The 72,089-nt window shown below is 44.9% G+C and overlaps 3 protein-coding genes and 1 long non-coding RNA gene across 4 annotated transcripts; all 4 read left to right on the top strand.

Annotated features, from left to right (window-relative positions):
• The first annotated feature begins 37,340 nt into the window (after positions 1–37,340).
• Positions 37,341–38,250, top strand: LOC306939964. The gene is made up of 2 exons (XR_013791955.1): positions 37,341–37,414; positions 37,814–38,250. It is a non-coding gene; the product is annotated as an uncharacterized lncRNA (long non-coding RNA).
• Positions 38,251–46,334: 8,084 nt separating this feature from the next.
• Positions 46,335–48,485, top strand: LOC306939310 (uncharacterized protein). Its single transcript, XM_079523900.1, has 4 exons — positions 46,335–46,421; positions 46,686–46,916; positions 47,007–47,242; positions 48,238–48,485. Exons 1-3 carry the CDS (start codon positions 46,338–46,340, stop codon positions 47,142–47,144), a joined length of 453 nt encoding a protein of 150 aa, XP_079380026.1. The 5' UTR covers positions 46,335–46,337; the 3' UTR covers positions 47,145–47,242; positions 48,238–48,485.
• Positions 48,486–54,235: 5,750 nt separating this feature from the next.
• LOC306939178 (galectin-3-binding protein B-like) lies at positions 54,236–62,437 on the top strand. Its single transcript, XM_079523707.1, has 8 exons — positions 54,236–54,259; positions 55,330–55,433; positions 56,762–56,953; positions 58,621–58,752; positions 59,659–59,932; positions 60,920–62,151; positions 62,233–62,254; positions 62,307–62,437. Exons 2-6 carry the CDS (start codon positions 55,352–55,354, stop codon positions 61,947–61,949), a joined length of 1,710 nt encoding a protein of 569 aa, XP_079379833.1. The 5' UTR covers positions 54,236–54,259; positions 55,330–55,351; the 3' UTR covers positions 61,950–62,151; positions 62,233–62,254; positions 62,307–62,437.
• Positions 62,438–65,770: 3,333 nt separating this feature from the next.
• On the top strand, positions 65,771–68,258 carry nkx6.1 (NK6 homeobox 1). The gene is made up of 3 exons (XM_079523891.1): positions 65,771–66,397; positions 66,710–66,882; positions 67,891–68,258. Exons 1-3 carry the CDS (start codon positions 65,788–65,790, stop codon positions 68,194–68,196), a joined length of 1,089 nt encoding a protein of 362 aa, XP_079380017.1. The 5' UTR covers positions 65,771–65,787; the 3' UTR covers positions 68,197–68,258.
• The last annotated feature ends 3,831 nt before the right edge of the window (positions 68,259–72,089 follow it).

The raw sequence follows: 72,089 nt of genomic DNA, 5'->3' as shown, positions 1-72,089 counted from the left end.
CATTTTGGAACCGAAATAGGGAACCGCTAAGAACCGGAATCGGTACCGTACTCACAAAAATCCTAACGATACCCATCCCTAGGTGCAACATGCTGCCAGGGATCGGTACACGCACACAGAGCAAAATAATATGATATGGGGAAAACAATAGAAAATATATATTGTTTTTTCCCCAACTTTCGACTACTCCTAATTTGTATCGACTTGTGTTAATGAAATCGATTTTTTTTAATGAATGCCCCATTATGCACACATAAACCTAACCAAGCAAAACATAACATTGTCATAATGCTGGTCAGAGCATGTCTGTGTGCATCTGCGTGTGTGCATGTGCGAGTGTGTGATGTCATTAAAACAGCGCCACCCAGTATAATAAATACTAATCATAATAATAATACAATTATAATAAATAATAAAATGAGGAGAGGTGCAACATGCTGCCAGGGACCACCAGGACATGAGGAGAGGTGCAACATGCTGCCAGGGAGGGACCACCAGGACATGAGGAGAGGTGCAACATGCTGCCAGGGAGGGACCACCAGGACATGAGGAGAGGTGCAACATGCTGCCAGGGAGGGACCACCAGGACATGAGGAGAGGTGCAACATGCTGCCAGGGAGGGACCACCAGGACATGAGGAGAGGTGCAACATACTGCCAGGGAGGGACCACCAGGACATGAGGAGAGGTGCAACATGCTGCCATACAGGGACCACCAGGACAAGAGCAGAGGTGCAACATGCTGCCATACAGGGACCACCAGGACATGAGGAGAGGTGCAACATGCTGCCAGGGACCACCAGGACATGAGGAGAGGTGCAACATGCTGCCAGGGACCACCAGGACATGAGGAGAGGTGCAACATGCTGCCAGGGAGGGACCACCAGGACATGAGGAGAGGTGCAGCATGCTGCCATACAGGGACCACCAGGACATGAGGAGAGGTGCAACATGCTGCCATACAGGGACCACCAGGACATGAGGAGAGGTGCAGCATGCTGCCATACAGGGACCACCAGGACATGAGGAGAGGTGCAACATGCTGCCAGGGACCACCAGGACATGAGGAGAGGTGCAGCATGCTGCCATACAGGGACCACCAGGACATGAGGAGAGGTGCAACATGCTGCCAGGGAGGGACCACCAGGACATGAGGAGAGGTGCAACATGCTGCCAGGGAGGGACCACCAGGACATGAGGAGAGGTGCAACATACTGCCAGGGAGGGACCACCAGGACATGAGGAGAGGTGCAACATGCTGCCATACAGGGACCACCAGGACATGAGGAGAGGTGCAACATACTGCCAGGGAGGGACCACCAGGACATGAGGAGAGGTGCAACATGCTGCCATACAGGGACCACCAGGACAAGAGCAGAGGTGCAACATGCTGCCATACAGGGACCACCAGGACATGAGGAGAGGTGCAACTTGCTGCCAGGGACCACCAGGACATGAGAGGTGCAACATGCTGCCATACAGGGACCACCAGGACATGAGGAGAGGTGCAACATGCTGCCATACAGGGACCACCAGGACATGAGGAGAGGTGCAACATGCTGCCAGGGACCACCAGGATATGAGGAGAGGTGCAACATGCTGCCAGGGAGGGACCACCAGGACATGAGGAGAGGTGCAACATGCTGCCAGGGACCACCAGGACATGAGGAGAGGTGCAACATGCTGCCAGGGACCACCAGCACATGAGAGGTACAACATGCTGCCATACAGGGACCACCAGGACATGAGGAGAGGTGCAACATGCTGACAGGGACCACCAGGACATGAGGAGAGGTGCAACATGCTGCCAGGGACCACCAGGACATGAGGAGAGGTGCAACATGCTGCCATACAGGGACCACCAGGACATGAGGAGAGGTGCAACATGCTGCCAGGGACCACCAGGACATGAGGAGAGGTGCAACATGCTGCCAGGGAGGGACCACCAGGACATGAGGAGAGGTGCAACATGCTGCCATACAGGGACCACCAGGACATGAGGAGAGGTGCAACATGCTGCCATACAGGGACCACCAGGACATGAGGAGAGGTGCAACATGCTGCCAGGGAGGGACCACCAGGACATGAGGAGAGGTGCAACATGCTGCCAGGGACCACCAGGACATGATGAGAGGTGCAACATGCTGCCAGGGAGGGACCACCAGGACATGAGGAGAGGTGCAACATGCTGCCAGGGACCACCAGGACATGATGAGAGGTGCAACATGCTGCCATACAGGGACCACCAGGACATGAGGAGAGGTGCAACATGCTGCCAGGGACCACCAGGACATGATGAGAGGTGCAACATGCTGCCATACAGGGACCACCAGGACATGAGGAGAGGTGCAACATGCTGCCATACAGGGACCACCAGGACATGAGGAGAGGTGCAACACGCTGCCATACAGGGACCACCAGGACATGAGGAGAGGTGCAACATGCTGCCAGGGACCACCAGGACATGAGGAGAGGTGCAACATGCTGCCAGGGACCACCAGGACATGAGGAGAGGTGCAACATGCTGCCAGGGAGGGACCACCAGGACATGAGGAGAGGTGCAACATGCTGCCAGGGACCACCAGGACATGAGGAGAGGTGCAACATGCTGCCAGGGACCACCAGGACATGAGGAGAGGTGCAACATGCTGCCATACAGGGACCACCAGGACATGAGGAGAGGTGCAACATGCTGCCATACAGGGACCACCAGGACATGAGGAGAGGTGCAACATGCTGCCAGGTACCACCAGGACATGAGGAGAGGTGCAACATGCTGCCATACAGGGACCACCAGGACATGAGGAGAGGTGCAACATGCTGCCAGGGAGGGACCACCAGGACATGAGGAGAGGTGCAACATGCTGCCATACAGGGACCACCAGGACATGAGGAGAGGTGAAACATGCTGCCAGGGAGAGACCACCAGGACATGAGGAGAGGTGCAACATGCTGCCAGGGAGGGACCACCAGGACATGAGGAGAGGTGCAACATGCTGCCATACAGGGACCACCAGGACATGAGGAGAGGTGCAACATGCTGCCATACAGGGACCACCAGGACATGAGGAGAGGTGCAACATGCTGCCAGGGAGGGACCACCAGGACATGAGGAGAGGTGCAACATGCTGCCATACAGGGACCACCAGGACATGAGGAGAGGTGCAACATGCTGCCAGGGAGGGACCACCAGGACATGAGGAGAGGTGCAACATGCTGCCATACAGGGACCACCAGGACATGAGGAGAGGTGCAACATGCTGCCATACAGGGACCACCAGGACATGAGGAGAGGTGCAACATGCTGCCATACAGGGACCACCAGGACATGAGGAGAGGTGCAACATGCTGCCAGGGACCACCAGGACATGAGGAGAGGTGCAACATGCTGCCAGGGACCACCAGGACATGAGGAGAGGTGCAACATGCTGCCAGGGACCACCAGGACATGAGGAGAGGTGCAACATGCTGCCAGGGACCACCAGGACATGAGGAGAGGTGCAACATGCTGCCAGGGACCACCAGGACATGAGGAGAGGTGCAACATGCTGCCAGGGACCACCAGGACATGAGGAGAGGTGCAACATGCTGCCAGGGACCACCAGGACATGAGGAGAGGTGCAACATGCTGCCATACAGGGACCACCAGGACATGAGGAGAGGTGCAACATGCTGCCAGGGACCACCAGGACATGAGAAGAAGTGCAATATGCTGCCATACAGGGACCACCAGGACATGAGGAGAGGTGCAACATGCTGCCAGGGACCACCAGGACATGAGGAGAGGTGCAACATGCTGCCATACAGGGACCACCAGGACATGAGGAGAGGTGCAACATGCTGCCAGGGAGGGACCACCAGGACATGAGGAGAGGTGCAACATGCTGCCAGGGAGGGACCACCAGGACATGAGGAGAGGTGCAACATGCTGCCAGGGACCACCAGGACATGAGGAGAGGTGCAACATGCTGCCAGGGAGGGACCACCAGGACATGAGGAGAGGTGCAACATGCTGCCAGGGACCACCAGGACATGAGGAGAGGTGCAACATGCTGCCAGGGAGGGACCACCAGGACATGAGGAGAGGTGCAACATGCTGCCAGGGACCACCAGGACATGAGGAGAGGTGCAACATGCTGCCAGGGAGGGACCACCAGGACATGAGGAGAGGTGCAACATGCTGCCAGGGAGGGACCACCAGGACATGAGGAGAGGTGCAACATGCTGCCAGGGACCACCAGGACATGAGGAGAGGTGCAACATGCTGCCAGGGAGGGACCACCAGGACATGAGGAGAGGTGCAACATGCTGCCAGGGAGGGACCACCAGGACATGAGGAGAGGTGCAACATGCTGCCAGGGAGGGACCACCAGGACATGAGGAGAGGTGCAACATGCTGCCAGGGACCACCAGGACATGAGGAGAGGTGCAACATGCTGCCAGGGACCACCAGGACATGAGGAGAGGTGCAACATGCTGCCAGGGACCACCAGGACATGAGGAGAGGTGCAACATGCTGCCAGGGACCACCAGGACATGAGGAGAGGTGCAACATGCTGCCAGGGACCACCAGGACATGAGGAGAGGTGCAACATGCTGCCAGGGACCACCAGGACATGAGGAGAGGTGCAACATGCTGCCAGGGACCACCAGGACATGAGGAGAGGTGCAACATGCTGCCATACAGGGACCACCAGGACATGAGGAGAGGTGCAACATGCTGCCAGGGACCACCAGGACATGAGAAGAAGTGCAATATGCTGCCATACAGGGACCACCAGGACATGAGGAGAGGTGCAACATGCTGCCAGGGACCACCAGGACATGAGGAGAGGTGCAACATGCTGCCATACAGGGACCACCAGGACATGAGGAGAGGTGCAACATGCTGCCAGGGAGGGACCACCAGGACATGAGGAGAGGTGCAACATGCTGCCAGGGAGGGACCACCAGGACATGAGGAGAGGTGCAACATGCTGCCAGGGACCACCAGGACATGAGGAGAGGTGCAACATGCTGCCAGGGAGGGACCACCAGGACATGAGGAGAGGTGCAACATGCTGCCAGGGACCACCAGGACATGAGGAGAGGTGCAACATGCTGCCAGGGAGGGACCACCAGGACATGAGGAGAGGTGCAACATGCTGCCAGGGACCACCAGGACATGAGGAGAGGTGCAACATGCTGCCAGGGAGGGACCACCAGGACATGAGGAGAGGTGCAACATGCTGCCAGGGAGGGACCACCAGGACATGAGGAGAGGTGCAACATGCTGCCAGGGACCACCAGGACATGAGGAGAGGTGCAACATTCTGCCAGGGAGGGACCACCAGGACATGAGGAGAGGTGCAACATGCTGCCAGGGAGGGACCACCAGGACATGAGGAGAGGTGCAACATGCTGCCAGGGAGGGACCACCAGGACATGAGGAGAGGTGCAACATGCTGCCAGGGACCACCAGGACATGAGGAGAGGTGCAACATGCTGCCAGGGACCACCAGGACATGAGGAGAGGTGCAACATGCTGCCAGGGACCACCAGGACATGAGGAGAGGTGCAACATGCTGCCAGGGACCACCAGGACATGAGGAGAGGTGCAACATGCTGCCAGGGACCACCAGGACATGAGGAGAGGTGCAACATGCTGCCAGGGACCACCAGGACATGAGGAGAGGTGCAACATGCTGCCAGGGACCACCAGGACATGAGGAGAGGTGCAACATGCTGCCATACAGGGACCACCAGGACATGAGGAGAGGTGCAACATGCTGCCAGGGACCACCAGGACATGAGGAGAGGTGCAACATGCTGCCAGGGAGGGACCACCAGGACATGAGGAGAGGTGCAACATGCTGCCAGGGACCACCAGGACATGAGGAGAGGTGCAACATGCTGCCAGGGACCACCAGGACATGAGGAGAGGTGCAACATGCTGCCAGGGAGGGACCACCAGGACATGAGGAGAGGTGCAACATGCTGCCAGGGACCACCAGGACATGAGGAGAGGTGCAACATGCTACCAGGGAGGGACCACCAGGACATGAGGAGAGGTGCAACATGCTGCCAGGGAGGGACCACCAGGACATGAGGAGAGGTGCAACATGCTGCCAGGGAGGGACCACCAGGACATGAGGAGAGGTGCAACATGCTGCCAGGGACCACCAGGACATGAGGAGAGGTGCAACATGCTGCCAGGGACCACCAGGACATGAGGAGAGGTGCAACATGCTGCCAGGGACCACCAGGACATGAGGAGAGGTGCAACATGCTGCCAGGGACCACCAGGACATGAGGAGAGGTGCAACATGCTGCCAGGGACCACCAGGACATGAGGAGAGGTGCAACATGCTGCCATACAGGGACCACCAGGACATGAGGAGAGGTGCAACATGCTGCCAGGGACCACCAGGACATGAGGAGAGGTGCAACATGCTGCCATACAGGGACCACCAGGACATGAGGAGAGGTGCAACATGCTGCCATACAGGGACCACCAGGACATGAGGAGAGGTGCAACATGCTGCCATACAGGGACCACCAGGACATGAGGAGAGGTGCAACATGCTGCCAGGGACCACCAGGACATGAGGAGAGGTGCAACATGCTGCCAGGGACCACCAGGACATGAGGAGAGGTGCAACATGCTGCCAGGGAGGGACCACCAGGACATGAGGAGAGGTGCAACATGCTGCCAGGGAGGGACCACCAGGACATGAGGAGAGGTGCAACATGCTGCCAGGGACCACCGGGACATTAGGAGAGGTGCAACATGCTGCCAGGGACCACCAGGACATGAGGAGAGGTGCAACATGCTGCCAGGGACCACCAGGACATGAGGAGAGGTGCAACTAGGGGTGCGTCCCGAACCTCGGGACCAAGCATGTACCGGACAGAACGTGCTTGAGTACCGGGTACCCATTACAATAATTCAATGTCGGTTCTCTCTATCGGTTCCCACAGACATGCTGTCACGCGCTATTCATTTATTTTCTTCCCTTTTAATAGTCTTTCACAACTCGCAGGGAACAGAGCTGATCTACAAGCCTACACCGCGTTGCATCAGTGACGCATTGTGGCTTGCAATGCAGATTGGCGGAGGCGGAGCTCTCTCTGCATGGAACATAGGCTCCTCTAGTCTGCAGACGGACAACGTTACTGTACATACAAACTTTAGCTGTTGGCATAATTATTAAAGTTTCTTAAACGTAATTTTCAAGTGAAGTTTATGGGAGGAAACCTTTAAGAGAGGACAGGAGTCTTGCGCAGCGTTGAATCCATTATATCCTCCATTATATTTTTTAATGGAGGGACAGACAGTAGGCTGACAGGAAATGGGGAGAGAGATGGGGGGGGGTGACATGCAGTAAAGGCCGTCGGGATCGGGAGTCGAACCCGCGGGCCGCGGCACACTGCCAGACTGGATTACCAGCCAAGGTGCCTGGACCGCTGAGCCACGGCCCAGGCCTAACTCGGCTTTCTGTTCAAGAACAGCACGTTACTACAAAAGCAGGTGTTACATAAAGGTAAATATCTCCAGAATGGAAGATGGTAAAATCAAAAAAGAATATATTAAATTGGAGTGGACAAATTAAGCTTTCTTTTGAGGTATGCGGTGTGCTTCTCGCTATAAGAGAACATTTGCTGTCGGCTTTGGAAAAGGTTGGTCCTCAGCTATCAGCCTTAGCATCAGAGGTTCCCCTATGGCAGAAATGGCTAGCAAGCTAAGTGTTAAAGGCCAGTCCACACAAGCAACTAGTCACAATTAAGTCCTTGCACCAAAACAGTTTTGAGGCCAGTTCACACCAATGCAACAAGTACCAATGTAACTATAGTAGTAGTAGTTGCATTGGTGTGGACTGGCCTTAAAACTGTTTTGGTGCAACGTCGTAACTCCTTGCAAAAAAACAATTTAAATTCCAGTCCACACCAGTGCAACTCCTTCCAACTGCCATTTTGGGGATAATGGTTTCTAGTAGTTGCATCAGCCTGCATCAGGGCCCAGTGACGTCTAGTTACGCCCCTGAGTTGCATGTTGGAAGGAAATGCATCACGAAGCATTGGAGTGGACTGACCTTTACAATGAGGACGATGTCCTGACCTACACAACCTAAATGAAGAAGTCATTAGTTATGTTTAACAGTCCGTCCTATTGTTAGTAAATGTAAATTCCCCACCATCATTGTATTGTGGTTCCTCTTAAGGTTGGCTGCTCGGCATGTATCAATTATCAAATGGGAAGTTTGCTGGATTGAATTACTTTCCTCTTTTGTGACTTTAAGTCTAACAACAAATTTCAGAACAGATCAGTTTGACAATGAATTACAATGACTGAGGACGTGTATGTCAACACCGGGCCAGATCTGACCAAGAAGGTCAGATACGGCCGAGGAGAGATGGAGATGCAGGAGAGAGGAGAGAGAGAAGAGGAGACAGGCGACATCTATATGATTCCAGACGACCAAGACCCCATCTATGTGACTCCAGACGACCAAGACCCCATCTATGTGACTCCAGTCGACCAAGACCCCATCTATGAGATTCCAGACAACCTTGACCCTGGGACACAGAACAACACAGCACAAGAGCAGCTTGGAGGTAACATTATAACTAATACTGTATACAAAAGGTTAACTAATATATGTATGGATGTTAGTGTTACACAAGGACAGTGTAGTGGTGTCTGGAGAAGAGGGTGAACTCTACTACTAAAACACTTCAAGGTGTCATGTCATGCTTAAAAATAATAAAATAATAATCATCATCAGAAACAATGGCCCTCAATGATCAACACGGTGCGTGCCAAAATATGGGACAGTGCAATTTTCGGCATTTATCATTTCCGCATGACCTTGAACGTGCGCCAGGACAAAAATCACGTCAGGTCGGGAGATGTCGTAGGCTTTGACCTCACCTGTTTTTTTCTGTCATAGAAAAGCAGAGCATTGTTTGACCAGCTGAGAGGCTGTCACAGGCATCTAAACATATGTATTCACTCCTAAAATGTTAATATAAAACTGTATGTATATGGGCTACATGTAAAAAACATAAATTAAAAAAAGTAAAGGAATACATCAATGATGTGTCTTTGTGTCATATGAAATTGGTAGGAGATTTCCAACTTCACAAGCAATTAAAATTGCGCAATTAAAAACAATATAACATGTTTACAATGTTAAAAGTTTATGCTTACTCAAACAGTGCTTTACTGGCCTTGTTAAACATAGCCTATATGCGAGCGCATATGTGCGACTTGTGAGATGATTCGGGAGCACAGCGTGACATCAGATGCCTATAACCCCTGTGATATTAACATGTTTATTTAGGCATGAATGGACTGAACACCTTTATTTCCAAGTCACAATGACAAGCATAGGCCTATAGCTTGCCTATTTGCAATTGTAGGCTATAGGCGTAAGGGGCTTAATCATTCACCCATTTAAATAAGTTCTTTGACAGTCATTCTTCAGATAAAAAGGCAGATCTGGTTATCTGGCGGGTCAGAAAGGCTGAGCACTTAATTATGCGAGATCCTTTTCGGGAGTTGGGAGGACGGGACCGCAGCGGGCGTCGCCAGCACATACCAGCTCACATCCATATGTTTATGATTCATTCATCAATCACTCCATGAACGTTGATTATGAGTGCCTTGACATGCTATATCTCTCATGCAGGCATCACTCACCCACAGCACTTTTCACAGCAGTGCGCACGTGCATTGCGCACAAATGGATAAATTAATTAATATAGGCCTAGCCTACAAACTTATTCCATTCATGGCGATGCAACTGTGATGTGTCATGTAGCCTTGAGGTGCGTGCGTGCGTGCGTGCGTGCGTGCGTGCGTGCGTGCCTGGACATGACAGCAAGGCAAGCGAGGCGAGAGGGAAACAGACAGGGTAAGCCTAAAGCTTTATTTAATTCATGCAGGTGTTCGTTCAAATACAGGTATATCTTTATTTATTTATTAAGATACAACACACTGCATTGAGTTGGGCTTGCAGTTGCAAATTGCGTGTATATGCGTGCATCTGTGTGTGTGTGTGTGGGGAAGGGAGGGGGGTGAGGCGGGCAGCAAGGCAAGCAGGGAAACTTTTTTTATTGGCTTTTTCCATCATGTAACGGTTTCCATATACGTTGTTTGGTCGTATTGCAGTTATTCATGTCACAAACACGAGGGCGAGGCTTGATTTCATAGGGCGTGCCAGATTGATTTCAGCCGTCACATTTATCAACTAAGGAACGAAATTAAGGAAGGATCAGCTGTTTGGGATCACTTCATAAATGTCATGCCGACGTGAGTGTACTCCAAAACCGGCGCTCGAATTTGAGGCAGATTTTACACTCGATTGATAAATGAGGGCCATTGACCCTGAATGCTACTCTATTTCAGCTCAGTCAATTAAGAACATAAATTACTTACAGTATGCCATCACAACTTGTAAAAAGAAAAAGTGTCACTTGTTTTAAATGTCTTATTTTGGGACTATACTGGTTTAAACCTACAGTGAGTGTGACGATGGTGTCGTATGTTTTTCAGGCTCTGAAGACTCAAAGCTGAAACTCTACTTGGCTGCTGCGGTGTGTGTGGGGCTGCTGTGTGTTCTCCTATTGGCTGGCATCATTGTCGTGGTGGTACTCTGTGAGTAGCATTCTATCTTTAATATTGATGGAAACACTTTGGGCTCTATTGTGAGGAAGGTGGGTTGGCGCGAGGCATGCAGTGGACGGGGTACTTTAAAATGTCTGTAGGTGAAGTGTCTTGTTTTTCCATGTCTATACACAGGGGTTGACACTAAGGTCTCAGAGGCACTTGCCCGTCGGGCAAGTACAGGTCATGTTCTACTTGCCCCCCAAAAATATCGCAGAAATTGAATTACCGTTCATTATTTTCAAGTCATCATGTAAATCAGGGCTCAAAATTTACTTTGCTACCAGTTTAAAAATGTAGGCGCACCTTCCATTTTTTTAAATGAATAAAAACAGCACTATAACATGAAAGTAGCCTTACAAATGCATGGTAGGGAAACTTGTCATGGCAAGGACCCTGTAAAATAGCTCGAACCAGTGCTGGTTATTTAGTTAGGACTCGCTACAGTGGTGTTCGATACGAACTTAACCGGGATGTAGAAACCTCTACTGCAATGCTCTACGGTTGCTTAGCCATTAGCCAGTTATTCTGTCTCATCTAGAAGACTCGTGCCAAAGGTAATGAAAGCTATCCAAGGTATATGGGTTGTAAGGCCAGACACCTTGGCTAGCATGCGTTGACATGTTGGAGATACCCGTGTGTTGTTTGGTATCTGAGGTTTAGAAGCCATGGGAGCCGCCTTTTATGCTGTGCAAGTCTAGTGTCACGATGATGTCACCACTGTGTATATCCATCTTTGGAGTTTCCACATTAATCTGATGTAAGCGCTGGATATCGCCGTTGTCTCCATATATGGGGCTATAGGTTATCCCCATATATGGATCTCTAAGTGAAAGCCTTCGCAACAGACCCCAACATTTACACATTACCCAAACACATGTAAAATCAATGTCAATGTAACTCTGAGAGTCCATTTGGTTCCATTTGTCTTCCATTCTGTTACAGACCCTTATAAAGGTCCACCTGGTTCCTGTATCTATAATTTAGCTGGAGAGGCTGGAACTGCGTGCGCGCACACACGCACACGCACACGCACACGCACACACACACACACACCCCCCGTGTGTAGGACAGTATGCGCACAATTACAACAGCATGATAGCTGATAGGGGGAACCGTTTTTTATATATATATTAGCATGCTCTCTAGGATCACATTGCCAAACAGCACTGATCTCTGATCATTGTTAAGCAAAACGGTCACGGAGGTTCTGCTTTTGCCCTGTGCCCACTTCAATGCGCTGCTGAGAGTACACAGGTGGAACAAATTAATTAACGAGTGACAGCTAACGAGCAAGCTACACTGTCGTCTTAGCTGCCAGTGTCTTGCTCAAGGACACTTTGACACTAACTCTGGGGGAGCCCGGGTTCGAACTGGCAACCTTGCGGTTACCATCCAGCCACTCTACCCTGAGCCACTGCCCCACCTGTGAACAACAGGTGTGTTTAGTAGCTAAGTACAACACTGTACGTAATGTAATTATACAGTGATAAAAGTGTAGGATCCTTGAGGTTTTACTGTGCGCAACATCATAGTCCATGACGAACACATCGGTCGGTGCAGAGGCACTCTCCACCATGCAATTACTTTACTGGAGTGTATAAAAATGTACCTTTACTTTCTACTCTGCTACATCTCAGACAAAAAATACTGTACTTTTACACCGCTAAAATTACTTCACAAGCTCACACGTGAGCTTATATAGATCAGCTATTTTCTAAATATTTCTATACATTATGAAAACTTGAAATGGGACAGTCCTGGATATTGAGTACTTTTACTTTTGGTACTTGAAGTACATTATTGATGCCAATACCTTTACTCAAGTAATCTTTGAATATCAAAGAGTATTTTTATATTGTAGTATTGATACTTTTACATATAGTGAAACATGCGAGTCTCACTGTATAACACTCCCATTTCCATTTGATTGGTCATAATTGAATCCACCCACTGATAATATATTCAGTCTGATCCCTCCTGCCTCACCATTGGCTGCAGGTCCTCCACCCTGGATAGCCACAACATTGACATCAAGAACCAATAAAAGAGGAAACTCACTCTCGCTACTCTGAGTGTGACCTATGACCTTTATAAATGTCTGTCACCAGTCGACGCCCAACCCGCCATGTTGTTGACTGCTCTCCACACCAGGTCACATGTCTCCCCAACTTAGAGTCCTCTGTATCACTGATGAAGATGACTATCAGCACAACGTTGGATGGAAAACTCATCAGTTTGTTGATTCTCCTTCTTACAGATGGAGCGTTGATTAAAGAGAAACACGTCCTGCAGTCCAGTTTGGACGTGTTGGAGAACAGACATGACAACCTGACCGACCATTTTGACAAGTTAGAGACCAGACTTAACATGACGACTGACCAGAGAGACCAGTGGAAGACTAGGTTTGACAACATGACTGACCAGAGAGACAAGTTAGAGACCAGACTTAACATGACGACTGACCAGAGAGACCAGTGGAAGACTAGGTTTGATGAGTTACAGAGCAGACATACCAACCTGACTGAACTGAAGAGGATTCTTTGTGGTCAGTGAGACATCACTGATTTTTATACATTCTTATATCATGTTGTTCATCGTTTGTCATTAATCCGAGCACATAAAAACAGTGTCTAACATTATATTTTGTGGTTAGAATCACATGGATTTGCATTTGGTGATGGTGTGTGTTACTACTACTCTACTGAGGTGAAGACCTGGGAGGACAGCAGAGCAGACTGTACAGCCAGACAATCTGACCTGATGACCATAAAGAGCAGAGAGAAGCAGGTGCAGTGTGTGTGCGTGCGTGCGTGCGTGCGTGCGTGCGTGCGTGCGTGCGTGCGTGCGTGCGTGCGACGTACGTGCGTGCGTGCGTGCGTGCGTGCGTGCGTGCTCACACATGCATGCGCTCACGCATGCGTGTCCATTAGTGTATATGCTTGAGTTGAGACACACATCTATTGTGCACATTGTCCTTCAATAACACATCTAATGTGCACATTGTACTTCAATAACACATCTAATGTACACATTGTACACCAGTACCACATCTAATGTGCACATTGTACTTCAATAACACATCTATTGTACACATTGTACTTCAATAACACATCTAATGTGCACATTGTACTTCAATAACACATCTAATGTACACATTATAGTACTTCAATAACACATCTAATGTACACATTATAGTACTTCAATAACACATCTAATGTACACATTGTACACCAGTACCACATCTATTGTACACATTGTACACCAGTAGCACATCTATTGTACACATTGTACTTCAGTAACACATCTATTGTACACATTGTACACCAGTAGCACATCTATTGTACACATTGTACTTCAGTAACACATCTATTGTACACATTGTACACCAGTAGCACATCTATTGTACACATTGTACTTCAGTAACACATCTATTGTACACATTGTACACCAGTAACACATCTATTGTACACATTGTACACCAGTAGCACATCTATTGTACACATTGTACTTCAGTAACACATCTATTGTACACATTGTACACCAGTAGCACATCTATTGTACACATTGTACTTCAGTAACACATCTATTGTACACATTGTACACCAGTAGCACATCTATTGTACACATTGTACTTCAGTAACACATCTATTGTACACATTGTACACCAGTAGCACATCTATTGTACACATTGTACTTCAGTAACACATCTATTGTACACATTGTACACCAGTAGCACATCTATTGTACACATTGTACTTCAGTAACACATCTATTGTACACATTGTACACCAGTAGCACATCTATTGTACACATTGTACTTCAGTAACACATATATTGTACACATTGTACACCAGTACCACATCTATTGTACACATTGTACTTCAGTAACACATCTATTGTACACATTATAGTACTTCAGTAACACATCTATTGTACACATTGTACTTCAGTAACACATCTATTGTACACATTGTACACCAGTAGCACATATATTGTACACATTGTACACCAGTAGCACATCTATTGTACACATTGTACTTCAGTAACACATCTATTGTACACATTATAGTACTTCAATAACACATCTATTGTACACATTATAGTACTTCAGTAACACATCTATTGTACACATTATAGTACTTCAATAACACATCTATTGTACACATTATAGTACTTCAATAACACATCTATTGTACACATTATAGTACTTCAGTAACACATCTATTGTACACATTATAGTACTTCAGTAACACATCTATTGTACACATTGTACACCAGTAACACATCTATTGTACACATTGTACTTCAATAACACATCTATTGTACACATTATAGTACTTCAGTAACACATCTATTGTACACATTGTACACCAGTAACACATCTATTGTACACATTGTACTTCAGTAACACATCTATTGTACACATTATAGTACTTCAATAACACATCTATTGTACACATTATAGTACTTCAATAACACATCTATTGTACACATTATAGTACTTCAGTAACACATCTATTGTACACATTGTACTTCAGTAACACATCTATTGTACACATTGTACTTCAGTAACACATCTATTGTACACATTGTACACCAGTAACACATCTATTGTACACATTGTACTTCAGTAACACATCTATTGTACACTTTGTACTTCAGTAACACATCTATTGTACACATTATAGTACTTCAGTAACACATCTATTGTACACATTGTACTTCAGTAACACATCTATTGTACACATTGTACACCAGTAGCACATCTATTGTACACATTGTACACCAGTAGCACATCTATTGTACACATTGTACTTCAGTAACACATCTATTGTACACATTATAGTACTTCAATAACACATCTATTGTACACATTATAGTACTTCAGTAACACATCTATTGTACACATTATAGTACTTCAATAACACATCTATTGTACACATTATAGTACTTCAATAACACATCTATTGTACACATTATAGTACTTCAGTAACACATCTATTGTACACATTGTACACCAGTAACACATCTATTGTACACATTGTACTTCAATAACACATCTATTGTACACATTATAGTACTTCAGTAACACATCTATTGTACACATTGTACACCAGTAACACATCTATTGTACACATTGTACACCAGTAACACATCTATTGTACACATTGTACTTCAGTAACACATCTATTGTACACATTATAGTACTTCAATAACACATCTATTGTACACATTATAGTACTTCAATAACACATCTATTGTACACATTGTACTTCAGTAACACATCTATTGTACACATTGTACTTCAGTAACACATCTATTGTACACATTGTACTTCAGTAACACATCTATTGTACACATTGTACACCAGTAACACATCTATTGTACACATTGTACTTCAGTAACACATCTATTGTACACATTGTACTTCAGTAACACATCTATTGTACACATTGTACTTTAGTAACACATCTATTGTACACATTGTACACCAGTAACACATCTATTGTACACATTGTACTTCAGTAACACATCTATTGTACACATTATAGTACTTCAATAACACATCTATTGTACACATTATAGTACTTCAATAACACATCTATTGTACACATTATAGTACTTCAATAACACATCTATTGTACACATTATAGTACTTCAGTAACACATCTATTGTACACATTGTACACCAGTAACACATCTATTGTACACATTGTACTTCAATAACACATCTATTGTACACATTATAGTACTTCAGTAACACATCTATTGTACACATTGTACACCAGTAACACATCTATTGTACACATTGTACTTCAGTAACACATCTATTGTACACATTATAGTACTTCAATAACACATCTATTGTACACATTATAGTACTTCAATAACACATCTATTGTACACATTATAGTACTTCAGTAACACATCTATTGTACACATTGTACTTCAGTAACACATCTATTGTACACATTGTACTTCAGTAACACATCTATTGTACACATTGTACACCAGTAACACATATATTGTACACATTGTACTTCAGTAACACATCTATTGTACACATTGTACTTCAGTAACACATCTATTGTACACATTGTACACCAGTAACACATCTATTGTACACATTGTACTTCAGTAACACATCTATTGTACACATTGTACACCAGTAACACATCTATTGTACACATTGTACTTCAGTAACACATCTATTGTACACATTGTACTTCAGTAACACATCTATTGTACACATTGTACACCAGTAACACATCTATTGTACACATTGTACTTCAGTAACACATCTATTGTACACATTGTACTTCAGTAACACATCTATTGTACACATTGTACACCAGTAACACATCTATTGTACACATTGTACTTCAGTAACACATCTATTGTACACATTGTACTTCAGTAACACATCTATTGTACACATTGTACACCAGTAACACATCTATTGTACACATTGTACACCAGTAACACATCTATTGTACACAGTATAGTACTTCAATAACACATCTATTGTACACATTATAGTACTTCAATAACACATCTATTGTACACATTATAGTACTTCAGTAACACATCTATTGTACACATTGTACTTCAGTAACACATCTATTGTACACATTGTACTTCAGTAACACATCTATTGTACACATTGTACACCAGTAACACATCTATTGTACACATTGTACTTCAGTAACACATCTATTGTACACATTGTACTTCAGTAACACATCTATTGTACACATTGTACTTCAGTAACACATCTATTGTACACATTGTACACCAGTAACACATCTATTGTACACATTGTACTTCAGTAACACATCTATTGTACACATTGTACTTCAGTAACGCATCTATTGTATAGATTGTACTTCTGCAACCAGCTGCTTTTCTGTCCAGGACTTTGTTGCCATAGTTCTTGGCGCCTACAGGGTGTGGATTGGATTGACCGACAGAGACGTGGAAGGAGTGTGGACGTGGGTGGATGGAACAGCACTGACCACACCACTAGGAGAACCGTAAGACTTTACCTTCATTATTCTAAAGAACACATTTTAATTACATTAACCATATTTCTTTTTCACATTTTTTGTCTAAATGGTAGCCTATTAAAACCTATAAAAAAGGACAATTATACTGTATCTGTTTCATTATCCAGTAAATGTAATACCAACAATAAATAATTTGAAGTCATGATTAAAAAACAAAACATTTAGAGAAACAAAACATTGTTGTGGAGGTATTGTAATGTATTAAATGTATCTACTTCTACAGGTACTGGTGGGGTGGTGAGCCTGATAATGATGGTGATGAAGACTGTGATGGAGGACAAGACTGTGGTGATGATGGAGGACAAGACTGTGCTATATATAGTCATGGACGATGGAACGACAAACTATGTTCTCAACTTAACCGCTGGATTTGTGAAATTGTTTTCTAGAGTTATCTAGTAAGTCCCGCCCCCTTTCATGACGACGCCAGGCCCAGGAAATAGTTCCCAATGCATTTTCCCCATAGACATTTCAAAACGTATTTATTTAAATACCTTTTAAGCGTCGTACAAAGCTAACTAAAGCAACCTGCCGTTTTCTTCTTCTTTCTAATTATTTGTTCAGCCCGAAAAATTGTGTTTGTTGTCATGATTTCATTGATTTGTCACGACAAGAGCTTTGTACGGCACTTAAAAGGTCTTTAAATAAATACTTTCTGAAAAGTCTATGAGGAAAATCCGGGTCTCTCGAGGGGGCGGGGCTGCGACGCTCTATAGTGATGTGTATTAGTTATATGTACAGCACCTGATTAACCCTTTGTGGTGCCTGGTGTTACGACCTGGGGGGGTTGGGGAGGGGTGGTGGTGCTGCTTCGCCATGCGGGTGCCATGCCTGGTGTTACGACCTGGGGGGGTTGGGGAGGGGTGGTGGTGCTGCTTCGCCGTGCGGGTGCCATGCCTGGTGTTACGACCTGGGGGGGTGGGGGAGGGGTGGTGGTGCTGCTTCGCCATGCGGGTGCCATGCCTGGTGTTACGACCTGGGGGGGTTGGGGAGGGGTGGTGGTGCTGCTTCGCCATGCAGGTGCCATGCCTGGTGTTACGACCTGGGGGGTTGGGGAGGGGTGGTGGTGCTGCTTCGCCATGCGGGTGCCATGCCTGGTGTTACGACCTGGGGGGTTGGGGAGGGGTGGTGGTGCTGCTTCGCCATGCGGGTGCCATGCCTGGTGTTACGACCTGGGGGGGTTGGGGAGGGGTGGTGGTGCTGCTTCGCCATGCAGGTGCCATGCCTGGTGTTACGACCTGGGGGGGTGGGGGAGGGGTGGTGGTGCTGCTTCGCCGTGCGGGTGCCATGCCTGGTGTTACGACCTGGGGGGGTTGGGGAGGGGTGGTGGTGCTGCTTCGCCGTGCGGGTGCCATGCCTGGTGTTACGACCTGGGGGGGTTGGGGAGGGGTGGTGGTGCTGCTTCGCCATGCGGGTGCTCACCGATTCACAATTTATTCGCTTTTTGTTTTTTGTACATCAAATACACAACCTGATGTGAGCTTGTAGATCTGCTATATTATCTCCCCCCCCCCCCCCCCCCCCCCCCCCCCTGAATAGGCATGCTGGGGTTCAAGAGGATATTTGATATTGACATGTTCATTATAGACTAGGGTATGCGCATGACATCATCATCATCATACCTGGAAGTTATGCGGGAACGCCTACTGAGTGGCAAAAAGACTACTTTCTGGCCTTACAGCCCATACATCCAAACGGAAAAGTCCTATATCTGATTGCATTAAACAAGGTTAATGTTAAACTCACTTTGCCACTCACTTTATGAATGCGCATACCCTCTATTTATGTAATACACGAATAATAGCCAGCATCTGTTTTACTTTAAAAATGTATACCACAATAAAAATTGAGCAACCCATTTGTGTTCCCCCATTGTCATTATCTAATGTAATTCTGGACGCTACACTGACTCCCTCTGCCAACCTGGGGAGAGCAACGGACTGACCTCATGCTTCCTTCATATGTTCCTTCTTCTTCATCTGTTTAATTTTAATACCACAGACAGATAGATCAATAAAGTGTTTGTGATGAAACTGGGTTTGGTCCAAATCAGGTTGTTAATTAAAACAGTGAATGTTATAAATACAACAGTACATGAAGTCTAATTACTGACTGCACTGTAAATTACTGTTACATTTCAACATGTAGAATTGATCACATCAATGTTGTGTTTGTGACACCAGGGAGTTGATATAAACTGCTGTACCTCATATGATAAAGAGTTCACTTTAGTAACTAAATTAATGTACAGGATGTGCAGTTGAATAATAAACATCCCTGAGTTTGGACATCTTTAAATGTAGGTCAACAGATAAGGAACAACTTCAGATATTCGCATACTATCAGTTGCTGTTTAAATATAATTATATGTAAATGACTTCAAATGAGAAGTTCTGAAAAGGGAGCCGTACAGAATTACACAGTGGAGGAAGTTACTACTGCATGGGGCAGATGTAGCTGTTCAGCTATTTTAAATGCTATTATAAAATACAACCCTAACACACTAAGACAATTAATACCTGTTGTCACTATTTTAAATGCTATTATAAAATACAACCCTAACACACTAAGACAATGAATACCTGTTGTCACTATTTTAAATGCTATTATAAAATACAACCCTAACACACTAAGACAATTAATACCTGTTGTCACTATTTTAAATGCTATTATAAAATACAACCCTAACACACTAAGACAATGAATACCTGTTGTCAATTACACTATTATGCAGTTAACCCATTTAGACCTTAATCCTGACAGTTTTCTGAAATACCTATGTTTCTATGTCAGTGGTGCTCAAAATGTCATGTCAAGTACCTTCAAAATGATCTGCATTTTCCCCATCTGAAAATATGGAGTTCCAGGGACCACCCCAGAAGCAAAGATTTGAGTTGAAAACATTCGCGCTGAAAGAATATTCAAAGATTTGCACCACATTTTTGCACTATGAGCTTGTAGATCTGCTATTTTTCAATAGCTAAAGTATAACATTTGAAACGCCAAAAGGGGTTCCCGCCCAAAATGGGCTCCTCCTAAAAAAAAAAGAGTGTTCTACAAAAGAGAGACTCCAAGAGCACTGAAACATGTTCATTCTGCTAAACAAGTCACATTCAGGTTAAACACTGCAGGGTTTTTCAACACATAAATGTTAAGCATATTCTTCTACACAACTGATAGTGTAGTTGTTCCATTACAGTGTGTTAATCAGAACCCTACATACATTGACTGGAGTTCCCCCTGGCGTCTATACTAGCCTCGGACACCTCCTTTTTTCCCTCTACACAAAATATCTTTGCCAAAAACAGTGAGCTTGTAGATCCACTATTTGTGGTGAATGGTCAATAGGGGGCGCTATAGGGTTCAGGTGATTAAACTAACGGAGGCATCCCACTCTGCTCTTTCAATTAAGCATCTGAATAATTTTTTTGAAACAGAGCGTCGGCAGTCCCGCCCCCTTTCAGAACAAGGGCCCAGGGAAATAATTCCCCATTCATTTTCCCCATAGGCTTTTCAACAAGTACTTTTTAAAGACGGTTACGCCGCGGACAAAGACAACTCGGCTCGTGACAAATCATGACAATGAACACAATGTTTTGGGCCGACCAAAACATTTGCAAGAAGAAAAACAAAACACAAAGTGTTGTAGGCCTACCCTGCTGCCTTTTTCCTTCTTCTTTATAATTATTTGATCTGCCCAAAACATTGTGTTTATTGTCATGATTTGTCACGAACCGAGTTGGCTTTGTCCGCGGCATAAACGTCTTTAAATAAACTAGACCTGTACGTGCCCGTCGCAGTCGGCCACCGGCCTACTTGGGAACGATGCAACTTGGGAACCTAATGATATACGTTGTCATAGCACCCGTTTTAACTGTCAGCCGGTGTCCCACATGGAGATCTGTGTATGTGGCTGTGCCCACTGGCAGAGCCTGATTGGTTGAGTCTGGAAATGGCACAGGTGAAAGGAGTTGGCCTCATTAGGGCCACTGGGAGAGCCTGACCAGAACCTTTCGTGGTGGTTCTGGAGAACCGTGGGTCCGACCGACTCGATGCCGGGCACTGCACTCCCTGTGGGGGTGTGGAACGTGTGTGTCGAATGTGAAGTCGGTGGGTGAAACGGTTCTCAAGTTACGTGCATTACACACACACACACACACACGCACGCACGCACGCACGCACGCAGAGACGTGCCGCATTTATAGTAGGATAGCCTACTTTTTGAAAAGCCTATGGGGGAAATTAATGGGGAATAATTTCCTGGGCCAACTGTCGTTCTGAAAGGGGGCGGGACTGAGACGCTCTATACTGATAATAGTTTAGGGGAATTTGTTTTTAACGAGATATACTTTTTCACGTTATAACAATGTTGATAAGGACTAAGGAGACACAGAGAACGTGCAGTGGTAAAGACCACCCTCCGTGCCCTGCTTCCCTCCCCAAACACGGGCATGGCACCGCGCTGGATTCAAACCTCTGGACAGATACTTTAGCCCTGGGCCACCCGAGTGCCCAACACTTGTTTTCTTTCAATTAAATAACAGCACTGCGTCATTTCAACAGTTGTTGTTGCAGGGAGTATTCTAGGGAGTTGGTGCATGTCATTCAATGACATGTAATTCACCCAAATCACACTGAGTGACATCGACAGTGAGATTGACTGTTAACGTCACTATGAGCTTGTAGATCTGTTATTTAAAATAAATAAAAGAATCACGCAAATTATGTTTAAGTCTTTGAATATCCATTTTTAAATGGAACATGTTTTTAACTCAAAGGTTTGCTTCTTGGTGGACCCTGGAACAAGACATAATGATATGGGGGTCTGCGGGTGCTTCTTGGGGGACCCTGGAACACAACATAATGATATGGGGGTCTGCGGGTGCTTCTTGGGGGACCCTGGAACAAGACAATGATATGGGGGTCTGCGGGTGCTTCTTGGGGGACCCTGGAACAAGACATAATGATATGGGGGTCTGCGGGTGCTTCTTGGGGGACCCTGGAACAAGACATAATGAGATGGGGGTCTGCGGGTGCTTCTTGGGGGACCCTGGAACAAGACATAATGAGATGGGGGTCTGCGGGTGCTTCTTGGGGGACCCTGGAACAAGACATAATGAGATGGGGGTCTGCGGGTGCTTCTTGGGGGACCCTGGAACAAGACATAATGATATGGGGGTCTGCGGGTGCTTCTTGGGGGACCCTGGAACAAGACATAATGATATGGGGGTCTGCGGGTGCTTCTTGGGGGACCCTGGAACAAGACATAATGATACGGGGGTCTGCGGGTGCTTCTTGGGGGACCCTGGAACAAGACAATGATATGGGGGTCTGCGGGTGCATACGTTTGTTAGACATACCAACAGTCCGACAGGCATTAGTCCGACAACACCGTTGCTCCCGACATGCGCGGCGGGTTACAACTAACCCGTGGCCGGGTTAAAGGTGTAATGACATAGTACAATGTTGAAAATCAGTGGTATTCCCCTTTTTAGGGTTCCCGGCCCACCCATCTGACCACTTAACATGGCAGCCGACACTGCCATTTAATATTTATATTATATTCTCATGCTTCAAGATGTTAAAGAAACAAATGCCATGACGCTTTCTTTCATTAATAATTATGTGTTTTATAGTATCATTAAAGATGTTTTGTCAATTATTTGGGGACCCACTTCATTGCAGTATCCTCACGGCCGGGGGTGCACTGGTCGCTTCACGCAACACTACAGTGTTCGGCCAGTCTTTTGTTTTTTTTGCAGGATCACGCACACACGCACAATCACACACGCACTGGCATGCCCTTCCCATACTATGGTCACACACTAGCCTGTATACCATATGCATTCTACTATGCAGCCTTTCATGAGCTTCTATAAATCAAGGCATTCCTTGAAAATGTTAGGACAAAAACTAAACAAAAATAATCACACCCATGTGAAGTGAGGGGCGCTTTTATCATCATACATCATCATACATCACATTACGTGCTCAACCAATCAAATCATCACAAATGTCACGCCGGCCAATCACAATTTGCGTCTTCACTTTTCTTTTTTTTTGAGTGGTGCAACCACTCCAAGGAACAGCAATGTCCCTATGGGACTATGGGTTTATGGGACTATGGGACTATGTCCCGATGTTTAGAGTACCAGTAGGGGCAAAAGTGGCGCTGTTGTGCCAGAAACAGAGAGAGAGATAGTGTTGCACTGTTGCCTGCTAATTACAGAGAGAGAGAGAGAGAGAGGCAGGGGGAGAGGGGAGTTGCACCACTCAGTTCACACGTGTGTGATTTTTTAATAAATTTTTTATCCCACGATTTTGCAACCCATTTTGTCCCCCAGTGTCAATTATCTAATGCAATCCTGGGCGCTACACTTCCTCTGCCAACCTGGGGGTGCAGCGGACTGACCTCATGCTTCCTTCTATGCATGAGGAGTCCAAGCTGCTTCTTTTCACCGGACAGGTGGGAATTTCCCCGACCGGACGTAGCGCGTGGAAGGAACACGTTAATCCGACCAGTTCCTTTCCCCTCCATCAGGCGCCCCAGCTGGCCAGCGGGAGGTAGTTTAGAGACCAGGATTACTGCATGTTTGTGTGAGGGTACCTACCCTAGGGGACACGGGGAGAACATGCAAACTCCACACAGAAAGGCCCTTTCGCCAACACCGCCTCGGGTATGGGCACTGATGACGCGGAGGAGGGAACACGCCCCCAGCGCCCACAGCGTCCCCAGCGGGAATCGAATCCAGGACCTTCTAGCTGAGAGGCGACAGCACTACTGACTGTGCCACTGTGCCACCGTGCCCCCTACGATTAAAAAATATATATATTTTTTTTTCCATGAAAATATTGTTTTTAGCCCCTATAGTCAAAATAAAACTACTTTATACAATATGCACACATAAACCTAACCAAGCAAAACATAACATTGTCATAATGCTGGTCAGAGCTCTGTGTGCACGTGTGTGCATGTGCGAGTGTGTGATGTCATTAAAACAGCGCCACCCAGTATAATAAATACTAATCACCATTATCATCATCATCATCACTCGTGGCCCACCAGTGGGCCCCAGGACCAAGCATGTACCGAACCGAACGTGCTTGGTTACCGGGTACCCATTACAATAATTCAATTTCGGTTCTCTCTATCGGTTCCCACAGACATGCTGTCACGCGCTATTTATTTATTTTCTTCCCTTTTAATAGACGCGCAGGGAACAGAGCTGATCTACAAGCCTACACCACGTTGCATCAGCGACGCATTGTGGCTTGCAATGCAGATTTGCGGAGGCGGAGCTCTCTCTGCATGGAACATAGGCTCCTCTAGTCTGCAGACGGACACCGTTACATACAAACTTTAGCTGTTGGCATAATTATTAAAGTTTCTTAAATGTAATTTTCAAGTGAAGTTTATGGGAGGAAACTTTTAAGAGAGAGGACAGGAGTCTTGCCTCACTGCGCTGCACAGCGTTGAATCACTGAGCCGAAATGCCCTTGAACAAGGCATCAACCACTACGATGAAATGTGTTCTATGAGCAGGGCCTGGCTGGAAACAAGTTCTTGAGCTTAGCCCAGATACCCTGGGTAAATATAGATTTCATTTCATTTCATTTCACTTGGGGACCCAACGCAGCTCCTCCAAGGAAAACAAACAAATGAACGGAACTGAACGTGAATCCCCCAAACCGCCCACCCCTTTTTTCCCCTCACTGTATATATTTCTTTTCCCTTTTTACCTCCTTTATGACGAATTCCTGTTCTGTCCTTTGTCTATATAGAAGTGTCTATTTGTACATCTCTAAATGTTTTTGATGAATTGAACATTGTGGACCCTATTGTAAACAAGTGTAATGCTTAATTGGGTCGTCCACTCACAGTTAACAGCCTTTGTATTGAGTTTGTGCTTGAAATGTACTGTAATTCTGCAAACTATTAATACATTTTTCAATCAATCAATCAATCAGTCTAAATCAACATGAGACGAGAAAGGAGAGAGAAAGCGTTACGCGCGCCTGTGTGTGTGTGTGTGTGTGTGTGTGTGTGTGTGTGTGTGTGTGAGTGTGTGTGTGAGTGTGTGTGAGTGTGTGTGTGTGTGTGTGTGTGAGTGTGTGTGTGTGTGTGTGTGTGTGTGTGTGAGTGTGTGTGTGTGTGTGTGTGTGTGAGTGTGTGTGTGTGAGTGTGTGTGTGTGTAAGCAAAGCAAAGCAAAGTTCTTTGTTTACCCAGGGTGAATGGACTAAGCTCGACGAACTTGTTTACAGCCAGACCCTGCTCATAGAACATTTCATGGTAGGGGTTCAATGCCTTGCTCAAGGGCACTTCAGTGGTGGTAATTTTAACGTGCCGGTCCGGGGATACGAACTGGCGACCTTCCGATAACAAGACCGCTCCGCAAACCGTTCGACCACCGCTGCCCGTGTGTGTGTGTGTGTGTGTGTGTGTGTGTGTGTGTGTGTGTGTGTGTGTGTGTGTGTGTGTGTGTGTGTGTGTGTGTGTGTGTGTGTGTGTGCGTGCGTGCGTGTGTGTGTGTGTGTGTGTCTGGTGTGTGTGTCACCGGCGTCAGTTTAGACAGCTCGGGCCGGGGGCGAAAAAACAAGAAAATCAACAAATGATAGCCTATACTTTGGCAGCCCTTGTGCATGCAAATTTATGTTAGTAGCAAACCACAGCATGCAAGCCGCCTTTGTTTCCAATGGTCCCCCCATACAAACGTCGGCAAAACCCGTTCTCACCTATCGGCGGCACTAACTGCCCCAATTAGCGATGCTAATTTGCCAAGTCAATCATTTAATCCACGCTACACGCCTGGTATGTGTAAAGCAAAGTTGGCTGAAGGCAGCGGTGGCCGAACGGATTGCGGAGCGGTCTTGATACCGGAAGGTCACCAGTTCGAATCAGCGGTCCGACACGTTAAAATTACCACCGCTGAAGTGCCCTTGAACAAGGCATTGAACCACTACGATGAAATGTTCTATGAGCAGGGCCTGGCTGGAAACAAGTTCTTGAGCTTAGCCCAGATACCCTGGGTAAATATAGTAATCATTTCATTTCATTTGTTTACCCAGGGTAAGTGGACTAAGCTCGAGATGCTTGTTTACAGCCACGCCCTGCTCATAGAACATTTCATGGTTGGGGTGCAATGCCTTGCTCAAGGGCACTTCAGCGGTGGTAATTTTAACGTGTGTGTGTGTGTGTGTGTGTGTGTGTGTGTGTGTGTGTGTGTGTGTGTGTGTGTGTGTGTGTGTGTGTGTGTGTGTGTGTGTGTGTGTGTGTGTGTGTGTGTGTGTGTTCTGCTCTCAGATCTCAGACATGCTTTTATTTTGTTATTGTCAGTAGGTAAGAGAAGTAGTCTACAACACTATTGCCCTGCAGGGTCAATACAGAATAGATATATTATATTTCAAATAAGGAAAACATAGCTCACTATAGCCTATTATTATTAAACATAGCTCACTATAGCCTATTATCCACAAATGGCTCAACTGTTGAATAAAGGAGAGGATGTTACACTATTCATTACATGTCTTAAATTGACATTGAGCTTTTTTGTTAAATAAACATTTGACCTCTTATTTAAGTTATTTTATACCATTTTGGAACCGAAATAGGGAACCGTTAAGAACCGGAATCGGTACTGGACTCACACAAATCCTAACGATACCCATCCCTAGGTGCAACATGCTGCCAGGGATCGGTACGCGCACACAGAGCAAAAAATATGATGTGGGGAAAACAATAGAAAATATATATGGTTTTTTTCCCAACTTTCGACTACTCCTAATTTGTATCGATTTGTGTTAATGAATGCCCCATTATGCACACATAAACCTAACCAAGCAAAACATAACATTGTCATAATGCTGGTCAGAGCATGTCTGTGTGCATCTGCGTGTGTGCATGTGCGAGTGTGTGATGTCATTAAAACAGCGCCACCCAGTATAATAAATACTAATCATAATAATAATAAAATTATAATAAATAATAAAATGAGGAGAGGTGCAACATGCTGCCAGGGACCACCAGGACATGAGGAGAGGTGCAACATGCTGCCAGGGAGGGACCACCAGGACATGAGGAGAGGTGCAACATGCTGCCAGGGAGGGACCACCAGGACATGAGGAGAGGTGCAACATGCTGCCAGGGAGGGACCACCAGGACATGAGGAGAGGTGCAACATGCTGCCAGGGAGGGACCACCAGGACATGAGGAGAGGTGCAACATGCTGCCAGGGAGGGACCACCAGGACATGAGGAGAGGTGCAACATACTGCCAGGGAGGGACCACCAGGACATGAGGAGAGGTGCAACATGCTGCCAGGGACCACCAGGACATGAGGGGTGGTGCAACATGCTGCCAGGGACCACCAGGACATGAGGAGAGGTGCAACATGCTGCCATACAGGGACCACCAGGACAAGAGCAGAGGTGCAACATGCTGCCATACAGGGACCACCAGGACATGAGGAGAGGTGCAACATGCTGCCATACAGGGACCACCAGGACAAGAGCAGAGGTGCAACATGCTGCCATACAGGGACCACCAGGACATGAGGAGAGGTGCAACATACTGCCAGGGACCACCAGGACATGAGGAGAGGTGCAACATGCTGCCATACAGGGACCACCAGGACATGAGGAGAGGTGCAACATGCTGCCAGGGACCACCAGGACATGAGAGGTGCAACATGCTGCCATACAGGGACCACCAGGACATGAGGAGAGGTGCAACATGCTGCCATACAGGGACCATCAGGACATGAGGAGAGGTGCAACATGCTGCCAGGGAGGGACCACCAGGACATGAGGAGAGGTGCAACATGCTGCCAGGGAGGGACCACCAGGACATGAGGAGAGGTGCAACATGCTGCCAGGGACCACCAGCACATGAGGAGAGGTGCAACATGCTGCCATACAGGGACCACCAGGACATGAGGAGAGGTGCAACATGCTGCCAGGGAGGGACCACCAGGACATGAGGAGAGGTGCAACATGCTGACAGGGACCACCAGGACATGAGGAGAGGTGCAACATGCTGCCAGGGACCACCAGAACATGAGGAGAGGTGCAACATGCTGCCATACAGGGACCACCAGGACATGAGGAGAGGTGCAACATGCTGCCAGGGACCACCAGGACATGAGGAGAGGTGCAACATGCTGCCAGGGAGGGACCACCAGGACATGAGGAGAGGTGCAACATGCTGCCATACAGGGACCACCAGGACATGAGGAGAGGTGCAACATGCTGCCATACAGGGACCACCAGGACATGAGGAGAGGTGCAACATGCTGCCATACAGGGACCACCAGGACATGAGGAGAGGTGCAACATGCTGCCAGGGACCACCAGGACATGAGGAGAGGTGCAACATGCTGCCAGGGACCACCAGGACATGAGGAGAGGTGCAACATGCTGCCAGGGAGGGACCACCAGGACATGAGGAGAGGTGCAACATGCTGCCAGGGACCACCAGGACATGAGGAGAGGTGCAACATGCTGCCAGGGACCACCAGGACATGAGGAGAGGTGCAACATGCTGCCAGGGAGGGACCACCAGGACATGAGGAGAGGTGCAACATGCTGCCATACAGGGACCACCAGGACATGAGGAGAGGTGAAACATGCTGCCAGGGAGAGACCACCAGGACATGAGGAGAGGTGCAACATGCTGCCAGGGAGGGACCACCAGGACATGAGGAGAGGTGCAACATGCTGCCATACAGGGACCACCAGGACATGAGGAGAGGTGCAACATGCTGCCAGGGAGGGACCACCAGGACATGAGGAGAGGTGCAACATGCTGCCATACAGGGACCACCAGGACATGAGGAGAGGTACAACATGCTGCCATACAGGGACCACCAGGACATGAGGAGAGGTGCAACATGCTGCCAGGGACCACCAGGACATGAGGAGAGGTGCAACATGCTGCCAGGGACCACCAGGACATGAGGAGAGGTGCAACATGCTGCCAGGGACCACCAGGACATGAGGAGAGGTGCAACATGCTGCCAGGGACCACCAGGACATGAGGAGAGGTGCAACATGCTGCCATACAGGGACCACCAGGACATGAGGAGAGGTGCAACATGCTGCCAGGGACCACCAGGACATGAGGAGAGGTGCAACATGCTGCCAGGGACCACCAGGACATGAGGAGAGGTGCAACATGCTGCCAGGGACCACCAGGACATGAGGAGAGGTGCAACATGCTGCCAGGGACCACCAGGACATGAGGAGAGGTGCAACATGCTGCCATACAGGGACCACCAGGACATGAGGAGAGGTGCAACATGCTGCCAGGGACCACCAGGACATGAGGAGAGGTGCAACATGCTGCCAGGGACCACCAGGACATGAGGAGAGGTGCAACATGCTGCCAGGGACCACCAGGACATGAGGAGAGGTGCAACATGCTGCCAGGGACCACCAGGACATGAGGAGAGGTGCAACATGCTTGCATACAGGGACCACCAGGACATGAGGAGAGGTGCAACATGCTGCCATACAGGGACCACCAGGACATGAGGAGAGGTGCAACATGCTGCCATACAGGGACCACCAGGACATGAGGAGAGGTGCAACATGCTGCCAGGGACCACCAGGACATGAGGAGAGGTGCAACATGCTGCCAGGGACCACCAGGACATGAGGAGAGGTGCAACATGCTGCCAGGGAGGGACCACCAGGACATGAGGAGAGGTGCAACATGCTGCCAGGGAGGGACCACCAGGACATGAGGAGAGGTGCAACATGCTGCCAGGGACCACCGGGACATTAGGAGAGGTGCAACATGCTGCCAGGGACCACCAGGACATGAGGAGAGGTGCAACATGCTGCCAGGGACCACCAGGACATGAGGAGAGGTGCAACTAGGGGTGCGTCCCGAACCTCGGGACCAAGCATGTACCGGACAGAACGTGCTTGGGTACCGGGTACCCATTACAATAATTCAATGTCGGTTCTCTCTATCGGTTCCCACAGACATGCTGTCACGCGCTATTCATTTATTTTCTTCCCTTTTAATAGTCTTTCACAACTCGCAGGGAACAGAGCTGATCTACAAGCCTACACCGCGTTGCATCAGTGACGCATTGTGGCTTGCAATGCAGATTGGCGGAGGCGGAGCTCTCTCTGCATGGAACATAGGCTCCTCTAGTCTGCAGACGGACAACGTTACTGTACATACAAACTTTAGCTGTTGGCATAATTATTAAAGTTTCTTAAACGTAATTTTCAAGTGAAGTTTATGGGAGGAAACCTTTAAGAGAGGACAGGAGTCTTGCGCAGCGTTGAATCCATTATATCCTCCATTATATTTTTTAATGGAGGGACAGACAGTAGGCTGACAGGAAATGGGGAGAGAGATGGGGGGGGGTGACATGCAGTAAAGGCCGTCGGGATCGGGAGTCGAACCCGCGGGCCGCGGCACACTGCCAGACTGGATTACCAGCCAAGGTGCCTGGACCGCTGAGCCACGGCCCAGGCCTAACTCGGCTTTCTGTTCAAGAACAGCACGTTACTACAAAAGCAGGTGTTACATAAAGGTAAATATCTCCAGAATGGAAGATGGTAAAATCAAAAAAGAATATATTAAATTGGAGTGGACAAATTAAGCTTTCTTTTGAGGTATGCGGTGTGCTTCTCGCTATAAGAGAACATTTGCTGTCGGCTTTGGAAAAGGTTGGTCCTCAGCTATCAGCCTTAGCATCAGAGGTTCCCCTATGGCAGAAATGGCTAGCAAGCTAAGTGTTAAAGGCCAGTCCACACAAGCAACTAGTCACAATTAAGTCCTTGCACCAAAACAGTTTTGAGGCCAGTTCACACCAATGCAACAAGTACCAATGTAACTATAGTAGTAGTAGTTGCATTGGTGTGGACTGGCCTTAAAACTGTTTTGGTGCAACGTCGTAACTCCTTGCAAAAAAACAATTTAAATTCCAGTCCACACCAGTGCAACTCCTTCCAACTGCCATTTTGGGGATAATGGTTTCTAGTAGTTGCATCAGCCTGCATCAGGGCCCAGTGACGTCTAGTTACGCCCCTGAGTTGCATGTTGGAAGGAAATGCATCACGAAGCATTGGAGTGGACTGACCTTTACAATGAGGACGATGTCCTGACCTACACAACCTAAATGAAGAAGTCATTAGTTATGTTTAACAGTCCGTCCTATTGTTAGTAAATGTAAATTCCCCACCATCATTGTATTGTGGTTCCTCTTAAGGTTGGCTGCTCGGCATGTATCAATTATCAAATGGGAAGTTTGCTGGATTGAATTACTTTCCTCTTTTGTGACTTTAAGTCTAACAACAAATTTCAGAACAGATCAGTTTGACAATGAATTACAATGACTGAGGACGTGTATGTCAACACCGGGCCAGATCTGACCAAGAAGGTCAGATACGGCCGAGGAGAGATGGAGATGCAGGAGAGAGGAGAGAGAGAAGAGGAGACAGGCGACATCTATATGATTCCAGACGACCAAGACCCCATCTATGTGACTCCAGACGACCAAGACCCCATCTATGTGACTCCAGTCGACCAAGACCCCATCTATGAGATTCCAGACAACCTTGACCCTGGTACACAGAACAACACAGCACAAGAGCAGCTTGGAGGTAACATTATAACTAATACTGTATACAAAAGGTTAACTAATATATGTATGGATGTTAGTGTTACACAAGGACAGTGTAGTGGTGTCTGGAGAAGAGGGTGAACTCTACTACTAAAACACTTCAAAGTGTCATGTCATGCTTAAAAATAATAAAATAATAATCATCATCAGAAACAATGGCCCTCAATGATCAACACGGTGCGTGCCAAAATATGGGACAGTGCAATTTTCGGCATTTATCATTTCCGCATGACCTTGAACGTGCGCCAGGACAAAAATCACGTCAGGTCGGGAGATGTCGTAGGCTTTGACCTCACCTGTTTTTTTCTGTCGTAGAAAAGCAGAGCATTGTTTGACCAGCTGAGAGGCTGTCACAGGCATCTAAACATATGTATTCACTCCTAAAATGTTAATATAAAACTGTATGTATATGGGCTACATGTAAAAAACATAAATTAAAAAAAGTAAAGGAATACATCAATGATGTGTCTTTGTGTCATATGAAATTGGTAGGAGATTTCCAACTTCACAAGCAATTAAAATTGCGCAATTAAAAACAATATAACATGTTTACAATGTTAAAAGTTTATGCTTACTCAAACAGTGCTTTACTGGCCTTGTTAAACATAGCCTATATGCGAGCGCATATGTGCGACTTGTGAGATGATTCGGGAGCACAGCGTGACATCAGATGCCTATAACCCCTGTGATATTAACATGTTTATTTAGGCATGAATGGACTGAACACCTTTATTTCCAAGTCACAATGACAAGCATAGGCCTATAGCTTGCCTATTTGCAATTGTAGGCTATAGGCGTAAGGGGCTTAATCATTCACCCATTTAAATAAGTTCTTTGACAGTCATTCTTCAGATAAAAAGGCAGATCTGGTTATCTGGCGGGTCAGAAAGGCTGAGCACTTAATTATGCGAGATCCTTTTCGGGAGTCGGGAGGACGGGACCGCAGCGGGCGTCGCCAGCACATACCAGCTCACATCCATATGTTTATGATTCATTCATCAATCACTCCATGAACGTTGATTATGAGTGCCTTGACATGCTATATCTCTCATGCAGGCATCACTCACCCACAGCACTTTTCACAGCAGTGCGCACGTGCATTGCGCACAAATGGATAAATTAATTAATATAGGCCTAGCCTACAAACTTATTCCATTCATGGCGATGCAACTGTGATGTGTCATGTAGCCTTGAGGTGCGTGCGTGCGTGCGTGCGTGCGTGCGTGCGTGCGTGCGTGCCTGGACATGACAGCAAGGCAAGCGAGGCGAGAGGGAAACAGACAGGGTAAGCCTAAAGCTTTATTTAATTCATGCAGGTGTTCGTTCAAATACAGGTATATCTTTATTTATTTATTAAGATACAACACACTGCATTGAGTTGGGCTTGCAGTTGCAAATTGCGTGTATATGCGTGCATCTGTGTGTGTGTGTGTGGGGAAGGGAGGGGGGTGAGGCGGGCAGCAAGGCAAGCAGGGAAACTTTTTTTATTGGCTTTTTCCATCATGTAACGGTTTCCATATACGTTGTTTGGTCGTATTGCAGTTATTCATGTCACAAACACGAGGGCGAGGCTTGATTTCATAGGGCGTGCCAGATTGATTTCAGCCGTCACATTTATCAACTAAGGAACGAAATTAAGGAAGGATCAGCTGTTTGGGATCACTTCATAAATGTCATGCCGACGTGAGTGTACTCCAAAACCGGCGCTCGAATTTGAGGCAGATTTTACACTCGATTGATAAATGAGGGCCATTGACCCTGAATGCTACTCTATTTCAGCTCAGTCAATTAAGAACATAAATTACTTACAGTATGCCATCACAACTTGTAAAAAGAAAAAGTGTCACTTGTTTTAAATGTCTTATTTTGGGACTATACTGGTTTAAACCTACAGTGAGTGTGACGATGGTGTCGTATGTTTTTCAGGCTCTGAAGACTCAAAGCTGAAACTCTACTTGGCTGCTGCGGTGTGTGTGGGGCTGCTGTGTGTTCTCCTATTGGCTGGCATCATTGTCGTGGTGGTACTCTGTGAGTAGCATTCTATCTTTAATGTTGATGGAAACACTTTGGGCTCTATTGTGAGGAAGGTGGGTTGGCGCGAGGCATGCAGTGGACGGGGTACTTTAAAATGTCTGTAGGTGAAGTGTCTTGTTTTTCCATGTCTATACGCAGGGGTTGACACTAAGGTCTCAGAGGCACTTGCCCGTCGGGCAAGTACAGGTCATGTTCTACTTGCCCCCCAAAAATATCGCAGAAATTGAATTACCGTTCATTATTTTCAAGTCATCATGTAAATCAGGGCTCAAAATTTACTTTGCTACCAGTTTAAAAATGTAGGGGCACCTTCCATTTTTTTAAATGAATAAAAACAGCACTATAACATGAAAGTAGCCTTACAAATGCATGGTAGGGAAACTTGTCATGGCAAGGACCCTGTAAAATAGCTCGAACCAGTGCTGGTTATTTAGTTAGGACCCGCTACAGTGGTGTTCGATACGAACTTAACCGGGATGTAGAAACCTCTACTGCAATGCTCTACGGTTGCTTAGCCATTAGCCAGTTATTCTGTCTCATCTAGAAGACTCGTGCCAAAGGTAATGAAAGCTATCCAAGGTATATGGGTTGTAAGGCCAGACACCTTGGCTAGCATGCGTTGACATGTTGGAGATACCCGTGTGTTGTTTGGTATCTGAGGTTTAGAAGCCATGGGAGCCGCCTTTTATGCTGTGCAAGTCTAGTGTCACGATGATGTCACCACTGTGTATATCCATCTTTGGAGTTTCCACATTAATCTGATGTAAGCGCTGGATATCACCGTTGTCTCCATATATGGGGCTATAGGTTATCCCCATATATGGATCTCTAAGTGAAAGCCTTCGCAACAGACCCCAACATTTACACATTACCCACACACACTTGTAAAATCAATGTCAATGTAACTCTGAGAGTCCATTTGGTTCCATTTGTCTTCCATTCTGTTACAGACCCTTATAAAGGTCCACCTGGTTCCTACAGTATATCTATAATTTAGCTGGAGAGGCTGGAACTCCACGCACGCACGCACACACGCACACACACACACACACACACACACACACACACACACACACACACACACACACCGTGTGTAGGACAGTATGCGCACAATTACAACAGCATGATAGCTGATAGGGGGAACCGTTTTTTATATATATTAGCATGCTCTCTAGGATCACATTGCCAAACAGCACTGATCTCTGATCATTGTTAAGCAAAACGGTCACGGAGGTTCTGCTTTTGCCCTGTGCCCACTTCAATGCGCTGCTGAGAGTACACAGGTGGAACAAATTAATTAACGAGTGACAGCTAACGAGCAAGCTACACTGTCGTCTTAGCTGCCAGTGTCTTGCTCAAGGACACTTTGACACTAACTCTGGGGGAGCCCGGGTTCGAACTGGCAACCTTGCGGTTACCATCCAGCCACTCTACCCTGAGCCACTGCCCCACCTGTGAACAACAGGTGTGTTTAGTAGCTAAGTACAACACTGTACGTAATGTAATTATACAGTGATAAAAGTGTAGGATCCTTGAGGTTTTACTGTACGCAACATCGCAGTCCATGACGAACACATCGCTCGGTGCAGAGGCACTCTCCACCATGCAATTACTTTACTGGAGTGTATAAAAATGTACCTTTACTTTCTACTCTGCTACATCTCAGACAAAAAATACTGTACTTTTACACCGCTAAAATTATTTCACAAGCTCACACGTGAGCTTATATAGATCAGCTATTTTCTAAATATTTCTATACATTATGAAAACTTGAAATGGGACAGTCCTGGATATTGAGTACTTTTACTTTTGGTACTTGAAGTACATTATTGATGCCAATACCTTTACTCAAGTAATCTTTGAATATCAAAGAGTATTTTTATATTGTAGTATTGATACTTTTACATATAGTGAAACATGCGAGTCTCACTGTATAACACTCCCATTTCCATTTGATTGGTCATAATTGAATCCACCCACTGATAATATATTCAGTCTGATCCCTCCTGCCTCACCATTGGCTGCAGGTCCTCCACCCTGGATAGCCACAACATTGACATCAAGAACCAATAAAAGAGGAAACTCACTCTCGCTACTCTGAGTGTGACCTATGACCTTTATAAATGTCTGTCACCAGTCGACGCCCAACCCGCCATGTTGTTGACTGCTCTCCACACCAGGTCACATGTCTCCCCAACTTAGAGTCCTCTGTATCATATGAAGATGACTATCAGCACAACGTTGGCTGGAAAACTCATCAGTTTGTTGATTCTCCTTCTTACAGATGGAGCGTTGATTAAAGAGAAACACATCCTGCAGTCCAGTTTGGATCAGTTACAGAACAGACATGACAACCTGACCGAACTGACTGACCAGTGTAAGACCAGACTTAACAACCTGACCGAACTGACTGACCATTTGGACAAGTTAGAGACCAGACTTAACAACATGACTGACCAGAGAGACCAGTTACTGACCAGACTGACTGAACTGAAGAGGATTCTTTGTGGTCAGTGAGACGTCACTGTTTTTATACATTCTTATATCATGTTGTTCATCATTTGTCATTCATCTGAGCACATGAAACAGTGTCTAACATTATATTTTGTTGTTAGAATCACATGGATTTACATTTGGTGGTGATGGGTGTTACTACTACTCTACTGAGAAGAAGACCTGGGAGGACAGCAGAGCATTCTGTACAGCCAGACAATCTGACCTGATGACCATAAAGAGCAGAGAGAAGCAGGTGCAGTGTGTGTGTGTGTGTGTGTGTGTGTGTGTGTGTGTGTGTGTGTGTGTGTGCGTGTGTGTGTGCGTGTGTGTGTGTGTGTGTGTGCTGTAAGTGTACATCTAGTTGAGACACACATCTAGTATTGTACACATTGTACTTCAGTAACCAGCTGCTTGTCTGTCCAGGACTTTGTTGACAGACTCGGAGTCAAGGGGGTGTGGTTTGGATTGACCGACAGCGAGACAGAAGGAGTGTGGAAGTGGGTGGATGGAACACCACTGACCACAACGTAAGACTTTACCTTCATTATTCTACTGAGGCCGATTCTAAAAGCTCCTGAAAAACAAATATTTATATAGCAGCATCACATTTATTTAATACTGTACATACTGTACAGAACCCCAAGAGGGGTTCCCGTCCAGAATGGGTTAAATAAAACATTTTAACTACATTTATTTTCAGCAAACTACATTTCACATTATTTCCTCTTCATATTTATTTCTAAATGGAATCAAAGGCTATAATACAACAGTTACTCTGTATCCGTTGTCTATTTCATTGTCCAGTTAATTTGTACGTAAATATATAATGTAATATAATTTGAAGTCATGATTAAAAAAAACTAAACATTCAGATGAAATCCTTGTTGTGAAGGTATTGTAATGTATTAATGTTTCTCCTTCTACAGGTACTGGCTGCCTGGTGAGCCTAATGACGTAGGAGGAAGAGAAGACTGTGCTTTGTTGTCTAATGGAGGATGGAACGACTATCCATGTGGGTCAACACGCTATTGGATTTGTGAAATAGTTTTCTAGAGTTATGCATTAACTAGTAATAGTTGTGTATGTGCAGCACCTGATTAACCCTTTGTGGTGCCTGGAGCTACCACCCGCCTGTGGGGGGGTGAGGGTGGGGGGTTTCAAATAGACAATGAGCTTGTAGATCTGCTATTTTGGGAAATATTCCCCCCATAATAGTCATGCTGGGGTTCAAGAGGATAATTCATATTTCCATTATTCAGATAAAGGGGAGACTATGTAATGTAACATGTAATCAATGAATAACAGCCATCTGTTTTATTTTAACACCACAGACAGATAGATCAATAAAGTGTTTGTGATGAAACTGGGTTTGGTCCAAATCAGTTTGTTAAAGGACCACTTCACCACTTTTCAACCCATCTTCATTTAATAGGTCCTCACTAATAATTCTCAAAGATTCTCAAAGATAGTAATTTAAAGTGGCCAGAAATGTGTTGTTTTTGACATCTAATTTAATTTTAGTCATAGTCTCTTGAATAGTTTTCATGTAGTTTTAGTCACATTTTAGTCACCTGGAATGTTTTATAGTGTTATAATCTAATATATAACTAACTCTAAAGTTGATTTAGTCGAACAAAATGTATTTAGGTGGGCCGTGATGCCGTCATAATGACCTTTTTCTCACTTGTTTCTCGCTTGTAGATCGTCTATTTTCAGCATGCAACTAATTGTAAAATTACTTATACTGGATCTCTTGTCCACTAGTCCCTTCCTAACATTTTAGTCTAGTTTTTATTTGTTGACGAAATTGTCAGTATATTTAGTCTTAGTTTTAGTCATCATAGCTTAGTTTTTATTTAGTTTCCATTTAGTTTTCGCCAGTGGAAAAAGGTAGTCGACGAACATTTTCGTCTTAGTTTTAGTCGACGAAATCAACACTGGTTTGCGTGTGGATGAGCCCTTCGCACACGTATCAGTGAACATAGGAGTAGTATCAGATGTGGCGACGAGCGCAATCCAGTCGCAGCCCATTTTTTAAAACAATGGGTCACAATATTTCCTCTTTAAGATACTGGGGTATAGAGAAGGTGGAGAGACCCCCCTCGCGGTGGTGACCACAATCGAATCCTACTTCAACGTGAAGCTTTTTTATATGTATATACTATTACTCAACACTATGGCTCCTCAAGGGCTGAATGAGGAATTTGATGTCAAACCATTTCTGGGATAATTCTATATTTTTCATTATTTTAACACTGTTTATCTTGCCATTTTTGTTATCCTTATGCTGTCCTCATTATTTTGTACTGTAATTGCAGTACCTTACTATTGTGTTGCTATTGTATTATGGTCTCCTCTTGTAGGCAGTATTTGTATTATTATTTGCAATGTTTTTACTGGTTTGTAGCTTATTATTCATTTTGTCTGCACCACTACACTTCCCTATTCTAAAGAGGTGGCCCTAGTGCCACTATTTTTAATATAATCAGAGTATGCCCTTTATGCTAATTGCAGCCACATCATTAGATGCGGTGGGCGTGTCTTGCTTGATTCCCTTCATTGCAATAGAGCTTGTTCCTTGTTGACCTACCCATATGCTGTTTTATATAATACGCCTGCTTGATGTTTTGTACTCATACCTGATGAAGACCCGTAAGGGTCGAAAGGTTGTACCTAAATAAAACCATGGTTTTCCTGGGAGCAGACACACAGTGTGTGGACAACCCTTCCTTTACCTGGGAGCAGAGACACAGTGTGCGGACAACCCTTCCTTTACCTGGGAGCAGAGACACAGTGTGCGGACAACCCTTCCTTTTCATAGTGCAACACTCTCTTTCTGTTTCTAGCTCAACAGCGACACTTTAGCACCTGTTGGTACCCTAAACATACATACAGACATAGGGACGGACAGACATTGCTGTTCCTTGGAGTGGTTGCACCACTCAAAAAAAGAAAAAAACAGGGGCCTGTATTTTGGATAACTTTGGACCACAAACTACAGAAACATATCGCTGTCATATCAGGGAAATCATAAAAACATGATGTGGTTTTAGTGTGATAGAGGCGCCCCCTTGTCGCTCCCGGAATAATACAAAAAAGGGTTAATGTTAAGGTAGGGGAGAACGGGGTAAGATGAACCACTTTTTGCTTAAGTTGTCCTGGAAGCAAGGCAAAATGAGATGGCAGTAAAATCTAATGATCTACCCATATTGCAGGATGTCTTCTATCAATTGAAATGATGAGTAAGCATCTATGACAAAGGGCCATGAAAATATGACCTTTTTAAAAAAAGTGGTCACGTGGCTCAATTTGCCCCAGGTAAGGGGTACGTTGATCCAAGTCAAGGGGCAAGTCCAACCACATGATGTTTTATTGTTAAAAGCTTAAACTTGAACAGATAATGTATTCACTTATCAATAATAATAATAATAATAATAATAACGGATTTCCCTTTTGCAAATAGTCTTATTTATTTGTTTATTTATTATTCTAACAATATTAAGACAATTCAATAAAGTTTGTTATTCAGAACCTTATATTTGCAATATTGTTAATACAACATTGCAAACTTCTCTTAATGGTATTGTGTGCCGAGTTGCCAACAGACAAGTTAAATAACCACCTGCCCAACACTAAGTAAACTAGTTCTGGGGTAACTATAATTCATGGAAATCCCTCCAGCTCCATGTTTACAATGAGACATAATGGGCAGTATTATGCGTGTCTTAAGTACCAGGTCTTATTACTTAACTTAAGACCTGGAGGCGTGATCAATGCCATTTGGCTATTCTGAGTGGCCAAACAGCATTGACCATGCCTCCAGGTCTTAAGTCATAAGACCAGGTACTTAAGACACACATAAAATGTGTCCAAAGTGCGCCCCCCCCGGGGGCGGATTTAATACGGCCCACAGCTTCATACCTGAATTGTATTATGAATGGCCCGCTCAACAGTACGGGACATTTTTACATTAAGGTTTTTTAATCTGGGCATTTCCCAGAGTATAATTTGTCAGTGTTCCTTAATTGTCTCCACCAGGCCGAAGGCATGGGGAGAGAGTATGTTTTGCACTCCGTCCGTGTGTCCGTGTGTACGTCCGTCCGTGAACAGCTAATCTCCGGCACCGTTAACCCGGTCGATGCCAAATCTTCCACACACACTCCCTGGATGCCAACGATGAACCTCTGCCCCCAAATTTCCAGAACGGCCTGTTATAGCGCCACCAGGAGGCCGCTTTGTGCAAAACAAGTTTTTGGACAGTACACCTACAGATTTTGTCCAAACATCACGCAAATTGGTACACAGTCTCTCTAGAGCCATTCAACGAAACTTTCAGATTTCTCAGACTCCACGCTAAGATTGGCTTCCAAAGTTCGCAGGAGTGCTCAGTTTCAAACAAAATGCTGCATCAACACATCGTGTGATTTCCGTGAAATTGTGCACGCACATTCCCACTAGGCCGAGGAAGAAATGCCACGTGAACATTTTCAACTCAGCCTCATGGTGGCGCTATAACTGGCCGAAAAGTGTTTTTACCTCTAACTGCACGGATCTGTGGATAACTTTGTATGCCAACTCCCTAGAGGCCAAGGAAAAATCTTTGCCTGGAATTTTTCACATATGCTCTTTATAGCGCCACCAGGAGGCCGACATATGTAAAACACATTTTCTAATATTACTCCTTCAGATTTTATCCAAATTTCACGCAAATCGGTACACATGCTCTCCATAGTCATGTGATCAAGACTGGTTTGTTTGATTTCTCATAATCCACCCTCATTGGCTACGATTGGCTTCTAAACTTTTCAGGAGTAGCCCGCTTTGTACCCGTTTTGTACAATTCGCCACAACTACTCAACGCAGCGTCCGATTGTGGTGAAACTGTGCATGCATATTCCCACTAGGCTTTGGAAGAAAGGCCACTTGACAGTTTTCAAATCAGCCTCATGGTGCCGCTACAACAGGCCAAGCATCACACACACACTCCTATCCTATCTTGGTGGAGACCTGTGCCCAGAAGATTTGACTGAGGGGCTGCCATTGGATTAAAAAAAAATAAAAAAAATTATGACAGACTGCCCCGGGAGGCGAGGGGCAGTGGATTAGTTGTCGTCAGAGGCAGCTCGTAGCAGGCATCGGTTTCCCTCGTCGGGATCAGCTTGGTTGCGCTTGGCTTAAGCTGACCCTCTTGAAGATTCGAGCGGCAGAGGAGACTTGGGATGTCTTATCCTCGCTGTGGCGTTGAGAGGCGCGTAGAGAGAGAAGCTGTCGTCTGGTCAGTTTTGGGTTGCCTCACGGTCTCTGGGAACCGGCCGCTGTGGCGCTGAGGTCTTACCCAGAAAATGGAACTTCTGCGGTGGGGACAGGAGTCAACCCAGGGCCTGGTCAGTGAAGGAGGACAGCTGTGTGTGTGGGGGGGGACGTGGCATCAAACCCTCCCTTGCTGGTCCTCCGTCGTCCCAGTAGAGGTTCCGAACATTAAGAGAGAGATGGCTGCCTGGCCAGTCATCATATATATGAAGAGGCGGGGACTGCAGCTCCTTGTCCTGCAAGGAGGTGCAGTCCGGACGTGTGTGAGCTGAAGGGGGCTGTCCCCTTAAACCATGAACCATAAAGCACATGAAATACTAACTCGTCACTAGTGGTTCTGGGGAGCTCCTATTAATACATCTGACTGAATATTTGGACTCAGCATAAATTTCCACATGTGGAGATATCAAACAGTACAGCTGTATGTCAATTAGAAATCAGGCAAGCCAGAATATAATTATATATAATATATAATACACTCATCACATTAATTCAACACAATATATATATATATATGGTTGAACCCCAATAGATAGTATACAAATATATATATTCGTGGTTCAAAGGCATAATACGTGAACAGTTTTATTCAAATTGTATTGTCTCATTGTGTAGGCTCAAAGATTCTGTCTTTCTGAGAAGAGCCCAGAGCATGTCGTAAATACCTCTGCTTAGCCATGCAGAGAAACGTCTGCTGGGGAGAAGTTAAACTCCACCCTCCCCCGTGGAACCTAGATTTGTTCACAGCAATGTTAGTGGCAAAGAGGGGGTGGGGGGGGGGAAGGTGTACCGTGCCTGTAATGTGTTAATTTGGTTATGAACCAAAATCCATCTGTGTTCATATCTGTCCAGGTCACACGCTACACAAGTTTATCTGTCATTGCAGACTAAACTAAAAAAGGCACAGATGCATTTAAGAACCAAAAACAGGTAAAAGGTGAATGTGATATCACTAATGTGCCGTTATCCTCCTTCAAATCTTTTTGCCAAAAATGTACAATGGTTCATTCATTCATATACATTGCGAGGTGAACAGTCGACGCCAGTGTCCTCGCTTCCCACATTCACACACCAATGGTGGCAAAGCTCACACCGACCGACTCATTGGAGGCAATGTAGGGTTCAGTGTCTTGCCCAAGGGCGCTTCGACATGTAGACAGGAGGAGCCAGGATTCGAACCGCCGACCCAGGGATCATTGGACGACCTGCTCTACCTCCTGAGCCACAGCCGCCCCCAAATCATCCGACTTCGCTCACACTAGCCATTCTGCTATTTTTGAGTGGTGCAACCACTCCCTTACGGAGCTATGTGTGTGTGTGGGTGGCTGGGTGGCTGGGTGCGTCTGAGCACGAAAACAGCATGGTTGTTTTTCACCACCTGTGCACAACCTAACACACACAAACGCACCTATTAACTGTATATATGGTGATTTCAGGTGTGCCAGTACAGTACAGTACAGTACAGTACAGTACAGTACAGTACAGTACAGTACAGTGTACAGCGGAGGGACCCCCACACGGTAAGTCATTTCTCAACCGTTTCGGACGCGGGGCGGCTCACCGGAATCGGCCCGGCCCCCTGGGTGCGTTCCTGTGGATCTGGAACTTCTGCCCCCCCCCTAAATTAGAAGATAAATTATCTTCAAAATTATTAGACTGTGCAATAATGTCATATTGTGTGTACCAACGTCTGTACCAACGTGGTTCACTCTCAGCCAGTTCTTTTGCAGTTAAAGGATATACTGTAGAGCCAAACACCAACTCGGAAACATTGTTGGTTTTGAACCAAGAACACTGTTAACAAAGCACTGCCTTTCCTCCCATGCTATAGGCACATAGAAGCTTACTTTACTGTGATGTGTAACAGTCTTTCCTCCCATGCTATAGGCACATAGAAGCTTACTTTACTGTGATGTGTAACAGTCTTTCCTCCCATGCTATAGGCAAGCAGCTTACTTTACTGTGATGTGTAACAGTCTTTCCTCCCATGCTATAGGCACATAGAAGCTTACTTTACTGTGATGTGTAACAGTCTTTCCTCCCATGCTATAGGCACATAGAAGCTTATTTTACTGTGATGTGTAACAGTCTTTCCTCCCATGCTATAGGCACATAGGAGCTTACTTTACTGTGATGTGTAACAGTCTTTCCTCCCATGCTATAGGCACATAGAAGCTTACTTTACTGTGATGTGTAACAGTCTTTGTAACATTTCATTACATCTCATTGAGTATATCTCAGTTATAATTCTTTTGATTTGAAAAGCCAGAGTGGACGTTAACATGTTCCCAAACATGTTTAAAAGTGAAATATCCCTTTAAGGGGTTGCAGTACCTCCCTCTATGCTATGAGGAAGAAAAGAGAAGACACAGACATCACAGACATGTGGGCGACTGTGGCTCAGGAGGTAGAGCAGGTCGTCCAATGATCCAAGGGTCGGCGGTTCGAATCCCGGCTCCTCCTGGCTACATGTCGAAGTGTCCTTGGGCAAGACACTGAACCCCAAATTGCTCCCGATGTGCTGGTTGGTACCTTGCATGGCTTCCGCCGCAATCGGTGTATGAATGTGTGTGTGAATGGGTGAATGTAATGCACAATCTATGTAAAGCGCCTTGGATAAAGGCGCTATATAAATGCACCATTTACTATATAAATGCACCATTTACCATCAAAGCAAAGTTCTTTGTTTACCCAGGGAAGTGGACTAAGCTCGAGATGCTTGTTTACAGCCAGGCCCTGCTCATAGAACATTTCATGGTAGGGGTTCAATGCCTTGCTCAAGGGCACTTCAGCGGTGGTAATTTTAACGTGCCGGTCCGGGGATTCAAACTGGCGACCTTTCCGATAACAAGACCGCTCCGCAAACCGTTCGGCCACCGCTGCCCCCGTAATCTGGTGAGAGTACGCCTGCGTGTGTGTGTGTGTGTGTGTGTGTGTGTGTGTGTGTGTGTGTGTGTGTGTGTGTGTGTGTGTGTGTGTGTGTGTGTGTGGGGGGCATAGTCCGTGTGCACAGTTTTTACTGCCGCCCTTTGGCTGTGTTAAGGCCTATTCATAGTCTGGATTTTCGGTGGTGAGGTGACCACCGCTCCGGTGGTGAACTGACCACCGGAGCTGAAATAACGTTGAGCGGTGGTAAGTAAAAACAGAGAGAAGGGCTGGAGCGGTGGCGGTGGTTTGCTCTTCACCGCGGCTCGTGACGTCATGTTGTAGTTCGGTGGTCACCTAACCACCGAAAATCCAGACTATGTATGAGCCTTTACTGTGTACCATTATATTGCACACTGGAGTGACAAAGTTTAGTTTTCCTATGCTGTCTGTCAGTGCAGAAGTAAGTTTCATTCGAGGCTAGAAAAATAAGGACAGGTTACATACTGTAGGTTCTTCATGTTATTGATGATCTGAAGTATTGAAGTTTAATAGAAGCTCCAGATAAGCAAGCAAGACCGTCTTTGAAAGGGAAAGTAAGTTGGTGCTGTGAGAGTTCAGAGTCATAGTACTGTACTGTACTGTACTGTACTGTACTGTACTGTACTGTACTGTACTGTACTGTACTGTACTGTACTGTACTGTACTGTACTGTACAAGGAAGAAGAGGAGAAGAAACAACAGAAGGCACACAAGAACAACATGGCAACCAGTCTGTCTCTCTCAGAGGTAGAATGTACCTGCCCTGTGTGCTGTGACATCTTCACGGATCCGGTTCTCTTGCTGTGCGGCCACAGCTTCTGTAAGGACTGTCTTCAGGACTGGTGGAGACAGAGCTCGACCCAGACGTGCCCCGTCTGTAAGGAACTGTTTAAAATGCGTCAACCACCCCGCAATCTGGCACTGAGAAACCTCTCTGACAACCTGCGGCAGGAGAAAAGTGAGAGAGCTTCCACAGGAGCAGGAGGTGAGGATCTCTGCAGTCTTCACAGTGAGAGATTCAAGCTTTTCTGTGTGGATGATCAGCAGCCTATCTGTGTGGTTTGTAGAGATTCAAAACAACATAAGACACACGACTGTGAGCCTCTCAGTGAAGCTGCACAGGGTCAGAAGGTGAGCGGTATTCATTTGAATAAATAGACCTTTTCATATTTGTTTCTTCAACCAATCCAATTAATGCAAGTTTACAATATGTCATTGCAGACTAAACTCAGAATGTCACAGATGCAATTAAGAACCAAAGAGGCAACCTTTAGAAGGGTAAAAGGTGAATGCGATAAAATCGCAAGTCACATCAAGGTAAGTCAGAGTAACAAAGTGAAGCCTAGCTGATCTAGCTCAGTAAGTCTGAACTCGAACTGAACTAGTTTATGGTTAACTTTTGTGGGAACTTCTGAACTCTACTGTCTCTAGCTCCACCCCTCTTTCCTTTCACTCTATTCATATAAGCTTCACATTCAGAAAACATTTCATGCATCCAATTATATTGTTTGAAGGAATGGTCTTTAAGTATTGAATAATGTATTTCACATGGTGATATTGTCTTCATCTCAATGGTTTCAGCTCCAGGCCCAGCAGACAGAGAAGAGAATCAAAAAGGACTTTCAGAAAATGTACCGGTTCCTGCGAGCAGAGGAAGCCTCTAAGATCGATGCACTGCGGACGGACGAGAGACAGAAGAATCAGAAGATAAAGATCCAGATCGACAATCTGAACTCGGAGATCTCTTCCATCTCAAACACCCTCAAAATCATAGAAGAGCAGCTGATAGCTGGAGATGCCATTTTAATGCTTGTAAACACTTGTGTTTTATGAAGCTGACATTGGAATTCAAAATCACCCAATACGATTGTTCTATTTGTAACCTTGTTTTCTCCTTCACAGAATGTCAAGACGACCATTAAGAGGTACTGTAAGACACGTCTCTGTTCTCCTTGCTGCTCTCAGAACTTCTCCAGTTCTGTGTTTAATAGTAATTATGAATATCCATTCCAGAGCTCAGGACCAGGCCATGTTGCCTGATCCGCAAATTCCAACAGGAACCTTGATCGACGAGGCCAAACACCTGGGAAATGTCCAATTCCAGGTGTGGAACAAGATGAAGGGGATCATCCAATACAGTAAGCACTCACACATTCCAGGATTTTCACAGGCAGATTTGTCTCAAGAAGCCTCTTATTTGTAAAAAAAAACAATCAATCATCATGCATCATCTCATACTGACCAAACAGAATGCCCGGTCCCACAAATTTACATCATATTTGGCGGACATTTGACCTAAGTTCTGCTTTCGTTGTCGATGGCAAATATGAGACGTGTGAGGACAAAATGTTCCCTTCATTGTCAATGGCATTTAATGTTTGTGTTGCGGACATTTTGTGGCTGGGTGTGTGTGTATGTCGGTGTACTACGCCGGGCAATGAGGGACCACTGACCACTGCTGTGTTTCAAACCTACGACAGCAGCAGAGAGCTTTATAGGACTCAGAGCAGCAGACGTACCAGCAGTGGTGAGCGTGGTGCGCTCTGGTTGCGCACAAGTAAAGTTCAATGTGCAAGTTGGCAGCTCGACAGAGTGCATTTCTAGTTGTACTATTGTTTTTGAGAGGCACTATCACCTCCTTTGTACCACATAAATGATTTGATTGGCTGAGCACGGAATGTGATGTATGATGATGTACGATGATAAGAGCGCCCCTCACTTCACACAAGTGTGCTTTTTGAGTGGCGCTAGCCCCTCCTACAGTATATACAGCTTTTGTCCCCACACGGCTCAATATTTGCCATTGACAATGAAAGGAGAAATGAGGTCAAATGTCCGCCAAATATAATTGTGGCAACACAAAGCGCCCCTCACTTCACACAAGTGTACTTTTTGAGTGGTGTAAACCACTCCTACAACTGGCTTTGTTATAGTTTACGTGTCTGTCTGTCTGTCTGTCTGTTCGTACCAAAAAATGAGCATGGTTGCTATGGTCACCCAGTTCACACGGGTGTGATTTCATTACGTCAGACATTACGTCAGACCACAGCTGATCAGTCTATATAAGACCTTACACCACTCAGTTCACACGGGTGTGATTTTTATTAAATTAACAATTAATATCTCCATGCAGGTCCTGTCATTCTAGACCCTAACACTGCCTACACACGTGTTACTATATCAGAGGATTTATCAAGTGCGAAACGGAGTGATAGAGATCAGCAGGTCCCAAACAACCCAGAGAGGAGGATGAATGATTACCATTGGAATGTCCGTGGATCCGAATGGATTTCCTCAGGGACACACAGATGGGAGGTAGAGGTGAATGGGGACTGGGGTGCAGGTGTGACGACAGCAACTGGTGATTTGTGGGGTATTTACATGTATGGTTTTCATGACCTCTGTGAAAGAAATCCTACTAACCCTACTATATAGAAGTGATAGCTAAACAGCCTCACATGATCCAAAAAATCATGGTTCTGCTAGATTATGACCAAGGAAAGCTGTCCTTTTATGATCTTAAAGGGAAAACACACTTTCAACACACCATCAAACAGTCTTTCACTGAACCTGTCCTCCCATGTTTTGGAGCTAACGTGAAAATCCTGTCAGTTGAGTTTTAAATTCAGTTTTGTGTTTGTTTTTCCTCTCAATACTAGATTTGATATGATAATGAACAAATTTGTATAACCTTCTCTGTATCAGGAAACAACATGAATGTGTTGATAAAATATGTCTCTTTTCTCTCTGGTGTTGATTTCACAGTGCATTAAACCTTTTGACTTTGTTAGCTCTCAATATCAATTGTATGTTATGTTTTATTTTTGATAATGCTTTCTGGTTTAATGTTGTCATCATTTTTATGTCAAAATGGTTTGATATGCATTGTACATTATACGTGGTGAAATTACTATTATTGTTGTTTTTAATTATTATTTTTTTGTCTCAGTGCCACAGGACGCCTTTGGATGCCTCCCCCTGGTGGCGGAGAGTGCCAATGGCGCCTTTCTTTTTTTTTTAAATCCATATTTTGAAAATTGCTCTAATCTGCATGTCAGGTGATGACATTACATGCACAATAGAATTAAAATGTCTTTATTTTATTTATAATGGGCTTCGGTGGCAACGAGGGCCAAAACTGGTGTTCACCAGGTGGCACTGAATGAGTTTTTAAAGGTCTATTCATACAGCAGTTTTAGGTGATAAGGTGACCCGCAAAAACTACACCATTGTGTCACGCCACTGTGGTAACGGTAAGCAACTCACCGCTCACCCAAACACTGTACATCTATCTCTCTGTTTTTAGTAACCAGTGGTCTCCTTATCTAGCCTGGCTAATAAGCCAGACCGAATCAGCCGAAAAAATGCCTGTGTGATTTGAGTCTGGCTTATTAGCCAGGCTACTCCTTATCACCTAAAAGTGAGAGTATGAATACCGTAGGCCTTTGCATAACGTATGTCGTATTGAATGAAACCTTTGCTAGTAATTCAGGCTTTTGCTTGAAATTAAGATGTAATGGCACTTCACAAATTGAGCAAAGTTTCATGATGAATCCAATAAAGGAACTTTTTTAAGTCAGTTGAATAAATCAAAAGGAAATGTGTAATTTATTATTATTTAAACAGATTTTCCTTTTTAACCCTTAAACCCTCCACAATGCCTGACCACTGACCAGTGAGCCAAACCAACCAATATCTATAGATATACCAATATCTATATCCCATAGATATTTCAAAAAGTATTTATTTAAAGACCTTTTAAGCGTCGTACGAAGCCAACTCGAGTCGTGACAAATCATGACAACACACACAATATTTTGGACCAAACAAATAATTACATAGAATAAAAACAACAAAAAAAGTGTTGTAACCTGCCGTTTTTTTCTACTTTCTAATTCTTTGTTTGTTTGTTGTCATGATTTGTCACGACAAGAGTTGGCTTTGTCCGCGGCGTAAAATACTTTCTGAAATGTCTATGAGGAAAATGAACGGAGAATCATTTCCTGGGCCCTGGTAGGGGGCGGGACTGGGCCCTGGTAGGGGGCGGGACTGGGCCCTGGTAGGGGGCGGGACTGCGACGCTCTATACTGAGGACGTGAGGAGTATGTTGCCTTTTATGATCAGCGTGGTCCTATAATTAAGTAAGGGAGTAGATGGGAGTAGTGGAGGGGCTTATTGTCTGTGTCAGCCGAGAACACAGGAGTTTATACCCGTTACGATGCGTTAGAACCCTGTGAGATGGATTGCTGAGGTGGTGCGCCACACATCAGCTCCCAGTATATACCTCACGACTTTCTGCCCCCGAGCCATATGCTATGGATATACGCTGAGTTGCCGGTGCCCGGGGTCAAACCCATGACCTTTTGGTTTGAAGGCGAGAGCTGAGCTACCCGGACACACTTGGTGCCGTACCAAGTCCTATAGAGAGATATAAAGAGAGACAGCACAGCAAGTTCCCACTAGAATGCCATACATGCACTGAACTATAAACTGCACCCACAAACAACACACACGGGTAAGGCTTCATGTCTTTGCAGGAGAAAATATGGAACTAGAAAAAGTGCCCTTCTGGGCACAGGTCTCCACCAGGAGGATAGGAGTGTGTGTGTGTGTGTGTGTGATGTTTGGCAAAATGTTTAGGAGCAATATAAACGTGTGTGTGTGTGTGTGTGTGTGTGTGTGTGTGTGTGTGTGTCGCGGCTTGGCCTGTTGTAGCACCATGAGGCTGATTTTAAAACGGTCAAGTGGCATTTCTTCCAAAGCCTAGTGGTAATATGCATGCACAGTTTCACCACAATCGGACGCTGCGTTGAGTAGTTGTGGCGATTTGTACAAAACGGGTACAAAGCGGGCTACTCCTGAAAAGGTTAGAAGCCAATCGTAGCCAATGAGGGTGGATTATGAGAAATTAAACAAACCCGTCTTGATCACATGACTATGGAGAGCATGTGTACCGATTTGCGTGAAATTTGGATAAAATCTGAAGGAGTAAAATTAGAAAATGTGTTTTACATATGTCGGCCTCCTGGTGGCGCTATAAAGAGCAGATGTGAAAAATTCCAGGCAAAGGTTTTTCCTTGGCCTCTAGGGAGTTGGCATACTCAAGTTATCCACAGATCCGTGCAGTTAGAGGTAAAACACTTTTCGGCCAGTTATAGCGCCACCATGAGGCTGAGTTGAAAATGTTCATGTGGCATTTCTTCATCGGCCTAGTGGGAATGTGCGTGCACAATTTCACGGAAATCACACGATGTGTTCATGATTTGCAGCATTTTGTTTGAAACTGAGCACTCCTGCAAACTTTGGAAGCCAATCTTAGCCAATCAGGATGGAGTCTGAGAAATCTGAAAGACCAGTTTCATTGAATGGCTCTAGAGAGACTGTGTACCAATTTGCGTGATGTTTGGACAAAATATGTAGGTGTAATGTCCAAAAACTTGTTTTGCACAAAGCGGCCTCCTGGTGGCGCTATAACAGGCCGTTCTGGAAATTTTGGGGCAGAGGTTCATCGTTGGCATCCAGGGAGTGTGTGTGCAAAAGTTGGCATTGACCGGGTTAACGGTGCCGGAGATTAGCTGTTCACAGACGGACACACGGACACACGGACGGACGGACGGAGTGCAAAACATACTCTCTCCCCATGCCTTCGGCCTGGTGGAGACAATAATGCCATGACATGATTTATATTTTAACTTGTGTGTCAATTAAATTAAATTGTGAGTGAATTTTCATGGGGGAGTCGAGTGACGGGTACCTACTAAATATAGGGTCCGAACAAGGGGGCAGGCAGACTTTCCAACGTTGAAGCTCTGGGTCCTAGTGGTAGGAGGAGGGACTACAGGCGGACCCGTGGATTCATGACCGGGAAACCCCGTGCAGCTGGGCTTTAACGTTGAGCGCTCGGTTGCCCTACGTCACTCAGGACCTCAAAGTTGAGGTCCTGGGAGGGACTTCCGGCAGTCTTCCGGGTGCTTCAAAACGCCACTGAGCAACTTCCACTGACATGAATAGCTGGGGGGGCGGAGCTTCGCGCCAGTTCAGTCTCTATTATATATATACTCTATGGGTCCGAACTGTATAATCACATTGGTTCATTGAAGAGCTCCAATACATATTGAAACAGATATTTGAGTACCACAGACGAAAAACAGTCTAAGTCCAAATTTCATTCTGACCCCTCCACGAAAAGGCCTCGTTGTCCTGAACCCTTATTTATCATTTATACATTATGGATAAATAGTGTGGACTTAGACTGTTTTTCGTCTGTGGCATTAAAGAATAATTATCTAAAGCACAGTATAGAGGGTATGCGGCGTGCGCATGCTTAAAGTGAATGGCCCATCGAGTGGAAAATCGAGTGGCAAAGCAACAGGCAAAGTGAGTTTAACATCGTTTAACGTTGTTTAATGCAATCAGATAGGACTTTTATGTTTGGATGTATGGGCTGTCAAGGCTAGAAAGTTTTTTGCCACTCAGTATGCATTCCTGCATAACTTCCGGGTTTGATGATGATGTCACGCGCATACCCTCTATAGCTTCACCCAGTTGCAAGAATACAGAAACATTTGAACTTTATTCTTTATTGGGATCCCCATTAGCTTCCACAAAGTGGTCGCTAGTCTTCCTGGGGTCCACAAACTATGAAATACTCGTGGCTGGTACCTTCATAGAATAACCTATAAGCAATGGCATAATATCTTTACTTTCAACAAATTACAGGTGGTGGCAAAAGTGAACGGTTTACAGTTTATTAAAAAAATATATAAATAAGCTGTGTCTTATAGTGGTTCTCAAACTTGTTCGTGTCAAAGTCGACTTTCCAGATTTCCTGATCCTGATCCTGATGATCCAGTAACGGTTGAGAACAGAACCACTGCTCTCTAGTCTAGAACATGGAGACAGGAATAAACAACAAGTGAAAGTGTCTGTTGACGGATGTGTGGCTTTGACTGAGGCCCGTGGAGAACACTGATATGAGGACACAATGTGTGTGTGCGTGTGTGTGTGTGTGTGTGTGTGTGTGTGTGTGTGTGTGTGTGTGTGTGTGTGTGTGTGTGTGTGTGTGTGTGACCTTAGGCCGATTATGAGACAATGGACCCAACAGTTACAGTGTACTCTCTGCCAGGGGCCCTGGCAGAGAGTACACTGTAACTGTTGTACATGGTATTATACGTTAAAGGTGCAAATATTGTCAGTGCAATGTCAGGTTCAAAGCATAATAGTCCACAAAAAGGGTTCGAACTGGCAACCTTGCGGTTGCCATCCGTACATGGATGGCATGGAACCATTTGTTAAATTAACATTGATTTTACAATATAAATTTGGGGTCTCAGAGATAGAAATGCTATTAAATGGGGGTCCCGTAGCCTAATGCATGTCAAACCTGGGGGGTCCTTGAAATTAAACGGGTTGAAAATCACTGCTAGAGACATACGAATCTTCTCTTATGGGGGGTCCCTGGCATATATTTACAAATGGGGGTCCGCGGGGCTGATTAGTGTCAATTTGGGGGTCCTTAATTGACATGAAAAGGTCTGGGAACCACTGCTCTAAAGTACAATAAGCGTGTATTAAGTCCACAGTGACAGTAGGATGGTGGTGGTGTTGTTGTTGAAGGTTTGGGAGGAAAGACTGATTCCCAAGTGTCACGTTGGACACTTCACAAAGTTCACAGGACAGGAAACATCTGTGTACTGTACTGTACTGTACCTCGTGCACCAGAAACAACACTAAAGGGATAGTTCACCACACAAAGATATATACTTTTTTATTTTTCTATCAATTACTCGCCCCATAATAAAGCCTCGAAGTCAGACATTTCTTTTTCTTTTTCTCGTCGCATTTCTCATGAAATATTCTGTATTTAATTAACTGATCTATTTGTATTTGTTTTGGAGTTTATGGATTATTTTTATATAGTTTTACCTTGGCCCTTCTTTACTTCAATGAATTCAATATTGGAATATTATCAGGAATGTCATGTGACACAAAATAAAAGATCTCTATGAATTCAAGGCTACTTGGGGTGAGTAATTCATAGAGAAAAAAAAAGTTTTGCAGTGAACTATCCCTTTAATTTGTGTGGTTTATAAGGAGGCTGCATCACCTTCACAGAAGGATTTCTATCTGAACTGGAACTTAAAGGGAAGGTTGAGGTATGTGATTATTGTCAACATACATTACATTTGAATGAAGTTAGTGATCTTTGGGACAAAGTCTCTAAGCTAAACTTGAGGTATATACTACATTATTATACTTTGTTTATTGTTGAGTGAAACGCTCACATTTTAGGAACGCTATTGTTCATTGTGAATGCCAGGAAACAGACTTTCTTTATGTATATTCCTGTTTTGTGCGTTATTCCAAATCAGTGCACTTTTAACGCTATACAAGCCGCTACTTGAAACAATAGCCGATCTACAAGCTCACAAGGCGTCTCGAGGAATATGTTATTACTGCTTCCACCACTAGTTAGCAGATCTACAAGCTCATAGGTCTGCTATTTTTAAAAATTCGTGAAAATGTGGCCCAAATGTTTGAATATATATCTTTTTTGGGCGTCCTCCTTGACATGAAAATGTTTGAGAACGTTTTTCAGAAAACTGTCCAGATTTAGAAGGCATTTGTAGAATCGTCCTCAGGTCTAAATGGGTTAAGTTAGTAACGACGGGTGTAAGAAGTCATTTGTATCATATTAAGTATCAATATCACAACGTAGAAATTGTCCGTTTCAAGTAAAAGTTCGATGTTCAAATTGACTTTCGGCATGCACTTCCTCTTCTTTTGAAAATAGCAGATCTAACGCGTTGCATGATCCTATCACGACGTGTTGTGAGCTCGTGATCTACAAGCTTGTAGAATAGATCATCTATTCTCAAATAGCCTTAAGTATACTGTATTACGGTAGAAGTGGTTATATGTTTGGAAATAATAATGAAAATCCACTAAGTAACTAGAAACTAAAATGTTCAAATAATTGTAATGCATTTACAATATTTGACTCATAAAATGTAATGGAGTAGAATAAAGTATTGCAATTTGGAAATACTCCAGTGAAGTAAAACTGCAACAAAACAAAAGCCTATTTAAGCAGAATAATTGAGTAAATAGTACATAGTTACTTTCCAACACGGTTAGTATAACTTCACCAGACTTCCCACCACAGAAGTTAGTAAGATAAGAATACACAGTTACAGTAATGTAGTCATTTCCTCGTGTTTTCCAGGCGTAACCTCAGAGGCGGCGAAATGTCAAGAGTGTGTTTCTTCATTTCCTCTGTCCTTCTTTTGGTCAACATCTCTCTTGGTCAAGATCTCAACACCACTCATGGTGGGTAGGATGTTATTCAACCCATTCTGGGCGGGAACCCCTTTTGGTGTTTTAAGCACTATGTCATACTTTAGCTATGGAAAAATAGCAGATCTACAAGCTCATAGCGCGGCACCGAGTGCCGCGCTATGAGCTTGTAGATCTTTACTTAACCCTATTTTTGAGTTTTTAACTCAAATCTTTGCTTCTGGGGGTCCCTGGAACAACATATTTCCAGATGGGGGATTGGGGGTCCTGTTTGAGAACCACTGACAGAGACATTTGTAGAATCGTCTCGTCTAAATGGTTTAATAAACAGAATGCTAGGTTCATGGTTTACCTGGTATCCTGTAGGTCCAATGTTTACCTGGTATCCTGTAGGTCCAATGTTTACCTGGTATCCTGTAGGTCCAATGCTAGGTTCATGGTTTACCTGGTATCCTGTAGGTCCAATGCTAGGTTCATGGTTTACCTGGTATCCTGTAGGTCCAATGTACATGTTATTAATAAACAGAATGCTAGGTTCATGGTTTACCTGGTATCCTGTAGGTCCAATGCTAGGTTCATGGTTTACCTGGTATCCTGTAGGTCCAATGCTAGGTTCATGGTTTACCTGGTATCCTGTAGGTCCAATGTACATGTTATTAATAAACAGAATGCTAGGTTCATGGTTTACCTGGTATCCTGTAGGTCCAATGCTAGGTTCATGGTTTACCTGGTATCCTGTAGGTCCAATGCTAGGTTCATGGTTTACCCGGTATCCTGTAGGTCCAATGCTAGGTTCATGGTTTACCTGGTATCCTGTAGGTCCAATGCTAGGTTCATGGTTTACCTGGTATCCTGTAGGTCCAATGCTAGGTTCATGGTTTACCTGGTATCCTGTAGGTCCAATGCTAGGTTCATGGTTTACCCGGTATCCTGTAGGTCCAATGTACATGTTATTAATAAACAGAATGCTAGGTTCATGGTTTACCTGGTATCCTGTAGGTCCAATGTACATGGTATTTTGATAGTACATCGTTTAGACTTTAGACTGATATAGGTTACCTGGTATCCTGTAGGTCCAATGTACATGTTATTTTGATAGTACATCGTTTAGACTTTAGACTGATATAGGTTACCTGGTAACCCTAGTTTGAATGTACAGATTGTTATTTTGATAGTATATTCTTTTGAGTTTACCTGCGGATCCTAGTTTCTTGAGGCAGTCTACAGTGTCTCTGTGCATTCTACGTATGTACTGTAATGTACTTGAGTACATACAGCACTGAAGTAAATGTACTTGGGTACCACGTACTGTCCAACACTGCTTGTTTGGGTGGTTGTGTTTGTACGTACGCCTCTTCCAGGCTTCCAGGACAGACACATGAGGCTGGCCGGGGGTCCGTCTCCTAACGAGGGCCGCGTGGAGGTCTATCACGACGGCCAGTGGGGGACAGTGTGTGATGACGAATGGGACATTTACGACGCACACGTCGTCTGTCAATATCTCAACTTCTCTGAGGCCACGTCCGCTCTTGACGGAGCAACGTACGGTGAAGGTATATTCTTTTTTTTAAAACTAAATGTGTCTTCTGTTGAGATAGTAAGTGTATGGTTTGATTGATTGATTGATTGATTGATTGATTGAACATTTTTTTAACAGTTTGTAGAATGGGTACATTTCAAAGAAAGTACAGGCCAATACAAAATCTGCTACGAGGATAAAATAAAACCAGAAAAGGCACTTAAGACTTGTTTACATCAGGGTCCTCCATTTTCAATTCATCAAGACATTTAAAGACATACATATAAATATGCACATCTATGCAAAATAGGTTACGGTACACATCCATTCTGTTTTCCATCTGTTGAGGAAGCTGTGTATGGTGAAGGTAGGCCTACATTCACTATGTTTTCACTCAACGTGTCTGATGTTGAGAGAGCAGCTAGGCAAGGGTGCCCAAAAGGTAGATCTACCAGTAGATCACACAGGCTGTGCAGATACTGTAGACCACATGACATGCCCCTAAAAAGACACATCATTTAAATATAACAAGTGTTTTTGGCATCTGTCACTTGAATTAAGGTAACTTGATTGCTTGACATAAAAAAAGTGCATTTCAGCTCAAACCCACAACGCAATACTTTGTTTTCAAGGGTCGTTGTGCACAGACGGCATGCAGTAGCATTATAAAGTTATATATAAAAAAAAACTCTTACCAGTTCCATTTCCTCGTGAGCTTGCAGATCTGCCATTTTCATATTGTTTGCCTCTTTCATATTATGAGACAATTAGGCCAATGTTTGACCAGTTTAGTATATTTTGTTGACTACTGTTGATGCAGTAAACTTAAGGTCCCTTTCCTGTCTTTCTTTTTGAGCTATTAATAAAACGGTGTTAAATGTACCGGTTAAGTGAAAGTAGCAATACCACAAAGTAGAAATACATACATACTCATACTCCCATACATACTGTACTGAAAAAAAGTACCTCAAAACTGTACTCAAAGTACAGTACAGTACTTAGCAATTTAGTTACTTTCCAGCAGTATTTAATGGTACTACTACTACTACAGTAGAAGGCAGCATTGTTTGTTAAAATGTGGTCTGGTGGAGACCCCCAGTGGTCCTTGAGGGGGTTCCAAGGGGTTCCCCTTTAGCCAAATGCTTAAATATACCATCAAAATCTGTCCCACAACTTTAACCCTATTTACATTGGCCATTTGATAATAGCAGATTTACAATCTCACTCATGTTGTGAGCTTCTATAGTTCTGCTATTTCCCCAAAACATTTTGAATATGGATTTGGTTTTTTTTATGTCCACGGATACCCCGTCCAGGACAGGCTTCAAACGCAATACAATATTATTATTATTATTATTATTATTATTATTATTTATTTTTTAAAGATTTGTTTTAGGCTTGTCTGCCTTTATTGATAGATACAAATGAATAATGACAGGAAAGAGGGAGAGAGAGAAGGGGAGAGACACGCAGCAAAGGTCGTCATGAACGGGACTCGAACATGCAACGCGCTGTCAGGCCAGAGCCTATCATGTGGCACGCGCCTGGACCACTAGGCGCCCCATAGACATATTAATGTAGGGGTCATATTGTACAGGACAAGGTTTGAGAATCACCACAACAGTATAATGATGCATGGTTGATTTTTTTCATGGAAACAATTAACTCTCATTGGACGACGATGTTCCCTCCCTGGCTAAGGTACTGGTCCCATCTGGTTGGATGATGTTAAATGCCGTGGCGACGAGAGCGACCTATCCCTGTGTGAGTCTGCCGGCTGGGGGAACGGCAACTGTGGTCATGGAGAGGATGCTGGAGTGATCTGCAAGCCAGGTCAGATACATGTCTCATGTGAACATATCATCATCATATCATATCATCATACTATAATTCAGTCAATGTCTGTCTGAATGTGTGTGTGTGTCTGTCAGAAACACCGCCGTATCTCCTCACCGCCTGCACCAATCGCTCCCACTTTTCACACAGGCATTGACCATAATAATATGGAGGTCTTAACGAAGCCCTTTTTCCAATTTAACAAATTATATAAATTAATAATGAATTTATTAGTGAATAAAAAATGCAAAAACGCACCCAGGGCGCAGTACCCCCTGCGGCCACAAGGGGGGACAATATCTCACAACGGGTAAGGGCTAGTATATCTGTATATATATGTCTCTGGAACATATAAACCAGTGGTTCTCAACCTTTTTCATATAATATGAATTATACCAAGGCCCATGATTTACTCGCCATTCGAGACACAGACCACTATTCGATGAGATTTAGCCTCTCAGACCCAAGACTTAGAATATGTGTTGTTGTCGTTGGATAAGATGTTGTCCACAACGAGAGACAACTGGCAAACATTGATCAAAATAAAAATATATTCTTCTACGGTACTTCAGTTCTCGAATTGTGTCGACTTTTAACAATATTTTAACTCTTGAGAGCGTAAAATGAAACCCAAATGGATCGGCTATTGTGTGTAAAAACAGTCGTTATGACCGCATCAACGGCCACCAAAATACATTTTAGTCGACTAAATCAACTGTAGATTTAGTCGACTAAAATCTTATGACATTTTGTCGACTAAAACTAGACACTAAACACTAAAACATTCCAGGTGACTAAAATGTTACTAAAACTAAAAGGAAACTATTCAAAAGACTACGACTAAAACTAAAATAGAAATCTGCTGCCAAAAACAACACTGTCTTCACATCTGTGACTCTCTAGTGTCAGATCCATGGAGTAACAGCTCATTGGAGAACCCCACAACACACCACGCGGTGAACCACGGCACCGCGCTGCCCGAACTCCTGGGGGCGCTGTTTGACAGCGGCCACGACTGCGACCTCCAGATCGCCGTGCGAGTGGACGGCGACAAGGCGGACAGCATCTGTGTCCATCGGCTGATTCTGAGCCTGGACTCTGTCCTGAACGGCTCCCTGGCCGACCTCCACATCGACGTCACGTCTAACTGCAGCCACTACGTCGCCAGCTTTGTCAGGTAATACAGAAACAGGCACGTGCAGAGAGTGTTAGAGGGCCCTTTTGGACAAAAACATGGCGGAAATAGCAGATCTACAAGCTCTCAACGCGTCGCAACGCGTCTGTGACGCGTTGAGAGCTTGTAGATCAGCTATTTTCGGGGCGCAACCAGGGACGGATTAACCCCCACGAGGCCCCTGGGCCGGTAATCTTTGCAGGGCCCCCATAGCACGCATGCGTGCGACATTTTTATGTTTGTCAGTGTTTTTATCACCTTTTTTACCTACATTTAACAAAATAAATGGCCAATGAAGGGCCCCAGGAGCCCATTTCAGGGTGTCAAACCTAGTACCCGACGGCCCCACTGGCCCAATGGCTAATTTGTCCCTGGGCGCAACCCAAGCGCTCTTTAGCTATAGTGGAGATGCAGTGTGTAACGACATGGATTTTCAAAACAAATTTGTACAAGTTCAGGTAGACTTCGGAGAAAAAAAAGCAATTCTCCTGATTCCTGAATGCTGCCTTTCAGGCATGGCATGGAAAGGAGAGGAGGGCATTTGCATTTCTTTCACCATCAGTAAATGATGCATTCGTGGTCTGGAGAGGGCAGTTGTTTTACAGACGGGTAAAAGGGCGGGGGCTGAAGCCCCCTTTGATGTCTATGTGTGCACGTCCCTGGTACAGAAAGGCCATTCTCAACCCGATTGATTCCGTTTCGGTCAATCGCTGAATTCATCGTTATTTTATTTCTGAATAATGGCCGCTGCTGATCTCAATCACGGGCCGCTGTCTAATCAATCATTGGTCAATGGGGAGCAGGTCATTGAGAAATTAACCTTTTCAGGGTATCAAAGACGCATGATTCGAATTTTCCTTTCCGGCGAACCGCCAGTGGATTCTATATTGGTTCACCGATCTTTGCTCTCAATAATCACCTGCTCCCTATTGGTCATCCCTTGCTTGCTGTACATAAACCATAGCTGACTGTATATACTGTACGTTGCAGGTACCTGTACACCAGGCAGATCAACATCACCTCGTCGTCTCTCCAGTGCATCCACGGCATGGCGTCCGACTGGGGCCTCAAACAGCTTCAGGAGGAAACGGGGAAGCTCTACTCCTGGGTCCTTCCTCAAGACCCCACCTTCCAGACGCAGCTCTCCCTGTACGAGTACTCGGTGCGCGTGGCCAACGAGGCCATGCAGCGAGCCTGCCTCCGCTACCTGGCGTGGAACTTCGAGGCGCTCGTCCTCTCCCCGGCCTGGACCAGCAGCGTTCCCCTGGGAACCGTCGAGGCCCTGCTGTCCCGCTCGGACCTCGTGGTGCCCAGCGAGTCCTACGTCCTCGACGCCGTGGAGAGCTGGGAGGCCGCCCGCGGCGGCGCGAGCGCCACCGAGGACCGTTTCGACCTTTTGAAACACGTCCGCTTCCCTATGATCCCCGCCGAAGACCTGTACAGGCTCCAGAGTCCTCGCTACCAGGCGGGACGGCTGCTGGGGTTTCAGTTCAGCGCCCTGCGCTTTGGGGAACTGCTTGGTGAGCTCGTAGCCCAGCGGAAAGCGTGCACGACGCCCAGAATCTACACCGGCAAGCCATGGAGCTTCACCTTCGACTCCGAGGAAGCCCAGGACTACAGGAGGCGGAAGTTCTTCTTTCGGAATGAAACGCGCCACGACACGCTCGACGGCTCTTTCAGCACGCCCGTGTACGGAGACGTGAGCTGGTCCACGGAGTTGGCCTTTCAAAACAAGGACTGCACGCGCCGCGAACTCTGCGTGTCAGCGAAACTCGTGCAAAGCGACGATTGTAAACAGACGGAAGTCGCAAAGCGGTTCGTCTTCGAGAACAAGCTGGTGCTGAGTTGCGCGGGGCGCTATGTGTTCCATGTTGAGGATTTCAACAGCAGAGGTAAGGCTGTCGTCCCAGACATCTGGTGGTCTGCTTATCCATGCAACTCCAGATCACACGTCCACCAGGTGGTGGTTCGGCCCAAGTACATCATAGCACTCAACGGCACTGAGGAGCAGCAAGAATGAGGTCATTTAAAATGACCGTTCAGTTGGCTATTATAGGCTACACTAGCAACTGAACCAACTATGGAGACATTTTCCTTGCAATTGCTACATTTAAAATATATATTTCAAGCCTCTTTTATTAAACAATATTATTTTTCAGACCTTTTCAAAATAAATCTGTAATTACAGATACTAGAAAAAGTGCTCCTCAGAGCACAGCTAGGTTTCCGCCAACGGGCACAGCTACAGCTAGGTCTCCGCCAACGCCAGGTAGGGTATTGTGTTCTCCTCAGAGCACAGCTAGGTCTCCGCCAACGCCAGGTAGGGTATTGTGTTCTCCTCAGAGCACAGCTAGGTCTCTGCCAACGCCAGGTATAGGTTATTGTGCGCTATAGCAATGTTCGGAATTCAGTCATTATAGAGGTGAGTGGAATCACTGCATTTTGCCTGCAAACTTTAGATGCCAAACAGCCAATCAGGATGGAATATGAAAAGATCGGGCTGTGGGCCAGGGGGGTTGAGGGGGGGGGGGGGTCGGTGTGCCGAAGAGGAGGGGGTGAGGCCGGGGTGGCTCGGGTTGAAAAAACTATAATAACTATAATAATGAATACATTTTTTAAAAGACAGCGGGTGGGCGGCCGATGGGCCAACCGTTACCCACCGACGGCCGGGAATTGCCACCCCAGCCCCCGGTGACGCGTTTAGCCCCAGCGGTCAGTCGGGGGCTGGGGGTGCATTTCGTCTCCCTTAGTATATGGGGGGGGGGCTCAAAGCCCGACGTGGCCAGGGCCTCCCGCGCTGGAGAAACAGGCGGCCCCGTTCTTTTTTCTCACTTGTATACTATCGTTTCTTATACTTGTACTGTAACAATTATACTGTTTAAGTGTTGCGGCGGTGTGGCGGTGGCTCAGCGGTTGGATGGCAACCGCAAGGTTGCCAGTTCGAACCCGGGCTCCCCCAGAGTTAGTGTTGAAGTGTCCTTGAGCAAGACACTGAACCCCTAATTGCTCCTGATGTGCTGGTTGGTGCCTTGCATGGTTTCCGCCGCCATCGGTGTATGATTGTGTGTGAATGGGTTAATGTAATGCACAATCTATGTAAAGCGCCTTGGATAAAGGCGCTATATAAATGCACCATTTACCATTTAAATATAGTTTATAGTATATCGTTTTATATTAGTTTACTGTTCACTATGGAGACTACATTGTTAGGTTTTGATGGTTATTGTGACGTTGCATTTACCATTACGTACTTTTGGGCTCAATGTGACCAATAATCTGACCATACACTGCAGCTCCTGGCTCTAATCAGCTGTTGTATTCTTTATCAATATAATGCATGCATATACTGAATAAAAATGGTCTGGTAGAACATGCTTTACTGATTTGTGTTTGTTATAAATCAATGTACACTATAGTATATCGTGTCTGTCGGGTGGAAACCTCATTCTGAAAAAAAAATGGTACTTTTCAGGAATCAAATTCAAAAATATCAAAAGCAGCAGATCTACAGAAAACTATGTCCAGTTTGACTTGGGAAAGGGCATTTTTCACAATTTGTAATTAAGTGTTTTAGCCGAGACGAGAAAGAACCAATTAATGATATATTCCTTTACAGGAAAAACTCACATAAATGAACCATCTAGTCAGAGACATTTTGAAGTTATTGATAGGCTAGCCTAACTGTAACTGTTCCACTTCCAGGACTGATTGTATGTTGAATTCTGGCCTACATTTGACACTCAAAACGGAAGACTGAGCTACATGTAGTTTCAAAGCTTGTCCACAAGATGGTGCTGCTTCATTACAATACTTGAGCGATCAAATCAAACCGTCATTCCCTCCTCACTGCTCCACATCCAGACGATCACTAAGGTCCGACCACGTAGCCGGTAGACCTACTCCCGGTACGGTGGTACCGGTAGCCTACCTGAACTTGTGTGTCTGTCTGTCTGTCTATCTGTCTGTCTGTCTGTCTGTCTGTCTGTCTGACCGACCGACCGACCAGTGGTTCTCAGCTATGTGGAGAAGTGACAATTGAATATAAAACAAGTAATAATAAAAAAAAAGGAGCAAGACAAAAATGAAATGAAAAAAATACCATTGCTGCATCCAAGCCATATGCACTATAAAAACTGGTGAAACATTGGACGATCTACTGATCTATTTTCACAATATTTATCTATATGCACTACGAGTCAAACAACATGCTTCATATAGTCCGGCAGTCGAGGTGGACGGGTGGGAAATTTAGTAGGCCTATATAGTATTTTGTATTGGCCTAAAATATTGTCTATATACATATATTCATGAATCCACTTGCTGACCGGCTGTTGGTATTTATGGGGGTTTCTTGACCCTATCATTAACATCCTATGGCAGACAAAAATGTCAAACTTTCCTTTTGCTTTAAGTACCATGTGACATGTCAAACTACGGGTTTTTCCATGATTCTGAATCCATTCCAAGCATTAGTTTTGCACAAAATACACTCCTTGCAGCAGCCATATAGCCACTTGCCCAAATGTGCCCAAAATGTGCTGACCTCATCGTGTGCTGACCTCATCACATGTGTCATGACGTGTATAAGGACACTTTAAACAAAAGAAGCCTGTCGGCTGCCCTACCAGGCCTCTTGGAGCATATACTCCTCTGGACCAGGGCTAGAGCCATATAGGGGCATACCAGGTTAGTCACCCACATCATGTCACGGGCTGGATTTATGTATTTATAGTAATCCATTAACTCATGAAGGCTTGCTTATATTAGGCTGTCTTGTTATAGTTAGTTATAGTTATTGTTAGTATAGTATAGACTATAGACTGTATAATAACACCTGTGGCCATGAAGGACTGATATTGTGTAGCGGTATATAATATAGTTTATATGAACGAATAATTCAGCCAATTAACGCGCGCGCACGCACGCGCACACACACACACACACACACACACACACACACACACACACACACACACACACACACACACACACACACACACACACACACACACACACACACACACACACACACACACACACACACACACACACACACACACACACACACACACACACACAGAGAGAGAAAGAGAGAGACTGTCCGATATATAGACTATAAGAAACTTGTGCAAATGCAACAACTGTGATGGTGTGTGTGTGCGTGTGCGCGCGTGCGTGCGAGCCAATGAGGATACGCTCCTAAAACGCCCTGGACACGGCCTCTCTACACGACGTCACTGTTCGAGCTCAGCCAATCCCCTTGCCGCGCACAGCCCCGGTGTCTGCCAGCCTGATGCGCTGTCCTCTCAAAGTTTGGACTTTTGACGCAACAGACAGAGGAAACAGATGGGCTTTTATTATCTCAAAGACTGCCTTGAAACGACACCAAAAAAAAGTATATATTTTTTTATTTTTTTATCCTCCTTCGATTTCATGCAAAACTCTTTGAAGGTGAGCTTGAAGAAGGGACGGAATGAATGCACATCCTATCCGCAAGTTTAATAGCCCGGCATTTAATATGTCTGAATTAAAGGACTTTTACAGGCGGTTTTACCTCATTTAATGTGAGTGGACATTGAGGTATAGACTTTTGATTTGATAGTGAGCCTATCGTTTTTCTGTTGGAGCACTTTTTCCCTTTCTCCGTATAGCCTATAAACCGTATAGCCTACCAGATGCAGCAGAGTTGGGGGCGATTTTCGGACACCTGAAGAAGAAGAAAAAAATAAGTTTTTGTCCGAGTTGAATCCACTTTTAACTTTAACCCAGAGACGAGCTGAACCGGCCCCGAGGAACCAAGTCAACATCTCCAGCAGCTCTCTCCAGTCCGTGGACGACCCACCCGGTGGTTCGTGGTTATGTTAGCCGTTGGCCAGATGGACGGGTCCCGCCAGAGCGCCTTCCTCCTCAGCACCCCTCCGCTGGCCGCGCTGCACAGCATGGCCGAGATGAAGAGCCAGCTCTACGGCCCGTCCTACCCGCTCTCCTCCTCCGCCGGGCCGGCCTCGTCATCCCCCGCCACGTCTCCCAACCCGGGCGGCATCGCGGCGTCCTGCTCCCCGGGGATGAAAACGTCCACAGGAGGAGGAGGACACCACCACCACCACCATCACATGTCCCCGTCCTCGGGTCTCGGGTCCCCGTCACAGTGCGCGGCCGCCACCCCTCACGGAATAAACGACATCCTCAGCCGGCCTTGCATACTGTCCGCCGCCGGGGTCGCCTGCAGCACCGTGGCTGCGGCCGCCGCCGCCTGCTCGTCGTCGGCGGGGATGCTGTCCGGACTGCCCCGCTTCAGCAGCCTGAGCCCGCCGCCTCCCCACGGACTGTACTTCAGCCCCAGCGGGGCCGTGGCGGTGGCCCGCTACCCCAAGCCCCTCGCCGACCTGCCGGGCAGGACGCCTATCTTCTGGCCCGGCGTCATGCAGAGTCCGCACTGGAGGGACGCCAGGTTCGCCTGCTCGCCCCGTAAGTGTTGTCGTCGTCATGATGGAGCAGGTTGTCAACGACAAGGCATTGGATTGAAAACTAAATAATTATATAGGCTTACATTTATAAAATATATAGGAATATTTAAATGACACATTTTTAAACAAATAAAAACGAATAGCAGTCGCAATACATTTGAAATATAGCCTACTAAAAAGGAATTATTATTAATTTAGCCTATGCAAAAGAATTAAAAAGGTTTCCGATCGATTTTGAAAAATATAAAAAATGCCATGTGTCTTCTTAATTTTCTATTATAATTGTATTTTCATTTTTTCCCGCCGCATGCAGATCAGAACGGAATATTACTGGATAAAGACGGGAAGAGAAAACACACGCGGCCCACGTTCTCCGGGCAGCAGATCTTTGCTCTGGAAAAGACTTTTGAACAGACTAAATATCTGGCCGGGCCGGAGAGAGCGCGCCTGGCCTACTCCCTGGGCATGACGGAGAGCCAAGTGAAGGTACAAGAACAGGGCTTCACTTCACCACCACCTCCATCATCACTATCCACCTGTGTGTCTTAATGTCGTTCCCACGGACAAACAACTCACTGACAACCATTCTAAACGGATTATATGCTTGAGACAGTAGTAGCATTTATATTAGTACTATTATATTATTTTGAGAATGAATTATGATCAATTATACTTTACTGGGAGAAATGTTAATAAATAACCTAAATCATCAATATACCTTTTCATTTGTAGGCTATTTTCAAGCGGGCTTATTTTTGTCTGAGTGTTCGGTTTGGTTCAAACTCAAATTTCAAAGCGCCTATATAACTCTGAAAATATAAAAGGAAATATACAATAGCCTATATATACACACCTGTCATTAAACTACAATTAATCTCTGCACTGACATTATTTATAGCCTTATATTACCGACACTAAATTGGACACGTGTCCTTTATTCTTGGAGTCTCATAGATAGAATATGATGTGAATATTTTTGCCCCGAAAAAAATCATTGTATACTTTATATATAGGCCTAGCCTGCCTATGAACCCATTGAGTCTATTTTACACTGCAGTCATAATTAATGTAAGAAAACACATTTAATTTTAGACTATAATAATAATAGGCCTATTACTTTAATATGTATAGGCCTCTGTCTGGTGGATAAACCTCATAAGTCCAAAAACGGTTACTTTTTTCGGGATTCAAAGTAAGAACATAATTATAGCAAAAGCGACACGTTTTGAGCTTGTAGATCTATGCTACTTTTTTGCTACTTTGTGTGACATTGTGTTATGATTAAGTACATACAAATAGGGCATATACTACACGAGAGGGGGGGAATAAAGTTAAAATATAGAGACAAGAGGTGTTTCTGCCCCGACGACTTAGTCGTCGGGGCAGAAACACCTCTCGTCTCCATATTTTAACTTTGTTTAGGCCTATATGTTGTCGTTGGGCGACCGCAGTCATAATCGTTAATTCAATCTTTCCACTTCCATCCAATCCAAGGTGTGGTTCCAGAACCGGCGGACCAAGTGGAGGAAGCGGCACGCCGCGGAGATGGCCTCGGCCAAGAAGAAGCAGGACTCGGAGACCGAGAGGCTCAAAGGCACGTCGGACGACAACGACATGATGGAAGACGACGACGAATATAACAAACCGCTGGACCCCAACTCCGACGACGAGAAGATCACACAGCTGCTGAAAAAACACAAACCCATAAACGGCAACAGCAACAACAACAGCATGAGCATCAACAACATCATCAACAACAACGCTCTGCTTATTCACACGTCAGAAAACGACAGCTCCTAATGATTAATTATTATTATAGGCTATTATAAGAAGAAGAGACTCAACGGAACAATACAAAACTATGTCCGCACTGAACTTTGGTTAGGTGTACGTTTTATAGAATATAAGAGGATGCATTCTTGTCTCTTTTCATCCCAAATTGACACGGTTTTTTTGCACGATGGATGGACGGACGGACGGACGGGAGGGATTGATGGACTAGTCAAGACAGACTCACGGAGGGGAAAAAGGAATTATTATGAGATTTGTGACCAAAACATGACGGAGATGAAAAGATGATGATGATGATGATGGACTCTCTCTCACTGCGATTTGTTTCAACAAGAGGACTGGACGATGGTACTTTACTTGTAAATATAGGAAAAAAACGTGAGTTGTATGTTATCCATACTTCTGTGAATAATTTATATAGTGTTTGAGTGAGTGAACAGAACAACACATCACGATCTGACACACAATTATACAAACATTGTTTATGTCGTTATATTATTATTAATTATTATTTTGTTTGCTTTCTCCAACTATAGTGGTTTTTAGCCCAGTGGTTCTCAAAGTGGGGTCCGAGGACCCCCAGGGGGTCGTGCTCGTGCTGCAGCAAAATGAATTACGATCAGTTGCACTTCATGGAAGCTTATTATACATTTTTATATAGGCCTACTTTCGGCTAATAAGCTCAGAACACAATGCAGTGAATTGTGAGCCGTTTGTAGATCGGGCTGTTTAAAAACAGAAAACATCTTTTGACATTTTCTTTGAACACAAATATTTTCTTCCGGACCGGTTGCAGTCCATGTCATGACACTTATATGTCATTTGATTCGCAAATTGAGAATATATTTGAAAACCACTGGTTTAAGCCTGCCAATGCATTGATATATAGTGTGCCACAAATAGCCTATAATTGTCATTATAATACGGCCAAATGCATTTAATAAGGGTGGAAAATATGCCCTCCAAAATTAGGCTATACTGAGCAAGCTTTTCCTTCGAATACAGCCTGCAGGCCACTGCACTGCACATACACACACACACACACACACACACACACACACACACACACACACACACACACACACATACACACACGTTTTTATTTTGTATACCTATAAAACATGACGTCTTAATTCAACACATACCTGTACATAATGAAGATGAATGTGACAACAGAGAGAGAAGTATACATTTGTAATAGGCATACATACAACATATCCACTTAATTGTTTTATCCCCAATGGCGGAATTTAATTAAAATGTCCTTTCACTTTATTTATATGTTTTTCAGTTGATAACAGTTGGTTGGAAATCCTGCACAATTGTATACGGGCAGGTTAATTAATAATGTAATAATGCACTTTTATTTAATAAAAACGGAAATGCACGATTGTTTTTTTTATTTTATTTTTTATTTTATTTATTTTTTTAACATTTTGGCCAATAATTATAAGCTATAGAATTAGATGCATGCAGGACGATTCGATTGTATTGTTGAAAGGAGGCTATTCTGTCAGCAATAAGCAAATTAGCCAAAAATATGAAAGTTCAATTTTTGTCAATCTTCTCTTGACTACATGTAGGCCTAATGCTTCTGTTAATATTTGACAGTTCCAAATGCCAATAGTTTAATCTTTTATTTCTCGTTAAATAATGATAATGACAATAATAATGTATCTGACGGACTTATTATAGACAATACTTAGTCAAACTATGCATTCATTGCTGGACTATATCTGACAGATACATTTTGACAAATTTAAATTTAAATCACACCCTTTTATAGCCTACTTAAAACCATTAGCAAGACGGTCTAGAGAAAACGACTGGACGTGAATAACAATACAAGCAAATAAATCGCCCGTTTGGTTTTTTATAAATTATACGATATTAGTGTGATTGACTCACTGAACAAAATGTCGCTTTTGGTCTAATTTTGGTCTATATAGCTTTAAAGCAAATGAAGGTATATATAGGCTATATGTCATAATAAATAATGATATCATATAAATAAATAACTAATATATAATTTTTTTGCAGTAGGCTTATAAAACGGAGGAAGGAAGCGACTAAATTAATTTCAGTTTGTGTGTGTGTGTGTGTGTGTGTGTGTGTGTGTGTGTGTGTGTGTGTGTGTGTGTGTGTGTGTGTGTGTGTGTGTGTGTGTGTGTGTGTGTGTGTGCGCGTGTGCGTGCGCTTGTGCGTGTGTGCGTGTGAGCGCGCGCGACTATGCGTGCAGTTTCGCATGGTAGGGCTACATCAGCATGTTCCTTTTCAAATTGGAAATCAGTCATCCGATTTGCAGCAGCCTTGCTTTGCAGCCTAGCTGCCCAGCCAGAGAGATCCTCTCCGACTCCGCGGCAATGTTTAATTTATCATCACGCGATGTGGATCATTCTGAGATAAACGCAACATTCGTCAAGTTTAAAAGAAATAAGGCCAAGCCACGACGGATTCTCACTGTTTTGTTTGCTCTGAAACGTGGATTTTTTTTGACTGCATATTCGTATAAAAATGAGCATAACATAATAATTAAGGCCTTGTTGTTGTTGTTGTTCGATCCTATATATAAACAAACCAAGTTTACCATTGGCAGAATACAGTGATTCGTGTTCGAATAGTCACCACCACGGGAGAAAAAAACCAGAATAAATAATTGCTCGGCAAAAAACGCGTGAATTTAATTGGCGAAGGTTATTTAATATTTTTTGTATTTCATTTTTTGGATGACAAATGTCTATATGAATCCGCCCAGAGAGAGAGTAAACCACCCCTCCTGGCGTCCTTGCATTGCATATTTAACAACACAATTGGCCAACAATTACTGCATCTCCACTTAATTGCACGGAGCACAGCAGCAGCACAGGGTACAGCCAGCGACACGCCGTGTCCACCAGGGCCCTATAAAATGCTCTTTAGCCTAGATAGAACACAGACGTGCGAAGACTCTTAATCAGAAAACGTTTAGCTTAAATAACAACAGTCCTGCATATTCGAATATAGCCTATTAATACGTTTCCATGTTGTTCTCAACCTCTCCCCCCTGCACTCCATTTCAAGGACCCCTGTCCTATTATACTTTGACGTGCAATATTAGACCATAGACATTTTATAGGCTACTTTATTTTAAATAAATATAAAGTATATGAATGATTTGAACTGCATGCACACATCATTGTCCGACTTAAATGTATCCTTAATTCAACATCTTTGTTTGTGCCCAAAATGATTAGATGTACAGGTTTTGTTGCAATGTTTTAGCAGTTGTATAGAAATATTGAACCCCCCCCAAATCTACAGTCAAATGCTTATGTAATGCTCAGAGTTACAGACCCATAAGGGTCCATATATACCCTGGTGGTCCTGCAGGCCCTATATAGATATACCTCTATAATATGAGCAATAGGATTTGTGGACATAGTTTAAACAGTCATTTTGTCTTTCAGAAGGAGAGGTCAGACAGGCAGCCACCAGGTCGTGAACTTTGAAATGCAGTGCACGTCGTGCATGCACGCGTGCGTGTGTGCGCGCGTGTGTGTGTGTGTGTGCGTGTGTGTGTGTGCGCGTGTGTGTGTGTGCGTTTGCGCTTGCTGTTTCAAAGGCCGGTTGGTTTTCAAAGTGTGGTCCAGCGACCCCTTCCCCCCCCAGGGGTCAATGAGAGGGTTCCAGGGGTCTAGCCAATTAGCATTAGGCCAACTATATAATTTCACTTGCAGTGATTAAACTATAAGTCATTAATATATTCTACAACAATGTTTCACTATAAACACCATTCATTATTTCTCATATACAATTATGTACAGTATATGCGTTTATGTTAGACAATGTAATTCATTTATATCAAAAGGCCTTTTCCTGCAGGGTGCAGAAACTATCAAATTTGGATCCATGGCCTTGCTAAT

Source organism: Electrona antarctica, assembly GCF_951216825.1.
Source record: "Electrona antarctica genome assembly, chromosome: 16".
NCBI classification, from domain to species: domain Eukaryota; kingdom Metazoa; phylum Chordata; class Actinopteri; order Myctophiformes; family Myctophidae; genus Electrona; species Electrona antarctica.
This window is presented reverse-complemented; position numbering and strand designations above follow the sequence as displayed.

What these genes read in the sequence shown, in the direction of transcription:
- LOC306939178 (XM_079523707.1), top strand. Translation starts at nt 55,352, where the DNA reads ATGTCAAGAGTGTGTTTCTTCATTTCCTCTGTCCTTCTTTTGGTCAAC. An exon ending in AGATCTCAACACCACTCATG is followed by an intron (nt 55,434 to 56,761) that starts GTGGGTAGGATG and finishes CGCCTCTTCCAG; the next exon opens with GCTTCCAGGACAGACACATG. An exon ending in TACGTCGCCAGCTTTGTCAG is followed by an intron (nt 59,933 to 60,919) that starts GTAATACAGAAA and finishes TGTACGTTGCAG; the next exon opens with GTACCTGTACACCAGGCAGA.
- nkx6.1 (XM_079523891.1), top strand. Translation starts at nt 65,788, where the DNA reads ATGTTAGCCGTTGGCCAGATGGACGGGTCCCGCCAGAGCGCCTTCCTC. An exon ending in CAGGTTCGCCTGCTCGCCCC is followed by an intron (nt 66,398 to 66,709) that starts GTAAGTGTTGTC and finishes CGCCGCATGCAG; the next exon opens with ATCAGAACGGAATATTACTG. An exon ending in TGACGGAGAGCCAAGTGAAG is followed by an intron (nt 66,883 to 67,890) that starts GTACAAGAACAG and finishes ATCCAATCCAAG; the next exon opens with GTGTGGTTCCAGAACCGGCG.
- LOC306939310 (XM_079523900.1), top strand. Translation starts at nt 46,338, where the DNA reads ATGTCACAGATGCAATTAAGAACCAAAGAGGCAACCTTTAGAAGGGTA. An exon ending in AAATCGCAAGTCACATCAAG is followed by an intron (nt 46,422 to 46,685) that starts GTAAGTCAGAGT and finishes CAATGGTTTCAG; the next exon opens with CTCCAGGCCCAGCAGACAGA. An exon ending in GAGATGCCATTTTAATGCTT is followed by an intron (nt 46,917 to 47,006) that starts GTAAACACTTGT and finishes TCTCCTTCACAG; the next exon opens with AATGTCAAGACGACCATTAA.